The sequence below is a fragment of the Lactuca serriola genome, chromosome 2, assembly GCF_051521515.1.
Source record: "Lactuca serriola cultivar US96UC23 chromosome 2, Lser_US96UC23_V15, whole genome shotgun sequence".
Taxonomy (NCBI): Eukaryota; Viridiplantae; Streptophyta; class Magnoliopsida; order Asterales; family Asteraceae; genus Lactuca; species Lactuca serriola.
In genome coordinates this window covers 224,302,753-224,374,841 of record NC_136409.1, presented here as the reverse complement: position 1 = coordinate 224,374,841, position 72,089 = coordinate 224,302,753, and the positions used below count along the sequence as shown (strand labels likewise).

General features: G+C 34.8%; 5 protein-coding genes, 1 long non-coding RNA gene and 1 pseudogene across 9 annotated transcripts; 4 read left to right on the top strand and 3 right to left on the bottom strand.

The window, feature by feature from the left end:
* The first annotated feature begins 13,171 nt into the window (after positions 1-13,171).
* On the top strand, positions 13,172-16,880 carry LOC145088696 (uncharacterized). Its single transcript, XM_079027088.1, has 3 exons — positions 13,172-13,419; positions 14,372-14,523; positions 14,626-16,880. The coding sequence occupies exons 2-3, from the start codon at positions 14,415-14,417 to the stop codon at positions 16,728-16,730; spliced, it is 2,214 nt and encodes a 737-aa protein (XP_078883214.1). The 5' UTR covers positions 13,172-13,419; positions 14,372-14,414; the 3' UTR covers positions 16,731-16,880.
* A 6,691-nt stretch (positions 16,881-23,571) lies between these two features.
* Positions 23,572-24,977, top strand: LOC145090829 (uncharacterized). The gene is made up of 2 exons (XR_013701778.1): positions 23,572-24,065; positions 24,638-24,977. It is a non-coding gene; the product is annotated as an uncharacterized LOC145090829 (long non-coding RNA).
* Positions 24,978-27,330: 2,353 nt separating this feature from the next.
* On the bottom strand, positions 27,331-30,984 carry LOC145088695 (Protein kinase superfamily protein). The gene is made up of 11 exons (XM_079027087.1): positions 30,770-30,984; positions 29,860-29,989; positions 29,570-29,712; positions 29,343-29,456; positions 29,048-29,236; positions 28,801-28,956; positions 28,455-28,720; positions 28,275-28,372; positions 28,007-28,185; positions 27,806-27,922; positions 27,331-27,694 (listed from the first exon to the last, which is right to left on the bottom strand). Exons 1-11 carry the CDS (start codon positions 30,839-30,841, stop codon positions 27,518-27,520), a joined length of 1,641 nt encoding a protein of 546 aa, XP_078883213.1. The 5' UTR covers positions 30,842-30,984; the 3' UTR covers positions 27,331-27,517.
* A 765-nt stretch (positions 30,985-31,749) lies between these two features.
* LOC145088694 (Nucleic acid-binding, OB-fold-like protein) lies at positions 31,750-33,728 on the bottom strand. 3 transcript variants are annotated; one of them, XM_079027084.1, is made up of 5 exons: positions 33,573-33,728; positions 32,535-32,708; positions 32,399-32,474; positions 32,138-32,264; positions 31,750-32,056 (listed from the first exon to the last, which is right to left on the bottom strand). In XM_079027084.1, exons 2-5 carry the CDS (start codon positions 32,652-32,654, stop codon positions 31,870-31,872), a joined length of 510 nt encoding a protein of 169 aa, XP_078883210.1. In that variant the 5' UTR covers positions 32,655-32,708; positions 33,573-33,728; the 3' UTR covers positions 31,750-31,869. The 3 variants fall into 3 exon arrangements, with proteins under 3 accessions (XP_078883210.1, XP_078883211.1, XP_078883212.1); XM_079027085.1 differs by having other exon boundaries at positions 32,535-32,705; XM_079027086.1 differs by lacking the exon at positions 33,573-33,728 and having other exon boundaries at positions 32,535-32,726.
* An 11,216-nt stretch (positions 33,729-44,944) lies between these two features.
* LOC145088693 (RING-finger, DEAD-like helicase, PHD and SNF2 domain-containing protein) lies at positions 44,945-52,058 on the top strand. Its single transcript, XM_079027083.1, has 16 exons — positions 44,945-45,179; positions 45,745-46,621; positions 46,696-46,964; positions 47,043-47,526; positions 47,615-48,077; positions 48,150-48,548; positions 48,624-49,073; positions 49,176-49,342; positions 49,415-49,631; positions 49,715-49,915; positions 49,986-50,102; positions 50,205-50,619; positions 50,717-50,910; positions 50,994-51,145; positions 51,242-51,512; positions 51,600-52,058. Exons 2-16 carry the CDS (start codon positions 45,855-45,857, stop codon positions 51,885-51,887), a joined length of 4,854 nt encoding a protein of 1,617 aa, XP_078883209.1. The 5' UTR covers positions 44,945-45,179; positions 45,745-45,854; the 3' UTR covers positions 51,888-52,058.
* Positions 52,059-53,514: 1,456 nt separating this feature from the next.
* Positions 53,515-55,975, top strand: TFIIS (transcript elongation factor IIS). Of its 2 annotated transcripts, XM_079027082.1 has the most exons (3): positions 53,515-53,733; positions 54,467-55,398; positions 55,722-55,975. In XM_079027082.1, exons 1-2 carry the CDS (start codon positions 53,566-53,568, stop codon positions 55,376-55,378), a joined length of 1,080 nt encoding a protein of 359 aa, XP_078883208.1. In that variant the 5' UTR covers positions 53,515-53,565; the 3' UTR covers positions 55,379-55,398; positions 55,722-55,975. The 2 variants fall into 2 exon arrangements, with proteins under 2 accessions (XP_078883208.1, XP_078883207.1); XM_079027081.1 differs by lacking the exon at positions 55,722-55,975 and having other exon boundaries at positions 54,467-55,586.
* Positions 55,976-57,160: 1,185 nt separating this feature from the next.
* LOC145088691 (uncharacterized) lies at positions 57,161-59,359 on the bottom strand (annotated as a pseudogene).
* Positions 59,360-72,089: the final 12,730 nt, after the last annotated feature.

The window sequence follows — 72,089 nt, the reverse complement described above, 5'->3', positions numbered from 1 at the left end:
GCATGATATGCTGTTATTTTGTTCGGATCTATGGTCTGTTGCCGACCGGATCTGGAAACCTTATGTGTTTAGGATTCTAAACGTATGACTACGATATTAGAACTAGCATGTAAACGTTTCGGAGTGATAAGGACGATTTAAACGTCTATCCTAAATAAAGATCTAAATTCACCTTATTCGGTGTATAGATCAAGATGGCAAGGACCCGTAGGGGAAACGTAAATGCAAATGGAGATAGGAACCAACCCCCAGTGGTTCAACAAATACCTGTTGTTGAAGAAGTTGCACCTGAGCCAGTCACCATGGTTGGAGTTCAAGCCATGATTCAGGCTATGCTAGCTGAACAAAGGGAAGAAATGAGACGGATGCTCCACGAAAATAGGGACGAACCTACCATACATGTTGAATCGACGGAGCCAGTTCCCGAGCCATCTGAGGAAGGGAACTATAGCCACCAAGTGAGTCAAGTAGGGAATCAAGGTGAGCAAAGGGATTTCCCAGAAGGGAGAAACAACAAGGATGGGCAGATGTACAAAAATTTCTTGGGTGCGAAACCACCAAGTCTCTCAGGATGCCCAAAGCCTGTTGAGATTATGGATTGGATCTACGAGATGGAAATGGTGTTTGAGAGCTGCGACTGTAGCAAGAAGCAGAAGACTGTCTTCGCTGTGAGACATTTGAAAACTGGAGTATTGAGCTGGTGGAAGCTATTGGCAGATACAATGCCCCGAGGAGAAGCTCTGAAAATGTCATGGGATGAGTTCTTGGAACAACTGAAGGCGCAGTACTGTTCAAAGATAGACCTGATAGATCTGAACAATGAGTTCCAAAATTTGAAGAAGGGGAGAATGAGCATCGATGACTATGTTGTTGCATTTACGGAAAAGATGAAGTTGTTTCCATACCTAGTGCCAACCGAACTTTCCAAAATTGAGGAATTCGCAAACGGACTGCCGCCTGACGTTAGCCCAACAGTCAAGATGGAAACCACTCTGAAATCAGCTGTTCGAGCAGCTAAGAACGTGGAGACCCAACAAAAGGAAAGAGGTCTGGAAAGGGCTGAGGTTGGTGAGAAACGGAAGTTCGATGGATCCTCGAAGTCCAACAAGAAGAGTAGATTCTCGAAGTCTGGTTCGAGAGGAGGAGGATCAGAAGCGAAGTGGTGTGACAAGTGCAAGAAGAAGCACTCTGGGAAGTGTGACGGAGGGGTTACTTGTTTCAAATGTGGAAAGCCTGGGCACTATTCCAATGAATACACCCTCATCCAGAAGGCCTGTTATGGGTGTGATGAAGAAGGGCACATTTTGAAGGATTTCCCGAAGAAGAAGGAGGCAGGAAGACCCAACATACCACCGAAGCCGAAGGCGAGAGCCTTCCAGATGACGCTCGAGGCTGCAAAGGAGGCAGCAGATGTCGCTTCAGGTACCTTTCTTGTAAATGGTTTTCCTGCAAATATACTATTTGATTCCAGAGCCAACTACTCCTTTGTGTCGCATAAATTTGGTGGGAAATTAGCATTGCCTGTAGAAAAACTAGATAATGCGTTGATTGTAAAAGTTGTCAGTGGCAAATTCGTACCTGTTAGTAATCGTATTAGGAACATCGTCATCGACCTAAAGAAGATAGTAAGGGTGAACCCACCCGGAAAGGAATCATTTATGGTGTACGGGGACAAACGCAGAGTGAATTCTGGAATCATCTCCCTGATGAAAGCCAGGAAATGTTTGTCCAAAGGATGTGCATCGTACTTGGCATTCAACATCGAGGTCTCTCATCATTTTATCACACATCACCTATTACATCTACCCATGTTTTACCCCCAACATTTTCGTAGATATAAAATACATATACAGTTTAAATCATTGAAAACATGTATAACAACGTTCACCCAACATAGATAACAAGTATGCAGATAATATGCACACATAGCACGTAATTTAGTGTGCCGGTTAACCACACACGCTCCACTAACGTCTTAGCAAGGGTACAAAGTGTAATTTCATGGAATTACATCAAATTCACTTTTGCCTAAAGTAACTAAGATTGAGAATTTTGTAAAAACATTTAGTTACTTTAACATTCATTATACTTTTAATGAGGAGAGGGTTTGCCCTATCCTACCCATTCGGCTAACGACCCTCCACCAATCAAGGAAGCAGTGGGTGAGAGTGGACACCCATTAAACGGCCATTTTATAGGCCATAACCTTATACCCCCCCTTATAGACCGACTTTGTGAATGAGTCCTACTAACGGTAAGAATAACAGTTTAAGTTATACATATATAATATTAGACTTTTAATGTTATATATAGTATAAAGGTGTATTTTACACTTTTAAAATACTATGTGGTCTAATTTAACAAATTACATTTTTAATTTAATTAAATGTGAACCATATCATTATGGATTTATTAACTTTCTTTTAATGATACACTTAATTAATTTAATAAAACCATAAGGGTGCAATTTGAACTTTTTAAAATTAGGGTTTTAGAATTTAACATTTTAAAATTAAACATTTTAATTAAAATTTATCTTCTAAAACTTGAAGGCAAGTTTTGAACTTTTTCAAAACTATCTAGATCAAATTACAAATAATTAAATTAATCAAATAATTTGAATTATCTAAATTTGACCTAATTTAATTTTTTCACAAGATAATTCAAATCAAAATAACAAATAATAAATCTTTATCTAATAAAACAAATAATTATCTTAATTTTGACAATTATCCCTTAATTTGATTAGGATATCAATTACCATAACAAAAAAATATGATTTTTATTTGAATAAAGAAATTTATGGTAATTATCCAAAGCAAATTAAGGCAAAATTTTCAAAATCATGCTGTCAGACTGGGTTCACGAGGTGAACAGTATGTTCACGACGTGAATCTGGTATAATTCGAAAAAAACGAAAATTTTCTGCTATGAACGAAAAAACTTTGCATCAAATACATTAGAATAAACCATCCTAGGCTCTGATACCACTGTTGGGTTATGAGTACTACATCAATCCTATGGTGCACATGCAAAACCCTAAACTTTGGATCTAGGTTTATCTAATTGTACATGCAATAATCATCCAAAGCTCTCAAACCCTAGATCTAGCATACTATGAACGAAATTAGGGTTTATATATTACATTTGATTGTAATGTAGCAATAACAATCTATTCCTTCTTGTAATTGGCTTCAGAAAGCTTAGTGCCTCAAGTGTTGCACCTCTAATGGAGTCACAAACACCATAAGCAATAAGGATGAAGAGGGAGAAGAGGAGAGGCACCCAAAACGTCTAGAAACTCTAAGGAATCAGTTGACCACGTTTTTGGGGCTTAGGGGTCCTTATTTATAGTTAGGCTATTAGGGTTTGCAACTAGGAAACCCTAATATGATTGCTTAAGCCCTAAGCAGCCCACAGACTCCTTTTAGAACATCCCTTGGATGAATTCCTTATGGGCTTCTCATATAATTCGTCCAACCTATATTCCAAGGTGATCCATAGCCCAATTGCAACTATCTTATAATTACAATTACAGTCCCCTAAGTTTAATTAATGTCTTTTAGTCACAAAACTAATTCTTAATTAATTATTGACTAATATTAATTAAACAATATGATTTCTCCTTTAATATATTATTCATATAATATATTCATAAATCATAATTAATCCTTTTTCTCCATAAATCATCCTATCAAGTTGCTTTGGTGAATACAACCCAAAAGGACCATGCACAACTGGGTCAAGTACATACCAAATATAGTTACGGGCTTAGACATTAATCCAACAATTCTTCCCCCACACAAATACAAATCAATTTCTCCTCATTTCTCTCCATTTTTATCAAAAATTTCTTAGTACTTAGGACATTTTGGCGAAGCTCTGAGGTTTCTTGAGTGCCCGACAAGTAGTAGATATCTAGTAGAAGCTCTACTAGTGCAATTTACGGACTTTTGTGTAGGAAATCTTTGTAAGTTAAGCTACACTCTAGGCCTTTCGGTGTAACTTATATTTATAGTCATAAGTCGTTATTATGAACCTATAAATAAGAATTATCAGTAATTCTGCATCATTATACTGGTTGATCTACTTACGGGAGTGGTGTCTAGAATGGTCACGTTGGCTTGGTTGTTGGGTTTTAGAAAAGTTATATGCCGAAATAATCCTACCTCCTAACTGTCCTGCCTAACTGATCCTTATTTGATAGAACTCTTAGTATTCATTGGGATTAGTGAGGAATCTAGACTACTATTATCATTAAAGAATAATTAGACTAAGACTTAGTAATGATTATATCAGGTCACGTCAGAAGAAAAGATAAAATACCAAGGCGAAGCTCTGCCAAAATCGTCAGTTATTCACCTAAGTCAGGTGAGTGCATAGTTACTTTCATCTGACACATAGATATAAAATATCTAATTAATTAATTGCTATATGTTTTTATGTATAAAGATGTGATGTGTTAGATGAAATGTTATAAAGATAAGTTTATATGATTTATATTGTATATGTATTTTTATAAATATTATACATTGGTTAATGAAGGGTATTGAAAGATGTCATAGTACGATGAAAGATAGGATGGCATGACTTTAGGAATGGTACCAGTGTACCAACGATGTAGTCACTTAGCAAAGTATATGTGACAACTATGAGACTAATTAATGAAAATCCCATAGAAAACTGATAGCTATGAACTTAGTGTTTATTAGATAAACACTGGCAACTATGGACTTAGTGCCTATTAAACACTGGCAGCGATGGACTTCATGTCTATCAGATAAACACTGACAGCGATGGACTTTGTGTCTATTAGATAAACACTCGCAGCGATAGACTTCATGCCTATTCCTTAGGATAAACCATTAGGAATGAAAATAGAAAGGAACCTACTGACATGTATTGCGGAGAAATCCCTGTAACAGTACTGTCAGCAGCGATAACTAAGATGACCCTTAGGATAGATCCTTAAGGAAGAACAAATAATAAAATGAGGAGGGGTAATTGAGTTAATTGTTTGGTAATTAAACATATTAATTATATTATTGTAAGTTGAAAACCCTATGTACTCACCAGGTTTTTCAAACCTGGCCCACTCAGTTTCTTTATATCATAGGAAACAATACAAAGATATTGATGTTCGGACCTGATGAGGGATTCGAGAAAATATAAGTTATAGAATAAAAGATGGTGCAAGGCCTAGTTTTGTATCAGTTATGATATCTCATGATTTTTAATCAATGAAAAACATTTCTTCGAAAATACTTGTATGGACTCATTCCATAGTTACAAATGAACTCTGATTTAAATAAACATAAATAAAAATTTTAAAATGACCGTAAATTTGAGGATGTCACAATTGCTCTTATAAAATTTTTTAACACTAAAAGTCATCTTTAATCAGATTCTAATAATTTTTCTTAAAAAAAAAGTAAAACCATCAGGATTTGAAGCTTTTATCACAATCACATTTCCACACAATTTTGTTGAAATGAGTTGCACATAGGGACACAAACTCTTGCTTAACTCTATCGGGAGTAGCAACCCTCTCCCCATTAATTGTAATCATCCTAACAAAAAGTTGTTAACGATTTTCATTATAATAATAAGAGTATAAAACTTGAAACATAGGCCAGTAATGCTTACCTTGGATAGAAGGATTGTAGTGATTAGACTACATAAACCTGTGAATTGACTAAGCAACCGATAACAGAAGAAATCTTCAACAAAATGGAGAAACAAATGGTGGTGGTGACTGATACGAATCCATCCCATACTAGGCCCGTATCATGCCATAAGCCCAAGTGTAGAACTCACTCCCAAAAGCCAGCTTGTAGGAGGAGGGGACACTTAGGTCCCGTTTGATAGTTGCTGACCGAGAAAGTGCTGACTGGGAAAGGTCTGTCTGGGTAAGAAATCTTGACTGAGTAAGAAATCCTGTTGTTTGATTGTACATCTGAATGAATGTGTTGAGTGATGAAAAATGACCATTTTACCCTTCTGTTATATATAGTGATGTATTAAGTTGCCGAATAATTATAAAAACATACATATTGTCATACAAAATGTAAATTACACACAAATAAAAAATGTCATACAAAATGTAAATTAAACATAAATCATTTAATATCCAAATAAAAACATAATGAAATTTAAAATAACATAATAATTTAATGTAAAGTAGGTGAAAGTAGTCGATTTGCAATCTGATCACGCAAAGCACGCATATATTCAACGGCTTCTGGACCCCATTCTATGTCTTGTATGTTTTCTCTATCAATTCCCCCACCTTGGACGTCAGGAGTAACCATAGTGTCATCCTCAAAATTTCTAAACAATTCATCTTCTATATTGTATTTCCTTATAAAATTATGGACCGCAACACAAGCAATGACTATGTCTCTTTGCACTGTAAAAGGATAAGGAGCCATTTGTTTTAAGATTGGGAATCTCGCCTTCAATACACCATAAGCACGCTCAATAACATTTCTAAGTTGTGCATGAGCATGATTGAACCTTTCTTCTCTAGTTAAAGGTCTGCCTCTTCGAAAATCGGCTAACCAATACCTAGTATTGCGGTATGGAGCCATAAACCCACGAGTGTTTGTATATGCGGCATCACAAAGGTAATATTTATCTACAAACGAATGTGACATATTATATAATGACACATATTATATAAAGAAGATAGATAATAAAAATTATATAAAGATTACAAACCTGGTGGAGGAAATGGAAATCCAGAAGTCGAATTGAATGCAACTTCTTTCAAAACTCTTGAATCATGTGTTATACCCCCCATCCAGCCCAAACAAAGGTGAATATCATATTAAAATCACAAATTCCTATTACATTTTGAAAACATTATCCTTTTCCTCTTCCTCTATAACGAGTTTGTTGATCAACGGGTACAACCGCATGCACAAGAGTTCCATCTAATGCACCTATTGCTCCGGAAAAAATATTTTTTAACCGTCTATGCCGTTCCTAGTTATGTCTTGTTGGATTAGGAGTTGTTGGTACTATAATTTCTTTTGCAAAACACATCATTGCTGTTAGGACCTCATGAAAACATTGATGAATCGTTTGTGTGGAGTGATGAAATCTTCCCTTAACCGCGCGAAAACGTTCATTATGTCCTATAACATGTAAGAAGATAGCCATCTTCTCTTCAATGCTTATTGTCCTACTAGCTTGCAACCAATTTTTTTCGGTAAAATGGTTGCATAATAGTGCAAATGCCTCTTGTGTAAGACGCATCATATCGAAACATTGTGTAGGGTCTCCGTACATCAAATCTTGCATATACACATACCCGCTTGAATCGTTTTCTCTAATTCTATGAATTCTGATTAGTCTGCGCCGGTTTGACCTCAACCAATAAAACACAAGTAGAAGAAAAGCTACAACTTCACCATCAGAAACCATACTTGACCTGATATAAACAATTAGGTAACATGTTAAAGTAAAAAAAAAAGCATGCACCAAAGTCATATAACAAACATCATATAACATAAAACTAGTAAATAACAAAAGTCATATTCAATATCCAATAACATATCATCCAAACTAACAAAAGTCATATAACATAAGATGCGAAAGTCATCAAACATAGGATCCAAAGTAACCAAAAAAACTAGAAAACATCATCCAAAAAAGTCATCAAACATAGGATCCAAAGTAACCAAAAAACTAGTAACCAAACTTTTCTACTCGCACCGATCAAAGGTAACCATACTTCCTACCCACACTCATCACCCACGACTCACAACTAGTATGCGAAAGTCGTAACCAAACTTTTCGAACATCAGCACTTTCACCAAATAGCAAAAGAGCGGTCTTGTGTCTTTCATCTTCTTCTCCCCATTCCATTTTGTTTAATTTCTCCATACACGCATCAACATCCTTATCCATTTCACTTTTTTCAATTCTTTCATTTTTTTCCACTGACGACCTTGCAAGCTTGACAATCTCCTCTTCAACTTCTAATGCCCTTGCATCTCTTTTTTTCCCACCAACTCTTTTGTTTCCACCAACTTCTGTATTTTTTGAACGCCCCGAAGATTCTTCACTTGCACCTACATGTTGTGTTGAGGTTTCCATTGGAACATCTTCATCAAAATCATGGGCACTAAAATCTTCTACAAGACGAGGGAGTGTAGAAGATGGCCCCCAACTTTGAAAGCCGGTTGAGGTCGACCCTTCAAATAGTTGGGTGCAAAGATCTGGAAACAGTAGGGGTCTACTTTTCAATGACAACACGTACTTGTTCAACTGTTTACAATTTTTATAATTATTAGTTTTTTTTATAAAAATAATCATAATAGTATTTGTTATAAAAATATTACCTTCCCTTCTTCCTTCCATTGTTCATCGGTCAGATTAAATTTATTTTTTATAGGATCATATATATTGCCGGTTTTGTTTTTCAGTTTCACCCAAGCAACATACTTTGATTTGTAGTAGTCAAAGTGGTTTCTCATTTGCTTTTGATCAACCTCTTTACCGTGTTCGTTTATCAGTTTTTCGCGTACTGTCTTCCATGAACTAGCCTTAAGCCCAGAACCCTCACGACCATTAGTGTTTATTTCATGGATACATGCATCAAGAAAAGTTTTGTCCTCACTTTCGTTCCAAACCAACATCCTAAAACATTAAAATAATTTTCTACCAATGAATCAACATCATAGCTTATAAACAAAAAAAAAATTCACAACATTGTCAACAAAGCCTATACACAAAAAAAGATTCACATCATTGCCAATATACACATGATTTCACAGCTTATACATAAGAAAAGATTTCAGATTTTGTTCCAAACCAACATTGCCATCATAAACAAAAAAAAAAAAAAAAAAAAAAAAAAAAAAAAAAAAAAAATCACAGCTTATAAACAAAAAAAGATTTCACAACATGATTTCACAACTTATAAACAAAACAAAAAAAAAATCACCGCATTGCCATTTCACACATGATGTTTAAAAGATTTCACAGCCTATACACACAAGAAAAATCACAGCATGTTTACAAGACTTCATAGCTTATAAAAAAAATCACAGCATTGCCAATAGACACATGATTTCACAGCCTATACACAAGAAAAAATTTCAGATTTTGTTCCAAACCAACATTGTCATCATGTCTTTAAGATTTCACAGCCTAATAACAAAAAGAAACAATCACAATATTGCCAATACATGCATGATTTCACAGCTTACATAACCAATTTTCAGATTTCATAAATTAGAGCAAAGAATGATTCTAATTTCATAGCATTTAAACACATAATTTCAAATTTCATAACATTACAAGATGAATTTCTGATTTCATAACATTAGACCAAGAATAAATTTTGATTTGAAAACCAATTTGTGATTTCTTATTTCACAAATCATATACAAAGGAGAAGGAAAAATAACTTTCACAGGAAAACATAGAACCTGTTTTGACGTCGATCCCGTCGGAGCTCGATCGGAGGGAAGGTCGTTGGCCGGCCGGTAGTCGGACTAGGGAGGGACAGCGATGATGGAGAGACTCGATCCCGTCGGAGCTCGATCGGAGAGACTCGATGGCGGCCCAATTCCTTGCTGTCTCTGTATTAGGTCACGATAAGGAGAAAGAAACGAGAGGGCATGGAGGTAATTTTTCGAGTCAGCTATGTCTTATGGTCTGAGCGAGATCCTTATGAGTCAGATATGTCTGATTGAGAAAGCTATTTCCCCAAACGTATTTCGTTTGACCGACTCAGCCCAAATCGCTGACTCGGTCCCAGTAAGATGATAACAAACAGCCCCTTAGACTTATAAGACTTATAAGCCACCAACATATAGTACTTTTAGCCGATGTGGGATCATAACAATACCCCACACTTTGAAGAGCCAACGTCCTCGTTGGTCACGGTTGCCCCCCCCCCCCCCCTTTTGGTCCAAGCCACCACTCCGAGTCATTGTTGGTCACGGTTGACACCCCTCTTTTCAAGTCCAAGCCACCACTCCAAGTGTTGGCACCCCGAAAGATGGGGACGGCTCTGATACCAATTGATACGAACCCATCTCATACTAGGCCCGTATCATGCCATAAGCCCAAGTGTAGAACTCACTCCCAAAAGCCAGCTTGTAGGAGGAGGGGACACTTAGACTTATAAGCCACCAACATATAGTACTTTCAGCCGATGTGGAATCATAACAGTGACCATAACATATTTGGAAGCACGGGAGTACGATTACCTACCGCATTGATGGAGAGTCGTCAAAGATGAACACAATTGTTTGCCGTCGATGGTAGGTGATCATGACTAGAAAAAGATGCGACAAAGAAAAAAATTATAGACCGTGATGACGTGAACATCATAGACACTTGATATCATGTTGGATAGCGAAAAATCTTTGTTAGAATTTAAGCTCTATTATTCCACGGTATAACATATAAATTTACAAAAAGTGTTCCTACGCTATACAAAATAAATAAAACGTGTCAGGAATTTAGGATACACTAATACATGGTCGTGATTAAATATTGATATTTTTATTACTAGACACGGTGAAAAAACACTATCGTATTGACGCATATCGTCATTTACGCCTTTACGGTGTAATTGATCAAACTATCCCTTTCATGTGTTCAATTCACACATATCTCAAAATATCATTCAATGTGATTGATGAAACAAATATTACCAGACATGGATTTTATATGTTATAAGGATGTCTATGAATTGTGAAAAATGTGAAAACAAAAAACAATGGAACGATTTTTACGCCGCCCAGGGCAGTTTACGCGAGGTCCACAACAAAGGTTCGTGTTATATGTGGATATTAGCAAGTCACGTGGCATGTCTTTATTGGTTTTGTGTGACCACAGCCACATGGAATCAACGTCAACCCGTTGACTCTTTTTATATTCACGGTAGCCTAAATAATACAACATAAATATATGATATTTTTAAACATTTCAAAAGAAAAATCACAATCTTCAAGAAATGTTGATAAAATGTAAAATAGAATTAATCGAGAATATTATTTAGATAATTATTGAAATCGTCATTAGAATTTTTTTAGAATTACATGTTTAATTCATAATTATTTTTACACTTATACAATCCTTCTAAGAATGATTTTTACATATTTTCCGACCATTACATACATGAAAAGACCATACCATACATATTTAACGTTTGTAATTTGTTTATAATTTGTATTAGACAAATAATATAAACCTTCCACCACCCTACACTTGCTATCATTTCTAAAAACCTTAGATATGTATCTCTTTATATTTTCTCGTCACATTACAACTTTAATATGTAACACCACCGCAACCCCTGTCGAAACCACCAGACGTTGTCAGACCGCCATCGTGAGGTTCAAAACTTTTTTCAGTCTCCCCTCTTCATGCATCACTTCCCTCCACCTATTCCTTTTCCTAAATCGTCGCATTAAACCACATCACTCAACCAAGTCCCTCCATTGGAATCGTTGCCTTCTCTCACGAAAAGTTTCGACAAAAAGTCGTGTTTCCCGATCTTTGGTTTTAGCCATCGATATCGTTTTTGATCTCTGATTTTCAGCTATCAATCTTGTTTTCGATATGCAGTAATCGATCTTGGAAATCCAAAACTTTTGTTCCAGATACACTTCTTCAGAGCCTTTGATGTTGAGTTAGTGTTCCTCTCTCTCTCTCTCTCTCTCTCTCCATTTTTTATGTAGGTTTTTTTACATGACGGTGAAGTTTGGTTGTTAATTTTAGTCCCTCTCATTTTTATTTTATACATTTCTAGTTTATTTTATCTACTAATTATAATTTAAATGCAATATTAGTATTTATAATATCATGTTATATACTAATTTATATTAATTAATCATAAATATAGAGTTTAATTAGTAGAGTGGTGTATTTGACAATATATATATATAAGTTATAAAAATGGAATATTCTAGAAATATATTTTTTGGATAAAAATGGAGTAGAAAATGGAGTAGGGTTGGAGATGAAACACTATTTACTCCATTTATAAGAGAAAAAAATGAAGATGGATCGGAAATGGTCTAAGATGATGGTTGATAACAAATATGGTGACAATATTTGGAGTTAGTCAATAACAGTTGTTGTTGATGATAATGATTGTTCTTTGTTTTTTTGAAATACTTTAGAAAGTTTTTTTTCTTGGATTTGATGAGATTGGCTAGAAATCAAATACTTATTTGTTTGTAGCTGGAGTAATGGATGGATGAAATCTATAGGGTTTTTTTTTCCACTAATATATATTATTTCCGTCCCAAATTGATAGTTTATTTTTTATTTTTAAAGTTTTTTTTCTTAAACTTTAATCTTAAATATTTTTATGTTTGATAGATAATACTTGATGAAAAATATATGAACAGATTGTATTTTAAATGTTTTTTCATTGTTATAAGTTTTATTAAGTAATATATAACACAAATAAAAATATTTAAGGCCAAAATCGAAGAAAAAAAACTTCAAAAGTCAAAAATGGACTATTAATTTGGAATGGAAAGAGTATCATATTTTCAAGAGTTTTTTTATTGGATTTATTTTGTGTCAATTATCGATGATATATGTTACCGTTACCAATGTATGTTATTTTGCATCAATTACGAGTAATGCAAGTTAATATGTCTTAAATATCACTATGCTGTTTATTATTAAATATCTAATATTTACTACAAATTTTAAAAGAACAAAATAATTTTTTTAAAATATTCAGGATCAAAAGCAAAACAAAACCAAACAATTGAGAACGTGAGTATAATAAATAAAAATAAGGAGTAAATATGTAATTCTTTCTTAACCACCTAGAGATGTAACAACTTTTATATTGTTTTTAAAAAGATGTAACACCTTTTACATTGTTTTACAAAAATAAAACATTTTTTTAATAAATCTCTATTAGTTTAGTTGTATTCGTAACCTTAGTGTTAGTTTATATTATTAAAAAATCAACTACTATTTCACACATTTTAGTGTTAGTTTATCTTCTAATGCGGTTTTATAAATCTTTATATATGTTAATGTCTCTTATATTTTCATATATATCTCGTCTATTTAGGTCATTTTTATTAAAACTATTTAACTAATTAATATACAATCTAAAACAATAGTTGGTGATGGGATAAATGGCTTTAAATGATCTCACCGCCGACTTCATCTTCTATTTCTCATTTCTCTCTCTCTCTCTCTCTCTCTCTCTACCACTCTCATCATTCTGAGTCTAGAGAGAGAAAGACGGAGACACATAAAATTCATAAGTCCAACGCAAGACTTCTCAGGAGCTTTAATTACAAGAGTTTTTCCTTTTTCTTCTTTCTTCATTACCCACCAAATTATTTCACTTTCTAGGCAGATCTATACAGATTTCACATGGAATTCATGTAACAACAGCATTTATCAACAATCTCTCAGGTTCTTATCCTCTCCAATATCAAATTCAATCAGAATTTCGATTTCCTTGTGTGGGTTCTTGATTTGATCCTGTATTTCAAAGCTCAGATCTTTGACCAATCAAGAATCCCTCAATTTTTTATTTTTGTATCAGGAAACACCAATTTCTTGCAATGTTCTATGCGTAAAACAAGTACAAAAATCAACTCCTTTGTGTTTTCTGTACTAATTTAATGATAACCAGTTTTTGATTTGATTCCATGTTTCAATATTTTTGTTCTCTGCTCGGTTTTTTCTGCCAATTTTTCCCCCAAACCCACGCAAAAGATCATAAAGATCATGTTTTTTGCTTTTCAATATTACTAATAATAGGGAGTTCTTGATTTATAGGGCTTTGTATCTTTTGGCAAAAACGGTAAAGAATATCCGATCCTAATTTCCAGAAATGGGTTCTTATTCTTATGATTGAGTTCCATAATTTTTTTTTAAGAAATTTCACCTTTTTTGGGGGTCAATGAAAGTCTTCGATTCCACTTTCTTTCTTTCTTTTTTAAGCATACCCAGTTGTTTTAGTAATCTCAGGTTTTAAGTGTTAATTATATTTTCAATTTCTCATTTCTATATAAAAAAAAAAAAAAAAAAAAGTTTTCCAGTGTGTTTTATATAGCAAATTAAGTTCGATGTTTGACTTTTTGTACTTCTTGCAATTTCTACGCCATATTTGTCTTGTTCAAACCAGACTCTAGTTCATAATTATCGAAATAGCTATAATTTCGTATAAAAACATGATTATTAATTGGTAATTCTTTATTTATCTCCAATTCTCCATGGTCCTTTGATTTACAAGGATTCGCATTTATTTGATAGATTTTCTTAGTTTTTTCGCCTAAAATATATTTATGATATAAAGTCAAACCATTTAATATCAGTTTTTCGATTCATATTCATAAATTTTTTGTTCAAATAATTTCAGGGTTTCTAAGAATCACAGGCATTTAATAAATACGAGCAGCAAGATGAACACTCCACTCCGGTTGGTCCGTTGCCCAAAATGCCGGAAACTTCTGCCGGAGTCGCCGGATGTTCCTGTCTATCAATGTGGAGGCTGTGGTGCAGTTCTTCAAGGTTCGTAGGATATCTAAACTTGTATTTTTTTTAGTTTCTTTAATTTGCTTTCGAATGTTTTCTTTGTTTTTTTTTTGTTTAAAATATGATGTTATCATGCAGCAAAGAAGCGGAAAAATGATACTGTGGATACAGCACCACGAAAGCTGGAAGAGGAATCTTCCTCCGGTAAACTGAAAATGGAGCAGGTTTCCGATGATCAAAAACCCAGCAGCAGTACAAACCATTCTATCAATGAACCAAATCGAAAAACCAGTGATCATAATGATGTTCATATTTCGAGTGAGCTTCTGGGTCAAGATAATCAAGATGCAACAGCTAAAAAAGCAGAAAATTATACGGTTGATGCAGTAGCATCGAATGGTGTCAAAGATTATTCCTCTGGCAAACAGAAAATGAAGCAAGTTTCGAATGATGATGAAGCCTGCAGCAGCTCAAATCAACAATCTCTTGTTAGTTCAATCCACGAACCAGATCCAAACAGTGATCGTAATGATCCTCGTAGCTCTACCGAGCTCTCCGGTCATGGGGATCCCGAGTCATCACCCGAAGCCACAGCTCACAACAGAAAAAATCAAGATCAGGTACACGATCATGACTTTGATGAAATTAAGAGTCGGTCAAGATCAAGATCGCCGGAAGCTGTAGTTCATGACGGAATAGATAAAGATGGACAACTGATTAATAACAGGGTCTCGGAAAACTGTGAAAATGAGGTAGAATTCGAAGATAGCAGCAGGGAACTGACTAAGAGTCCCGAAAAATGTTCATTTTCGGAGGTTAACGAGATCCAAAAGCCATCACGAAAACCAATTGCTGATAGGAAGATCGATAGGGATTCTAATCGGGGGTCGAAGTCGAGTTTCAAGAGCTTGATTGCAGAAAAATTGCTCGATACAAGACAGAAGAAAGTGGTGTATATGGATGAAGACGATATACCATCGGAAGACGGAAGTGCAGATTTGTGTCATCGCCGGAGATTATTCAATCGCATAAGCTCAGAAGAAACTTTCGAAAATGAAAGATTTGGTGGGACAAGCTACGAGTACGAGGGAAGCGTATCTTCTTTTGATGGGACCGATAATCAAATTCCAACAAAGAAACATGTTGATTCAGTAAACGAGTATCATCAAAAGCACCATCGCCGTGAGTTCCACCCTTCAGTTAGATCCCGACGAGGTAAAGACGAGCACCGGTCGATGCAATCTCAACCATTTTACGGAAATGCCATCCCTTCAAGACATCGTCCACCTGTGAATGTGAATGCCATTACTGGAAACCCGAAAATGGAGAGACTAGAGCTGTTGAAAATGGTGCGAGAACTACAAGATCAACTCGAAAGAACAAACGTCTCGCAATCTGCACAGCTACCTTCTTCGTACTACTACGATCATGGTTTGAATCATCCCAGAAGATACGCGTTTTCCGGCGAAGTAAATAGAAGAAGAGATGGTGGGTCCGGATCCGGCACGTGCCACCATTGTTATCCACAACCACAAGAGCACCGTCATTTCTCAGCACAACAAATTCCTAGGCCACATCAACATCAACATCAACATGTTTGCTGTAATGGGCCTCATTACGTGCCCAGCACGTGCTACAGTTCAGAGTCTGATTTTACTACACCGGAACCCGATGACATCCACCGCCACAGAATTGACGTCCCAAAACCAAAACCGACGTACAAAAAGTCTCCAAAAAAACGATACGTCCGGCCGATTTCCGGTGGGTCACCATGGATTGCTTGTTACCGGTGCTCAGAGGTTCTACAGCTGCCTCAAAGCTTTCTTGTTTTCAAGAAAAGATGCCATAGTTTGAGGTGTGGTGCTTGTGAGAATGTGCTCAACTTCACGGTTTCTGATGGGACTCATGTCCATAGATATTATCCTGAAGAAATGATGGCTGCTCCTCCGAGCAGTGAGGTGGAAGACTATGGTGATGTGAGAGCGGGACTGGGCCCGGGCCCGGTTTCGTGTTCGGATATATCGTTTCAGAAGAGTTATTCTACGGAAACGGATAGAAATGGTTCTCGGGAGTTTTTTGAGGAGAGAAGAAAGGCGGGCCCATCCGGACCTTCTTCTTCTTCAAGGGCTTCAGGCCGGAGAAAGGTGATATCAGAAATCGAGGAGGTTGAGCCCGGGAACAATGGTTCCCCACTGCATTGGCTCATGGGTTATGCTTCTCCGAGCAAGGTGATACGAGGTTGATTCAAGAGGGAAGTTTTGAAAGGAGTCGGTTATAAATTTATAGTGTACAGCTTTTGCATATATATTTGTGTTATATGGTTTTGTTGGTATTTTTTTGTCAGAATTGTTTGATTATTATTTATTTTATAAGATTGGGTATATTTTTGTTTCCGAAGCTGAACAAGCAAAGCAAAACTAGACCTCACAAAGTTGTTGTGTCGAGTTAAAAACACTAAACGTGTCGAGCTCACACGATCTGAACCCTGCATGTTTATCTTCGTTAGCATGTTAGGGTTTGTACCTTATACATTATGTTGTATTATGTCATGTGTTGTATCATGTCAGGTTAAATCATTTGACAAATTGTAAAAGGAGGAGTTGAGAATATGAAAAGGGGAAAAAATGAAAAACTTAAAAGAGGTGGAAGAGAGAAGTTCATAGTAAACAAAGTGGAAAAGTAGGGAGTTTGGAAGAAGAGAAGTGAAGGCATGAGAAAGAGAATGATCGTGGGCGGGACTAGAGAGTATGAGAGAGAAGTCATGTATCTGGGAGGATGAGATTACAAAATAATTATATTATACTATATATATATATATATATAGTATTCTGCCTCCTGTTTCTGCATATATGGCCCTTCCAATTTTTATGTTATCTATTTCATTCTTTCTTTATGAAATTGTTGTTTACCCTCCTGTACTTCTGTTTGTTTGTCATTCGTGGATTTTATCTGTTAAGCCTTTTTGTTAATGTAGAATGCTGACTTGCATCTACGTGTCTTTTTTCCCTTCGTTTATTGTCCACGTGTTCTTCTTCTCTCTTTCTTTTGGGTTCGTTGTCCACTTCTTTTTGGTTTACTGCCTCAGCCATGGTCACCGCCCACCATCCCAAACGGCTTGCTTCGTTCTTTATTACACCACCAGTTCCTTCCACCGCTTTCATTTTTGTTCCTCATGCTTCCCCCACCGCCTCTCTTATCAGATGTCTTCTCCACCACCTACACATACGTCTTCGACCGTACCTCCGGCCTCTGTGGCCTTCTTTCTAATCGAATCGGAGGAGAGGTCCTGTAGATCACCGTCGTCTCCGATTGAATCAGGGATATTAAGACGTGTCGATGAGCCACGGAGGTTGAAAACGGCGGTGTCGTACGCACGACCGGCGTCGACGTTTGTGGAAAATATTCTATTCTCTGTCCACGTGTTGTTCATCGTGCCTGGTTTTGCTTCCATCTTTATCTGTTATCTGAACTTAGGGCTTTTATCCCATCCTCTCCTCTCCCTACCGGTCGCCGAATATAACTCTTTCTTCGTGGCTGATTCGGAACGACTTGAAGGTAATTTTTCTTTTACTTTGAGGGTATCGGCTATGGTAGTGGGGTTTCTTGGCCTTTGCGTACGTGAACAGGGCTGAATATTGGACATTTATGGAGGTGGTCACCGGTGCTTGATATCGAGTGCTAGGGGTGGTATTGGGTATGGTCGAAGACATTCACTTGTGAGAATCGGTAAACCTTAATTTCAACTCCTGTTGTTTTTTACTTAGATTGATGCAATTACCTATTGTTTACTTCAAATTCGTGGGATCTGATATGGTTATTTGTCTAAGTTGGGGATAATTCGTCTCGCATATTTTTATTTTGATATGCTACTTTTCATTAGATGAATTTTTCCAGAGTACATCGATTGCAGAATACCCATCAGTTGCTTGAAAATTTAGTTCATGTTTATGACTATTTGAATCAAACTTGCTAAATTTCCAGGCTCCCATGTTATCAAAGTCTTTACAATTTTAGCATAATTTCTTTCAAGTTGGTTCATTTCTTTCTTGATCCTTTTGTGTCACAGTAGATCTTTATCTTGAACACTTGAAATTCTAAATCCCACTTTTCTTTTGCTAAATAACATCAAGATTTGTTACAGAATCATGAAATTTAAGGTCCATGAAATAAAACCAAAGATTTTTTTGACGTTGCAGGAGAAAGCATTCGAATGGGTTTCATCTAAAGCTATTAGACAAATGTTATATATATATTAGGCATTAATTACATGTTTATGTTCTAGAGGGATCATAGTGTAAATATATCTATTATTAATACTTATGTAATCGTGACATTCTGAGAAGATATACAATTCACGTTTTACCAATTTAACTTGGTATCAGAGCCGCTATTCCCTAACCCTAAAATTGGCGCCACAGCAGCCCTCAAGATCATCAACCGCACTAGACAGCTACAATCATCCACATCAACCTGCACCTGTTTCTACACTTTCTTCCTCTTTTTTCTTGTCGATCAGTACACATTGACATTAGCCAATACAATGGCGCCTCTCACAGCATTCACTACTACAGAGAAAACAGCCCACAACTCTCATAAATTTGCCTTTACTTTGTCCCCAAACAACTATGGCTACTGGAAAACTATGTTACAGCCCTTTCTGGTTACAAACAACCTGTTCGGGTATGTTGATGGCACCATACAGTGCCCACCAGCCACCATCGTGTCCACCACCCCTACAGGAAAAGAAGGCGACACCATGACCACATCCACATCTACTACTAACCCTTGTTACAATACATGGGTCTCTAATGATGCGCATGTTCGAATGCTTATTCTGTCCACCATCTCTGAGACGTCTTTTCAGCATGTTCAAGGTAATACATCACGTGATCTTTGGCTGTCTTTAGAAAGTGCTTATGCTCCTCATACTTCTTCTCGTGAATATACTCTTAAAACCCAACTTCTGAAAATCACAATGAAGGAAGATGAGTCCTCATCTGCTTACTTAACCCGTGCACAAGAGTATTCTAATGCTCTTGCTAATATTGGCGAACCAGTTAAAGAAAAGGACCTTGTCATGCTAGTTATCTCTGGCTTAAGAGAAGAATACAATGGCTTGAAATCTACCCTTTTAGCAAGACAGTCTCCAACAGCCTTTGCTGAACTTCATGGTCTACTATCCGACCATGACTACATGATTACAAAGACCTCCACAGTGATGCCACCAGCCCAAGCGTTCACAACCACCACTAGACAGCCCGGTTCCATGGCTGCTGGTTCGTCTCTATCACAAGATGAAGCAATCCAAGCTGTTCAAAAGCTTGCACAACAGCTGGGGTTACAGCTCCAACCAACTAATTCAACATCAGCCCAAGCTTTTTACACAAATCGATCAGGAAACAATCGCAACAGCCGATCAACAAACAACCGTGGGCGTGGCAGCTACAACAATCCTCCACAAGGAGGAGGTAATAGAAACCAATTTAGTTGGGCATCTAATCAAAATACTGTGTATGGTACATGTAACAGGTGCGGTATTGGGCATGTTCCGTCTCAATGCCCTAATTGAGATCCCTCCACCATACGTGTGAGACAACAACAACCATCCGCTAATTTTGCAGATTATCGATCTCGGGCCTCCTCTACCTGGGTCTAGTCATCATGTTGCATCCGATCTCTCGAGCTTTGATCACTCCGAGGCATACCATGGCCATGACAACTTACATGTTGGCAACGGTAAAGGTTTACCCATTCTCCATATTGGCTCCTCTAAACTCTACTCTCCTAATAAAACTTTTCATCTCTCACAAATTCTTCATGTTCCAGAAATCAAACAAAACCTTCTTTCTGTTCAAAAATTCTGCGATGATAATAATGTTTATTTTGAATTTCACACTTCCTTTTTTGCTGTAAAGGACGAGAATACTCACACTACCCTCCTCATGGGTCCAAGTAGTGGCGGCCTTTACTCCTTCCACCTTCCGCAGTTGCAGTCTACCTCGTCTAAAGTTGCTTTCTCCGCTACTCGTGCTTCTTCCGTCACTTGGCATCAACGAATTGGACATCCCCATCCGCAGCTGTTGAAGTCAATGATTTCTAGATATAGTTTACCTTTATCAAACAATTTTGTCAATTCACCTTGTGATTCTTGTTCTATTGGAAAATCTTCAAAACTTCATCTATCATCTTCTAATTATAAAAGTTCTCATATTTTAGATTTACTCTTTTGTGATGTTTGGGGACCAGCCCCTGTTACTTCTTTTGAAGACCATCGATATTTCTTACTATGTGCTGATCATTTTTCTAGTTTTATGTGGATTTTTCCCTTAAAATCCAAATCTGATGTCTTTAGTACTTTCCAACAGTTTCTTCTTACAGTAGAACGACAATTTCAAACCAAACTAAAATCTGTTCAAACTGATTGGGGAGGTGAATTTCGAAACCTCTCTAAGTTTTTCTCATCTCTCGGCATTACTCATCGCTTGTCTTGTCCTCACACCAGTGAACAGAATGGCGTTGTTGAGCGTCGTCACCGTCATGTGGTCGAAACCGGCCTCACTCTTCTTGCTCAATCCGGTGTTCCACAACGGTTTTGGCATTATGCTTTTGACACAGCCGTCTATCTCATAAATCGTATGCCTTCTAGAATCAACTCCAATATCTCACCTTTCGAACATGTTTTCAAACACAAACCTAATTTTTCCTTTCTTCGTGTGTTTGGTTGTCGATGTTATCCACATCTCCGTCCGTATAACAAGCATAAAATGGATTTCAGATCTCTTCCGTGCATTTTTCTTGGATATAGCACCTCCCACCATGGTTATCGGTGCTTTGATCCTCTTTCCGAACGCCTTTATATCGCTCGTCATGTTCGTTTTCATGAACAATTATTCCCTTACCAAATCAGCCCATCATCTCCACCCACATCTTCCTTTGATCCTTATACATCCTCTTATCCTAATCATGTACCTGTACCTGACATATCAACTTCTTCCAATACATCCCCTACACCTCCTACGTCACCTACACCATCCCCTTCCAATACATCCCCTCCACCTCCTATATCACCTACACCATCTCCTTTCAATACATCCCCTACACCTCCTACATCACCTACACCATCTCCCGCATCTCCACATGAACCTCCTCTTCCGCCTCTCCTTTATACCTTTGCTCGACGCCCTAAAACTACCACCACCTCTCAACCAGAAAACACCACATCTCAACTAGCACATTCTACCTCCCAACCCGACAGTTCCTCCTCTCTACCTCGTCCTCGTCCCTCTAATTTGCGTCCTAATCCTAAACCCTCTCAACCATATAGTCCGGCCTCCTATCATACTACTACTGTTCCTACCGAACCAGCCACCTTTAATGTTGCTAACAAATCGCCTCAATGGCGTCAGGCCATGGCCGACGAGTATTCTGCTCTTCAGCGCAACAACACCTGGTCCTTAGTTCCTCCTCCATCGAATGCTAATGTTGTTGGTTGTAAATGGGTCTACAAGCTCAAACGTGATCCAATTGGGGCAATTACACGTTACAAAGCGCGTCTTGTTGCAAAAGGTTATCGTCAGCAACATGGTCTTGATTATCATGAGACTTTTAGTCCCGTTGTCAAAGCGACTACAATTCGGGTGGTTCTATCTTTGGCAGTCTCACACAGTTGGCCCTTACGACAACTTGATGTTCAAAATGCCTTCTTACATGGCGATCTCACAGAGACAGTCTACTTGCAACAACCACCGAGTTTTGTTGATCCGGACAAACCTGATCATGTTTGTCTTCTCCACAAGTCTCTCTATGGACTTAAGCAAGCTCCCCGAGCATGGTTTCATCGGTTGTCAACTGCACTTCATGCTCTTGGTTTTCGTGGATCTAAAACGGATCCTTCGCTGTTTATATACTCCTCTAACGGTGTTCTCTTGTATATGCTTGTTTATGTTGATGACATTATTCTCACAGGAAATAGTACCGCTGATATCGACCGGGTTGTTCAGCATCTTAGTCGCATTTTTGCTCTACAAGATTTGGGGTCGTTATCTTATTTTTTGGGGGTTGAAGTTATTAAGCAGGGGTCCGACATTGTTTTGTCTCAAAGAAAATACATACTCGAGCTACTTGAACGTACGAATTTGTCTAATGCCAAATCTGTGCCATCTCCGATTACTACCACCGCCAATCTTGCCCTTGGTGACAGTCCACCATTTGAAGACCCGGTTAAATATCGTCAAACAGTTGGTGCACTTCAATATGTGACTCTTTCAAGACCGGATATTTCGTTTGCGGTAAACAAAGTGTGTCAATTTATGCACTCTCCGACTCAGAATCATTGGTCTGCGATTAAACGCATTTTGCGTTACTTACTTGGCACAGTAACAAGTGGACTTTTATTTCAGCGCAATTCCGATAGCGTTCTTCATGCTTACACAGATTCCACTTTTAATGCCTTGAATGCTTTCTCTGATTCTGACCGGGCTGGTTGTCCGGATGATCGTCGATCCACTGGGGGATATGCTATATATCTCGGTTGTAATTTTGTCTCATGGTCTGCTAGGAAACAAAAGACTGTCTCGCGATCATCAACAGAATCCGAGTATAAAGCCTTAGCCGATACAGTTGCTGAACTCACATGGCTTCAAACTCTTCTACAGGAACTTCGATTTTCTACTCGTACTGTTCCAGTTCTATGGTGTGATAATCTTGGTGCTACATACCTATATGCTAATCCTGTCTTTCATGCTCGTACCAAACATGTTGAAGTTGACTTTCATTTTGTTAGAGAAAAGGTTGCTCAAAAACAACTCCTGGTTCAGTTCATCAAAACAGATGACCAGATTGCAGATGTGTTCACTAAACCACTGCCTTCTCAACGTTTTCAGTTCTTGCGGTCCAAGCTAAGAGTCGCTCCCCGACCTTAGCTTGCGGGGGAATATTAGACAAATGTTATATATATATATTAAGCATTAATTACATGTTTATGTTCTAAAGGGATCATAGTGTAAATATATCTATTATTAATACTTATGTAATCGTGACATTCTGAGAAGATATACAATTCACGTTTTACCAATTTAACTAAAGCACATGATGGAAAATCAGTTACTTCATCAGAATTTATAGCTTATTTGCAGGTTGCTGCTTAGTCTTGGATCATTTAATGTTTATAATTGTACCAGGATGTACATAACCTGTTACTGTATGGTATCCAAGGCAGGGGCAAATCACCAAATTACCCTTGAATACAATTTGTGGAGAAATCTTCATGCATAAATCCACAATGTGACTGGAATCCTACGCTTTGAACGCAAAAACAAAGCTGAAATAATGTCATAAGAAAATCTATGAACCTTTTATATGTTAACAGTTAAATTGTTGATATTAAGGTTATATATATATATATATATATATATATATATATATATATATATATATATATATATATATATATATATATATAGCTTCGTTAAATATTTTGATTACTTCACAATTCCCTTCATCCTTTCACTCACATATAATGAAGAGCAGCAGGAGCACAAGAAAAATCACAGCGAAGTTGGCTTACATTCTGCAATTAGGTATGCTTAAATTTTCTCACCTCTTTTGCATGTTTATAGTGCATTGCTATAAAACTATTTATGGTGTAATTGTGCTTCTCTTTCAATTCGGATTTATTCAAGCATTGTTAATCTGATTGAATGTTATGTATTTTTAGCGGAAATTCTAACCTGTAACTTCATTGATGCCAATGATTTTTATTCAACACATTAAAGGGGCATAACCGTCATTTTAATTTCTCAAATCTGCTGGTTTTTTTTTTTTTTTTTTTTCTGTTTATCAATTTGAAAGTTTGTTATCTTATTTATCCAACTATCAGTTTTAATTCAGAAAATTGCTTATTGATGCCAATGATTTTTATTCAACACATTAAAGGGGCATAACCGTCATTTTAATTTCTCAAATCTGCTGTTTTTTTTTCTGTTTATCAATTTGAAAGTTTGTTATCTTATTTATCCAACTTTCAACTTGAATTAACAAAACTGCTTGCCATTTTGCCTGATTTCAGTTTAGTTACCATTATATTTGTTATCAATATTTAATTCATAAAATTGCTTATTGATGCCAATGATTTTTATTCAAAACATTTCAGGGGCATAACCTTCATTTTTAATTTCTCGGATCGTTCTGAAGATGATCTTGTGGGAGAGGTTAAGTATATACAATTTAATCAAAACTTTGTTATCATTATGTATTATTTTTAGCAAAGGGCATTTTGGTCAGTCCTAAAAAATAATAAGTATTTGAAACCCATTTATAATTTTTCTATTTGTAAATTTTTACAAAATCATCACTTAAGGGATCTCAAAGCCGCAAGAGCTTATTCGAGCGGAAGCAGTTGGACTGGTGTTGCCTTTGACTAAATTTGGTTTAAGTAGTTTTGTACCCAACATATGTGTTTTAAAAAGAGAATATATCTCAGTTTGCTTCTACTTTACTACATTTTTTAAGCATCAATATACTTTCATAGTCAACCAATTATAGCATTCTACTTCCATGACAAACGTTTAACATAATGTCTTCCATCGGTTTTCTTTAATATTAGCGTCGAATCCAACCTCCGCGAAGCGGGGCTTCTTATCTAGTTTCTTATCTAGTTAAACTTAAAATTTTTATTGTATATTTTATTTTATGGTTGTGTAAGGTTTATATATTACAAAAGAATTAAACTTAAGTTTTTTATTGTATATTTTATTTTATTTTTGTGTCTAGCCAATTTATCTAACGAATAATATGTAATATTTTCCAGTTGAAATTATCAATCCTAACTTTGACCATTTTGATTTTCGTATTGTATCTTCTTAACTTATCGAATTAAACAGGTTTAGGTTTCTTACACAAACTTGTTTAATTTGTTTTGGGTTAGAGTATTATGAGCATGTTCGGCAAAACTAGTGGGTAACAGATATTTGTAGTTGATATCATTTTGTTAAATGTTATGTGAAGTAGCATTTGAATTTGTAGCATTTTGTTTAAATCAAACGATAGAAGCTTGTATTGTCAAACAATGTTTTTTGTTCAAAATGGAGCGTTTTGTCAAACGTTAGAAGCTAGAAGCTCTCAAACGCTTTCAAACGTTCTGTGCCGAATACGCTCAGTGTTAGTTTTGCCACAATGTCACATCTAAGGCCGAACGGAGTGGGTGCAAAAAGAGTGAATGGAAACGGAAACCGCACCCAGGAACACCACACTTTGGGTGCAGTTTAGGCTATGTGGTTTAAGGGTGAGGGGTATCCTCCTTGTGTTCTCTCTCCTCTCCTGATTGGACAACAACTTAAAAGCGCTTTTTTTTTTTTTTTTTCAGTTTTTTTTAATATTTATTAAATTATATAAATACTAAAAAATTATAAAAATATATATTAAAATTCATTGTTTTTAATTCCTTATAAAACAAGTATAATACTTGTATAATATATATTTTTTTTAGAATAAAAATAAAAGATAGTAAAAAGTGATAATTTCTTGATTTTTGGTAAGTGAAATATATATGAATGGAAAACTGACATGCCAAACAAAATATGAATGGTAAGTGGTGAGTATATCATCTGGTCTAATAAAACAAAGGATCTAATAGGCTAAACCAGGTGTACACAAAACTCAACAAACTCAACTTGAGCTCTTAAACCTAAAAATCTAAAAGCAAAAGTTGGCTATTCTGTTCATGATTTATATATTTTCTAAAAGATAGCTTTTGATTTTAGTTCTTGGGTTAATATTTTATTAAAAAGGAGTTTTCGGTAAAATTTAGTAATTCTTAAAACCAAAATCAAACTTGGTTGTTATTTTGCATACCCAAAACATTCTTTAAATATATATTTTTTAAACTAAAATGAGCCCATTTATTGGGCTGGTGGGTTAGGACGAATTTTTTTTTTCTATTATATAACACCGGAATGACAAAAAATTCATGTTTTAATGACACCAATTAATGGATTAAACTTTCCTCATGTAGTCTTAGAAATATGATTCCTACTCATGAATTGATGTGAGTTTTTTCATTTTATATGGATTTTTTTTTCACTTCAAGGAATGAAATTATATGTATTATAGTCATAAAAGACTTTTATTCATATAATCTTTAATAATATTAATCTTTTTAAAACTTTAGCTAAATAGTTTTTTATTTTTAATAAATAAATATTTTTTATTATAATTATATTTTAAGATTTTATGGTATTAGTTCTTTTTATTTTGTAATTTTCTTAGATCATAAATATTTTGTTTTTTTTGTATTTAAAAAAACTTAATGTAATTACTCGTTCCATGACCCTCCTCATTCTATTACTTGTCCATTCCATTCTTTGGTAATTTCATACCATCATACCAAAGAAACGATTAAGAACCTTAACCAAACCGGTACATAATGAACTTAAACCGTCTCAGTATCTTCCGACGCTTTTTATACACCTAAATGCAATGAACATTGGAGAACCGCTGGTTTGCCTTTTTCACTTTTTGTATTTATACACCAATTTGAGTTTGTTAAATGAGAAAGAATTTGATTGCCTTTAGGTTGTGTTTGTTACATGGAACCTCCCAACTTCTTCCACGTTTTTGGACATGACAACTTTTTTTTAAACTTTTGTACCATTAACATTAATCACAGTCTCAAGTCTCAATCCAGCGTGAATCACAGTACATGCTATGTAATTTCCTGTCAACATGACAAATGTGGCCTTAGGGTTTGAAGTCGGGCAATGATGGTTTTAGGCTAGCCATGCAAAGAGTCCCTTGGTCTTTGTGCATGGGATCTTCGGTCACAAGACCCAAAAAATGTATCGGGTATTTACTAAAAAATCACAAGAATTTATAAGTTGATACACACTGAGGTTTGCTATATTGGTTCGGGATCTAGATTTACCCAAGGTAAGGTTACATTTATATTTCATTACTTAATGCTGCTCAATGTATATGTATGTATGTAATTGAGTACTATTGCTATATATACAGAAATAGAAGGAACAAGTAACATTTAGTAGATGTTGCGATTGGTTGTTGTTTGATTTGAGGCAATTGAGATCCTTTGATCCTGAAGCATGTTCATGTTGGGAGCTAATAACCGAGTGTAGCGATCAAAATACAGAAGCTGTTTCATTAAAAGTGCAAACTCCCGAGGGAATCTTAACCCGTATGACTCACTAACCCGTACCTATATAGATATATTCACAATTCACATCAATATATATATATATATATATATATATATATATATATATATATATTATAACCCACAAACAAAAAGTTATTTATTTATGCTTACCACATCAAGAAACAGTGCATTCATCTGCCTCTCATCAACAACTAAGTTGGCCGATATAGCAGTTGCATTTGTGTTTGTTCGGGTTGCTGTTGCAACTACAATTTCTGTATCCAAATCCTGAATTTTAAAATAGTTGTCCCTTAATTTTATTAAATTGTCAAAAGCTAGTTTGATATGATTTAACCAGGGTTAAAAACGTACCTGTATCGAAGAAAAGATCTTCTTCAAATCTGTAGCAAATGCCCTAGAGTCCACATCCGTGTTTGTAGCACCCATTTCAATCAAGGCAGATGCCATTGATTCATATTCTTCAGTTGCAATTGAACCCAAAAACACTTCCATTGCACCCCATGTTTTTGGTGATATTCGTCCCACAATTCCTGCAACCCACCCACCCATACATTTTGCCTATCATTAGTACATGTATATGGCTTGGGGGTGTTTTGGTCTTTTAACAACGAGTACCTACCAAAATCAAGAAAACCAATACGACCATCACGTAATAACCATAAGTTACCCGCATGTACATCTGCATGGAAACTTTCACATCCCAACAAACTACCAAACCTGCACAGAACTTATCATTGTAAAAAATATGATCATCTGCATTTCAAACGACATCAAGTAGGGTAACTGAACTCAGACAGACCATACGTTAAGGGCAGTTATAAGACTGGTTTCAGGACTTGAAACAAGAGAACTTATGGAGTCCAAATCAGTGAGTGGGACCCCATAAAGTCTCTCCATTGTTAGAACTCGTTTTGTACTGCATTCTGGATACACTCTAGGAGCTGTGGCCTGCCTAGTAAGCCCCATTGATTCTAGGTAGCTTCTGAAGGACTCTATATTTGCTGCCTCTTTCTTGAAGTCAACTTCTTCAAGCATCGATGCTCTTATGTCATTCACGATAGCAACCTACTTTACAAAATGCAAACATTACAATAAATAAATAAATCCTATAAAAACAAAATTTGTAAATTTTACAGATCATATACCAGTGATGCACGGCTGAAATCAGGATTCAAGAACTCTACAATGCGAGCAGCAACATAAATGAAGTTGAGGTCTGCAACTAATACATCTTCAATTCCAGGTTTCAACACTTTTATTACTACATCCGCTTGTGACCCTTTAAGCCTTGCTGCATGTACCTAAAAGATTGTTGTTGTTGTTTTTTTTTTTCAAAATGTTACATAAACAATAGTGCAGCTTTTATTTTCAAAGAAAATGATATCATCAAACCTGTGCTATTGAGGCTGAGGCAAGTGGTGTAGGATCAATGTAGTCATAGATACTGTCTATAGGCACTGCTAGTTCTTCACGTAGAATGCTCTTAATCTCTTCAAAAGGAACAACTGGAGCTCTATCAAAACAATACTGGAATTCTTGCACGTATTCTTCCGGAAACAATGTGGGAGCTGATGCTATGAACTACAAATTACAAAAATATATACATGAGGATTCATTCACCAAAAAAGCTTATCAACAATGACTCATTTCTCTTTATATACATGAGAATTAACAAAAAGACACATACCTGACCTAATTTGATATAGGTAGCCCCTAAGCGTTCAAACAACTTGCGAAGGTAAAGAGGTGATAGCAATCCAAGTTGAAGTTGTGATGGTATTCCACTAGGTGAATTTCTTGACTGCAATTAAATCATTCCACCATGTCATTAGAGAACAGGGTTTACAAATATAGAACAGTTATATTATTATATATGATTTACAGTGAAAATGAGAAGTTGAAAAGTGTATATGCCTGTGATAATTCTGCTACCCACTCACTGCCAACACCTATGACTGCTTGAATACCTTGGGCTAGTCTTACAGCTCCACGAGGACCTGTATTGATAGATGTCTGGACAATATCCTCCACAAGTTTTGGCAACTTCTCCATACTTTCTGCAAGGGGAAAAAGGTGAATTTTTTACTTTTACTTTGCTGATTATTTCAGTATAGCATCATATAAAATGATGGAAGTTGCTAGCACTAATTAAGAAGCTAGAAGTGTATTTGTGTAAGATATAAGAAGAACCAAAACTGAAATACCTTGAAGTCGAGAAGTAAAAAGATCTTGTGTTCGTGCTGATTGTGACTCTGAATATCTTGCATAGAGTCTCAACCCATTAGATCGATACTCAAGCTTCTTTGAGCCAATCAATATGCTTGTAACAGGTAACTGGGAGTGAAAGGCAAATATATTATTAATCTACAAACTAGAGAAGTGTTGCATTCACACACACACACACACACTTAATTTCAATCTTCAAATGTCATTTTATTCTTTCTCATAAGATCAACCTAAACTTCCCACTGCATGCAAGTAAGTTTAAATATTCAAACTGATCCAAAAGACAAAAAAAAACATATTAATTTCTTCTCAGTAGTAAATACCTATGACATGGTTAAAACAAGCAAATATATAACTACGTAAATCACATCTGAACATCTTTAAAACTTGTTATATCTTTGCCTCACAAATGCATTAAAAAGGCATAGGCTGTCACAAACAAAACCTAACTGTTAAATCAGTAGGATCCTATTGGTGAAAAGAGCATGTTTTACTCTCAGTTAAGCGAATAGGTCTTTATTAAGTTTAGAGTAGGTATAGCTGAGCAATCAATTAGTAAGAGTGTGTAATATGATTGATGGAGATTCAATTCGTCAAAAGGTTATGGTTTCCAATATTTTTCGGAACACGATATGCTTGCAATGATTGTAATTAGGAATTGAGCACAAATCGATGTGAAAATTCGTGAAAATAATTTCTAATGAAGTGAGGAACTCGACCGAGTGAAAACTAAAGCTCAGTTGCCCCAAGTTGCGCATGTAATGGAATCGGTTTGAAAAGCGGTGGAAAGAAATTCTAATTAGAGTTAAGCTACCCCAAACACACCACTCAACTCAACTATTTAATCACACAATTGCGAATACAATCAACTTAATATACGCTTAAAACCTGGGACTGGTGCGGGAAAAGAGGAACGGTACGGCCATGGAGAAAGCCTCTGAACACAGAAACAGACGCCATGGATTCTGTAGCCCTCGATATGGTTTATCAATTTCCAGTAGGCGATTGTGTGAATTCCAATTGCCAATAACCTCTCCCTTGCAAAGTGATTGCTACGTCACCTCGCCTTAACTGAAATATGATCCATGTCTCGAAATGGAAATGGGGCAAATATTTTGGTAAGCAGCTTGCGAAAACCATTTGACCGCGTGGCATAATCTTACTGGCTTAGGTGTAAAACTGAAACTAACATTTTTTATTTATTTTTCTAAATAAACCGGTTCGAGTCCTCGCTACATAAATGGTTCAAAACTTCAAATGTCTCACCCATTCATTAACCAGATGTCTATGATCCAACCACATATTTAAATTTGATTTGGATGCTCAAATTTGATGAATCAAATAAAGCATTGAATTCATGCGTGTTTGTTGAGAACATAAATCAATTAACAACATAACATCGATCAAAGATGCTCGTGAAATGCCATGTTGCACGAGCAATTAATCTTGCAAAATTCTGAACAATGTGATATTATCTCCGTAACTGATGAATTCTAATAATCTTTGATCATTCAGGATTAAACCAACTTTTCTTTTTTGTAGCAACCCATAAACTGTTAACAACTTGTCAACTGAATCCAAATAGTAGGGTTTTTTTTGGCATATTCCTGGTGTTGAAGTGATGACACGTAGATTTTTTTATGTGTAGGATGCTTGTCATCTTTTTTCTTAATTAAATCAAAATTAACCATAAAAGGTCAAAGTGCTTCCACCTTTAATCTATTCCGTAAGTTGAACTATACTTTAGGTTATGCAAAATGTTCATTATAAATAGAAGACGTTGTAGTGTTAAAACTGTAAAATGCTATGTTTAACTTTGGTGACCCTCCCATAACCCAACACCATGCTGCAAAACGAAGAAAACAGCATGCAAAGAGAAGCGTTCCTCAAAATCATTCTATTTTGGTAGTTAAGAAAAGAGATCAAAACTGTAATAATCAATAAAGAAGAAAACAACAAACATGATAGTAGCATAATAATTACACAGCTTAAGAATCTTCTATCTCAGAATCAGACTCTGTATCTGAGCGCAATTCTGCAGGTCTTCTGTTTGTGTTGGCTTCCAATGGGGGCATCCCATCATCTTCACTAGACTCCAACTCCTCATTTTCCTGTGTGCTTTTCTCAGACTTTCCATTAGAGGTGTCCACTATCACTGTTTTAAATATTTCTGGCCTGCATAATTCAAATGAAGAATTTTTATTGATAATTAATTCTCATCATAAGTCATAAGTTAGGAGTAATAAACAAACTAACCATTCTGGAGACTTTTGTAACACTCTAACTTGTTCATGAAAAAGGACTTGAAGAACAACACAAGCCACTTTTCTTCCAGACTCAACAGCCTCTTCTCTTCCACTATCATCAACCACCACAAAACTACCTGCAACATTTATTCATCATCAAATTGACCATTTCTATGGGGGTTAAATGCAACAAATAGCACTATGCTTTCACTGCTATGATTGGGTAGATTTTTCAAAGTACAATGCTAAACTTAGAAAGATTAAGTCACACCTCGTTTTATCCACATGCTTTTCTGAAATTTAGCTGGAAAAATCGCCAAAGCTTTGTCTCCTTTGGCATCAATTATCTGTATACTTAAATCAATCAGTCATGCATTTAATTTAACCAAGAACAAGTGATGAATAACCTCAATTAGATTGGAGCCTCGAAGTGAAACAACTTGCATAATGCTTTGTCCTGGTTGAAGACTTAAGGTCTCATCATTAACAGCCCTCTTCAGATTCTTCCTTCCACCTTTTGCAGCCATTTTTCACTTTAATCACACTTGCAGATGATTATGGAGCTCTGTGTGTAAAATCTACTAGAAAAATCAACACATTAAAACGATTAAATGAACACATTACATTACACCTACAATCACACAAATTAACAGATTAGATCCATCCAATTACATATATATGTACACTTTAAAGATTCAAGGTTCAGCCAAAGCATATGAATAAGATACTAGTCCCAGTTTTCACTTTCAAATTTCTATTTTTTCGATATATTCAGTTTTCTTTGTATTTTATCTGTTAGTTATGTCAGATAAAATACAGCATCCATATCAAAGAGTTTGCTTCAAGATATTAGAGCAGATCACCAACATAAGCTTCATAGAAAGGATATTAAAGCCAATACAAACAAAATGGATGGGAATTCAAGCAACTTGAGTCTTAACTACCAGATACCAACAAGCAAACAAGCAAAAGAGTGAAGGTGATAACTACAAAAAGGTTTAATTAAAAACATACAAGTTTAGACTTTAGGAGATGCAGGAGAATTGAAAGAAAGTGCACAGCGAGCTAGAAGAGGAAGCAGTTTGAGTCAAACGAATTCAGGCCACTTCAAAGACATGTTCTGATGTTCTTATCTATTGCATGTGTCAAGGGTCTCAGCCCTCAGTAAGTAATTAAGTACCACGTCGAAACTTTGAGGTACGGAAAGCAGGCAAATGAACTCAATCAGCAAAATATGATAAGGATCAAACTATGCTGCAACTACACAATACCATGAGAAGCTACTAACTGATCCAATTTTGGGTTCCAAACTCGGTTGCCGAGATAAGCAAAGGGAACATACGTTGCTGGATTTTGTACAGCAAGAACAGGGGAAATCCAACAAAAAATCGATTTCATAACAGCAAGAATCAAACTTAAATGCATAGCAAGAAACAATTCCGTACCTTAATTTGGAATTTTGGTGACAAATTTGACCAACAAGCAGCAACAATAAGCCGTGAATCGAGGTATGTAGTGAAAACGCAGTGCAACAAGAAACAGTCGCAGTTGTTGGTAGGGTTCGAAGATGGGTTGGGTAATTTATCCGGGTTTCTTTTTCCTTTTTTTCTCGATGAGTCGCATTATTTTATTTTCTCCTTTTTGGACGTTTTTAGGGTTGATACAATATCATCTATTTGTTTTATTTTATTTTTAAAATTTTATTTAACTAAATTGTAATAATGTATTTTTTTTTATCTTGATTATAAAAGTTACTCATAAAACGACCTTATTTTGGTATTATATATAAGTGTTGACTTAATTGACTATTAAAATTTAATGAATATTATCATTTATTAATCTAAATTTAAATTTATAGAAACACTAATAATCTAACGTACTACCGAAACTTAATCATATCTTGATAATATAAACTAGGCGTGAAACCCGTGTATTACACGGATTAATTTAAAAAAAGATTAAACATTAAAGTGTAAATAAAAAATATTTTTTAATGTAACTTTAAAATAAAAAATGAAGAAATGTATTTACTGCAATTTAATATATATATATATATATATATATATATATATATATATATATATATATATATATGATATTTAATACTTTATATATATAAGTATATGATTTTAATTTTAAAAATTGAAACAAACCAAAAATTGACAAGTGGATAATATTTATTTAAAAAATACAACAACATGACAAGTGTCAAAACTCATGGAAGATTGACATATGACAAAAAGATCTTCATTTATTAAGAAGGATAAAGGTAACAATAAAATGAACAAGAGATTTTCACTGGGAATATAATCTTTGTCGTTTGATTATAAAAAACATAGTTAGAAAACGATTTACATGAACCCTAATATGGAATGAGGCGGAAGCTAAGAATACAGATGATGGGATGAATGGAGAAGAAACCGGTATATATACGCCTTCAAGTTTCCGATTACATCTTCAACTTTATCATTTTTATCATTTGCACTTTAATCCTTCATCTTTTAAGCAAGTCACATCTTTAACTTTCCTTTAACAATTTTACTCCAACTTTTCCATTTAGCTTTAAGCCACTTAATCAGCCTCTTCATGCAACCAAATCAAGTTAGAATAAAGCTTCTCTCATTAAGAGTATTTCAAATTAGGATCGACCAAAGTTGGTAAAAATTATTTACAACTTTTAATACCCTCCCACAATCCTAACATTGAAAATGATCAATCAAATACAAATGTTCACTCAACGATTTATGTTTGTTTTCCATTTAAAATCTTAGTAAAAATGTTAGCCTTTGTTCAACACTATCAAGTATCAATCTTAAGAACTCTAATCTTAAATATTACTAAAAGAGAAACCTTATGACGTCATCTTAAATAATTTGGACCATTGATTGTATTTCAATCTTATTTTTTTCACCCTTAGATCAAATTGCTGACATCATCTTCCCCATATGGAATGTATTTAATTCCAATAAATGCTTTCCAATCATCAATTAATAACTTACATTCATTGAAATTAAATGTATTTAATTCCAATGAAAGTTTTCCATATTTTACATCTTGAATTTTCAGTTAAGAAGATTTTAATATGGTTAATTTTAAAAACATATTACTAACAAATCATTTCAATCAAGGCCTTAATATCAACCATTAATATAAATCCGTTTATATTAGTAACCATTAATATAAAATCTTTTTTTATTAGGAAATCATTAATACCGAAAAATTATATTCAAATTATCACATACATATACGATTCATCATTGAATCCGAGACTCACATTTATTTTCAATCGTTTCTTTTCTTCAAACCTTCTCCTACAACATCGTTAATATTGCTTATAACTTCCATCATCATTCTCTACTATAAACATTCACTCTTGTGCGCTAGAAGGTCAGTACCTTCTTTCGCTTTTTATATTTTTTTTCGATTATTTTTTGTTCCTATATCAAATGTATGTATTCATATATTTCGATTTTCTTTATCACAAATTACATGAAATCAGTTAACTACTTTTCTGAAACTTTTCAAATAAACATGAAAAGATATTAGGTACCTTTAACAAAACAAAAATTAACTATCTTTGGAACTGACATTAATTACGAAAATATTACTTTTATATATTAGAGATGATTATGATTTTTTTTTTAATTTTTATGTCATAAGAATCCGGTTAATTTTGGCATGATTTTAAAATATCATTGAAATTATTATGTTTTTGTATATCATATCAACCTACTTTTTTATCTTTGTATAGTAACAATAAAATTTATTAATTTACACAACAAATATAGATATTTCAAATTTTGTAATATTATTATACCTTACAAAATACAACTCCCTCCAAAATAAATTTTCGACAGTTTAAATTTGTATTTTCTTTATATAATTTTTTTTTAATGATCCTGATTTTTTTTCCAAAAGTATATCAAACGTTTACGTCTTAGATAATGCTGCCTTATTATAATTATTATTTTCCAAAAGTATATCCGTTTAATGAGGAATTTGACATAATAAAGGAAGTGAATGTTAATTAAAATGAGATATATATTCCATAATTATTACATGAGTTTATTAAAAAAATTAATATCAAGGTGTAAACATTAAACATTTTTAAAGTGAAATTTCGGAATACATACAAACGATGATGTTGTACAATGAAATATAAAATTGAATATACCGAAAAAAACACTATTAAAGCAATCAATCTTGAAAATAACATAGTTATGAAAAATTATAAAGTAAGATAAAAATTATAAGATATTAGGAAATTTGTAATAAGTACATTTAGTAAAAGCGTTACGGTTATTAGAAAAAATAAGACCATTAAGATTAGTGAAAATACAATATATAAACTAAATTATCACAATAGTAATGAAATGTCATTATTTGATATTTCATATAATTGACAGATGTATCAAATTACATTGATGATATACTAAAATTATTCAAAGTTGCGCCAAAACTAATGCAAAGTTCTTGCGAACACTAAATAAATAAGAACAAACATAAAAGCTAGCATTTATAATCAATTTAAAATAAACCAATCATGATTTATAAAAGAATCTCCATTGATGATATACTAAAATTAAATCTATATAACATTTAACATTTTATAAATTATATTACATAACTTTATTTGAATAAATGAAGTAGTTGTCAATATTTAATGCAATAGAAAAACGGTATATTGGTTGTCAATATATGTTTACATTAGGTAACATTATTATGCAAGGAACGTCTAATTAAAATGCTTATAAATATATAAATATCATAACTATATGAAACGAGGAAAGTCGTTCAACTAATAAAATAAAAAATGATGTCTACAAAGAGATCTTTCAATGATTATATATATTTATCGTTTTTAATGTATTTTCTACACATTTCAATAATAACAATAATCATATATTTTTTTATACTCATTATACAATATCTATAAACGATTATATGTTTTTTTTATGCGCTTCTCGCGTTTAACGCGGGCTATAGTCTAGTTAAACTAATTTCAATTTTTTTCTACTATCAACCTTAAGAATTTTAATTAAAACCAAGTTAAGTTAGAACTTTTTTTTATATACTTTCATGCAACTTTTTTTACAGCTTCCACACAACTCTTTCTAAATATTTTTTACAAACATTTGTCTAGATTTTTTACAACCTTTTAGAAAGAATAAGAAAAATATAAAAAAGTTTCGAAAGTATTTTATAACATTTATAGAAAGTATAAACATGTTTTAAAAGTTCTTTAAAATGTTATAAAAAAATTATGAAACATTTCTAAAAAGCTGAAAAGAAGTTTAAAAATGGTTTAGAAAAAAGTTGCAAAAAAAGTTGTGTGAAGTGTAAAAAAGTATAGAAAAAAGTATAAAATATTTAGAAATACTTTTGTTTAAAAAATCTATATGAAATCTATATATGAAAATATAAAAGAGTTTTAAAAGGTTATAAATCAAGTTTAAAACGTATTCAAAAACTATAGAACAAGTTCATATAGCTTTTTGTTAATAATATAAACAACTTTCAAAAGTATTAAAAACAAAGGTTATAAAAATGTTTTAACAGAAATTTAAAAAGGCTTGTAATAAAGTACAAAAAACGTTTTTGTGAAAGTCTAAACAAATTAAAAACAATTGTAAATAAAGTTTAAAACATTTAGAAATATGTTTTAAAACAATTATGAAAATATATGAAAGTGTATAACTATTTTGTAAATAAGTAAAAAAAATTATAACTATTTTGTAAATAAGTAAAAGAAATTATTAATATTTTACGATAAGTGTTAAAAAAGTTGGTATATTTTTTTCTTTTTTAATGACTTAATTATCACGATTCGATTTAAATGACAAAATGATGATGATTAGGAACTTAGTCCAATCCTTTATATAAACAGGTAAATATGGAGTAGCATGTCGAAAGGGGAAATGGAAATAAAATTAAGACACATTAAAACTTAGATAGCTAAATGATGTCATTGATAAGACTTCAAAATGGTTAATTAAGCTAGTACTCGTATTATAAATCTAGCATAGTCATATTTTCATTTGTATCACAAAAAAGTTATATTAGTTGTTAAAAAGGTTTGTGAACTCATTTGGTTATTTTTTTCTAACAATATACTCATTAATTTTAACCATGAATTTTAGGAATATATTTAAACTTATATTTTTTTTCCTAAAGTTAATGAGTTTGATACTTTTTTGGCAAGAAAAAAAGTCAACGTTGAGTATGTTATGAAATGGTCTATTCAAATGTGAAAATCATTGAAGAATTATAATTTAATCCTAAAAAAATTTGAAATGAGAGAGGAGGATGAGATTTTGTTATAAGGAGAACTAACACCATAATTACAATGAAGAATAACGGGGGCTGGCAAGAGGTCAGGAGGCGGCGGAAGACGACTGTTTTTGCTCCTTCTGTCGATTCTTCTGTAACATCCTTTTACGTGAAAAATCTTCCAGGTGATGCAATCAAAAAAGATCTGTGGGGAACTTGTTCAAAGTTGGGTTTACTTGCCGACATCTTTATTGCCGGGAGAAGGGATGCTTCCGGCTCTTTCTTTGCGTTTATTCGTTATGCCAAGGTGCAAGATGCAGGCTCCATTGAATGTGGATTAAACAAGGTGGTTTGTAGGGGCAGGACGCTGGTGGCAAACCTTGCCAAGCACCCTCGTTCAACTCCTAAGGTTACCGATAAGAATCCAAATGTCTCCTCCTTTAAGCCCGCTCCTTGGAAATCTATGGATTCTAGGTCCTTCTCCGATGTTCTAATGGGGAAATCGGTACGCCAGCCTTCTCTCCATCCAATGGATATTACTCTTTCCAGCATTAAAGAAATAAGTGAGTGGACAGACAAAAGCACTTTGCTTGGGGAGGCCAAGGATTTTGATACTCTTTGCAACTTTCCGTCGCTGTTTGCTTTGGAAGGTTATGATGTGGTGGATTGTAAATATAATGGGGGTATGCAGGTTGTTATCAAATTTAAATCGGATAGAGCTGCGGAGATTTTCAAGGCTAATAAGAGCATTTGGATGAAATGGTTCACCAGGGTTGATTTATTTTGCTGGAAGCTCACACGTTTTGAAAGGATCGCTTGGATTAAGATTACCGGTGTTCCTATGTTAGCATGGGATGAGTCTAATTTCTCTAGCATTGCAGGCACGTATGGTAAGGTCCTTGTTAATAATTGTGATTTTTGGAACAGCAGCGACACGTCGGCGAGTAAATTGTGTATTCTCACTGCTTCCCGGAAAAGGATCAATGATGAAGTCGGTGTCATGTTTTGCGGTTCAAAACTTTCAGTTGGAGTGTTTGAAGTCGATGATGACTAGACTCCTTTCAAGCCGTTTCAACTAGAGTCTCCGCAAGTGTCAGAAGATGATGATGGAATTTCTGACACATATGTGAACGAGGAGTTTGAAGAAGGAGAAATCGGGGGAGATGTTCTCGCCGATCAGGGTGATATTCCGGCAATGGATGCGACGCCGGTAGTCGGCGGGGAGAGAAAAGAAATTCAGGAGCCGCAATTATTTTTTGGGGAAGGTGAAAGGTCCCCTAGAATCTTGGAAGCAGATAAAATAATTAATGTGGGAGATGATTCTATTGCAGCAGACGCTAACGGTAATCATGCTTTTGCTCGATTGGGCTGCCCAACTCTTATTGGGCCAACTCCTTGTGGGCCAGCAGGGGTGTCTGTCAGTAATAGGCTTAATAGTAGTCCTGAATTCGAGCCTGGTGATTCAGCAGTAAAAAGAAGGCGCACGAAGAAGAAGGGAAAAGGAAGTTCTTGCGTTGAATCTCTCTCTCTCGATCCGTACCTCAGGACATTCCGTTATTTGATTTGAATAAAAATGCTTCAAATTCTCAAGGTTCCTTTATGCAAGGCCGTTCGGAGAATTCTCCATCTCACAGTTCGTCTGCTTCGTCCGCTGAGTTAGGTCGTACCATTGAAATCGGTAGGCAAGTGGGTTTTCAAGCTGAGATCGGGAACGGGGCTGTTCTTGAAGCTCTCAATGGAGGTGGAGGAGTTAAAATTAGTAAACCATGAATATTTTGTCTTTAAATATCAGGGGGATGAGCGATTCTCATAAAATTGAATGACTCTCTAGACTAAGGAAAGAAAATAGGATTACTTTTTGTGGAATTCAAGAGACGAGATTGGAGTCTCTTCCTTCTGGCATGTGCAATTGGTGGAAAAAGGAAGATTTTGGCTTCGATTTTGCTAAATCTGTCGGCAAATCGGGTGGTCTACTTTGCTTATGGGATAAAGAATTTTTCCAAGAAATTGATATCATTAAATCCATGTTCTTTATGGCTGTTGTTGGATATTGGAGAGGAGTGGTCGGTGAAACAATTTTTGTTAATATTTATGCCCCTCAAGCCCCTGATGATAAGATTGTGTTGTGGGATAATATTCTTAATTTGATGGCTTCGAGACCCGGCAATTGGGTTAATTTCGGTGATTTTAATGCTGTCCGAAGACCTGATGAACGACTTAACTCGGTCTTTTGCCCCAACATTGCTAGAGCTTTTAACGGGTTCATATCTAAAGCAGGTCTTATTGATTTAAACATGGGAGGAAGGAGGTTTACTTATTTTTGTGAAGATGGGTTCAAGCTCAGCAAGCTAGACAGATTCCTCGTTTGCCCTAACTTCTTGGCTGCCTTTCCCTCTGCTGCTGTTACCGCCTTTCCTAGGGAATTTTCTGATCATTCCTCGATCATTCTTCACACCTCGCTTTTATGCTTCGGCCCTCCACCTTTTAGGTTCTTTAATTCATGGTGTTTTAGAGATGGTTTCGACAATGTTGTTGTTTAGGCGTGGAATAGTTTCTCGGGTGAAGGCGCGCCTGATAGATACTTAGCTAAAAAATTGAAATGGGTTAAAGAGGCCATTCGTGGTTGGAGGAGGGTGGAGTTCGAAAAAGAAAATAAGGTGTTACGTGAACTTAAATACAAGGTTAATGATCTTGAGCTTCAAGCGGAATCTAGATGCTTAAATGAATTTGAATTGAAGGAAAGAAGATCATGCAAGCAATGCATTTTGGAGTTGGAAAAGATGGCTAAGATTGATTTAATGAAGAAAGCTAAGATAAAGTGGGTGCGAGAGGGAGACGAGAATAGTTCCTTTTTCCACGCGTCTCTTAAAACCAAAAACAGGAGGAAAAACATTTATGGGCTAATGGTCAATGGAATTTGGATGACTGACATTGATTCTATTAAGCGAGATACGATGGACTTCTTTAGTAATAAGTTCAAAGAAACTTGTCGTGATCGCCCTGCACTAATCAACGGGAATTTCAATATGCTTTCTGAGGAAGATAGGTGTGCGCTTGATGCGCCTATCGATCTCACGAAAGTCAAGGATGCTATTTGGAATTGTGGGAGCGAGAAGGCGCCCGGACCTGATGGATTCACGTTAAAATTTTTTAAATGGTTTTGGTCTCTCATGCAAGACGACATCATGCGCTTCGTGAAACATTTCGAGTCTTTCGGTTGCTTTTCTCGTGGCTGTAACTCCTCTTTCATTTCCCTCCTTCCTAAAGTGAAGGATCCTCTCTCCCTCGTTGATTTCCGCCCCATCAGCCTCATCGGCAGCTTATATAAAATTGTGGCTAAAATTCTCGCTTCCAGAATAAAAAAAAGTGATTGGTAAGGTGGTTGACAAGGTTCAAACTGCTTTCATCGAGGGACGAAATATTTTAGATGGGCCGATGATCATAAACGAGATCTGTACATGGGCGAAAAAAGTCAAACACAAGACTTTTCTTCTTAAGGTTGACTTCGACAAGGCTTTTGATTCTATCAATTGGGGGTATTTGGAGTCCGTTATGGTGCAAATGGGGTTCGGATCGATATGGCTGAAGTGGGTCAAGGGATGTCTTTCCTCCGCAAGGGCTTCCGTTCTCCTTAACGGGTCTGCTACAAAGGAGTTTCCGTTATCCAAAGGCGTTAGGCAAGGTGATCCTCTGTCGCCTTTCTTGTTTATAATTGCAATGGAGGGTCTCAACGTGGCGGTGAAGTCGGCTTGCCAGAAATCGTTGTTTTGTGGCATTAAAATCCCCAAAGATGGTCCTTCTATTTCTCATTTATTTTATGCAGACGACGCGATTTTTGTGGGCGATTGGTCTAGTACGAATTTTTGCAATATTGCTAGAATCTTGAGATGTTTTCATGCGGCTTCGGGGCTAAAGGTCAACTTTCATAAGTCCAAAGTTTATGGTATAGGAGTTACGGATGGGGAAATTATCTCTTGTGCTCGGATTTTAAGTTGTGATGCGGCTTCCTTCCCTTTCAGTTTTTTGGGTGTCACAGTAGGAGCGAATATGAAATTAAAACGAAATTGGTATCCGGTTATTGATCGGGTGCAAAATCGGCTTAACTCATGGAAAGCTAAGATCCTTTCATTTGGCGGTCGGCTTTCTTTGGTTAAATCCGTTCTTGGTAGCCTTCCTTTATATTTTTTTCTCTATTTTCAAAGCCCCTATCTCTATTATTGGAAAGTTGGAAAAAATTAGGCGTCAATTTCTTTGGGGAGGCAGCGACAACAAACATAAGATTTGTTGGGTGTCTTGGAGTTGCGCTCTTGGGCCAAAAGAAAAAGGTGGACTTAGTATTGGGTCTCTTCGATCCTTGAATCTATCGTTTCTTACCAAATGGCTTTGGAGATTCAAGAATCAACCGAATGCACTATGGAGACAGGTGGTCTGTGGTATTCATAACTTGAGCAGGAAACCGATTCATCACCTTGCTAAGAAGTCCCTCACTGGCGTATGGTCGGAGATATCGCAGGTGGTGAACATCCTGGAGAGTGAAGGGATTAATTTTAATTCTGTTTTTGGAGTTAAGATTATGGCTGGATCTAATACGTTATTTTGGCTTGAAGATTGGGAGGGGATGGCTCATTTGACTCTCGATTTCCTAGCCTTTCGATCCTTGACAAGAAAAAGTCATGTTTCGTTTCGGAGCGTATTCTCCCAAATGAGTTCAAATGGGTCTGGAAGAGGAATCCTTCAAGTGATCAGGAACTGGCGGATATAAATTCCCTTAGCGGGCTTATATCTAATGTGGTCACGTCTCATGGTTTGGACTGGTGGATTTCTTTGCTTTCCGGAGATCGGGTGTTTCATGTGCGTGAGCTTCGATGTCTTATTGATTCCAAGATAACCTCGCCTATGGTGAATCCCACTGTCTGGTTTCACATTCCCCCCTTAAAAGTCATTTGCTTCGTTTGGAGGGCTTGCATTGATCGGATTCCGACGGTGATGGCGTTGTCTAAAAGAGGTGTTCGTGTCGGGACTAACTCCTGTCATCTATGTTCCTCAGGGGTTGATGACACTGATCATTTATTCACGGGTTGCTCTTTTGCCGAAGATATTTGGAAATGGTTGTGCCATTGGTGCGGTATTCCCTTTCGATCGTTCAATAACGTCTCGTCGTTAGTGGAGTTTGCGGCTAATTGGGGTCATTGCCCAAAGAAAAAGAGAATTTTTCTGGTGATTGTTTATGGATTCCTATGGTGTATTTGGAAAGCGAGGAACGAAAAGGTGTTTAGATCTACTTGTGCTAATGCTCCTAAGGTGGTGGATAATATTCTTGCTTTGGTGTTTGATTGGGTTAAACATATGGGGAAGTTTAATAATTGTAATTGATATGTTTGGGTTTGTAATCCTTTTGACATTTTGTAGCTGTGTTGTTTATGTTTTTGCCCTGCCTTTGCCTCGTTAGGCTGTGACTTTAATAAAATTCCCCGCCGGTTCAAAAAAAAAATGTGAAAATCATTGGGGTTGTTTCATAATCCGATTTATAAATTTTTGCAGCCTAATAATCATGACTATTTTGGTAAATCTGTTATTTTTTTATTAAATCTTAGAAAATATTAAATGATATTATCATTAGTTGTCTTTTTTCCTCTAATAATAATAATATTTTGAAAATAAATTCAAAATTTAATGATTTTATTACAAAAAAATTATGTATGTTTATATTTAACTAGCGAAAAACCTGGGCTTCGTCTCGGGCCGTTTTTTATGATAAAATGTAAAAATTTTGACTGTAAGGACTAAAAGTGTCAAAACGGTTAAATAATTAAAAGGGTTAGAATTAACAAGTTTTTAGAAAAATGATCAAATTTATCAATTTCTTAAAGTTTTGTGGCCAAACTTTGAATATTAAAAGATTCCTAAAAAACATAAAAAATTTGATTGAAATGACCAAAAATGTCAAAACGACTAAAAATGAAAGATAAAGTTAACAAAAATCATATAAGTTTACTATTAATTTAGGAACAAAGTTTTAAAAATCATTAGTTAAACAAGTGAGTTTTATATAACATTTTAGATACATAAAGATAAAATAATTAAATTAATAAAAAAATCCATAAAAAGTTTAACAATTAAAAAGACACTTTAATTAGAGATCATCAGTATTAATGAAATAATAAGATGATAATATTTACCATTGGAAATGAAATTTCCTTATTTCTAAAAAAAATCTTTCTTAATAAATAAAAATAATTTGCTACGTGTCAATCTCTAATGAGTTTTGACACTTGTCATTTTGTGATATTTTTAAAATAAATATTTAGTTTGTTTCATTTTTTAAAATTAAAATCATTTATATATGTAAAATATTAAATATTAAAAATATTATATGAAATTGTAATGAATATATTTCTTACTTTCTTATTTTAAAATTATTTTAAAGCTTTACATAAAAAAATATTTATTGTTTAAATTTTTTTTATTTATTTAAATCATCCCGTATAATAACATCTACTAATCTATTATAATGTTCTTTGATTTTGTTAAACGGAGACTAGATTGACCTTTCAAAAACACAGGATCCAATTGAATACATAATTTCCAAGAGAAAACGATCAGCACATAATCGGGTAACCCGGTATCAGTTCTCAGTTCACCCGTCTTCGTTCGTAGTGGCTCTCCGTCGCGGTTGCACCGCCCACGTAAACCTATAGAATTGACGGAGCAAATTCTTCCATCTTATCAGAAGTGTCCTTTGAGAGCTTTATTGATTCCTCAATTTTGTGCCAACTCTCCAGGTTTGGATTCAAAACATATTCTACGTATCTTTTTTCTTTCTCACTAATTTGAATAGATGTTGACAAGTCATGTAGGACAGTAGGAGTTAAGCTGTTAGAAGTTGATCACGAAGTTGCTTGAACTTTCCGTGACAAGTTTAATCAAAATGCTACAGGGATATTAAGTTCTATTTTACATTTGGATGTCAGACTTGTTAGTGTTCCACTTTAAAGTTCGTTAATTTGTATTATTCAGCGAAGCATACCAATTATATTGAATTTCATGGTTAGTACCAAATTTATTTAAGTTTTGTATTCCTATAGCAGTATAGTACCTTCTTTGAGTTTGACAAGAAAACTCAATGTAGCTATTTCTTTTTGAATTGAACCATCATACGGGCTAGGTTGTAAAAAATTGAATATGAAGTTATTATGAGCTTCATAATGTAGTACAAAGCTTCACCTGCTGGCTTTAATTAAGTTGTTGTGAGTTTTATCTATTTCTTTTGTGCTGAATGGGAACCTATTCAGAGTATTTGGATATCAAACTTGTTACTTACTTACGTTTGTAGTTTATTTAATTCAGATTCAAAGTTGGGAGATGAACCCTAGAGAAAGCGTCTACCTTTCTTCCATGAGAAATCCATAACTTTCTCCTCAATCAAATGCCAGTTTGCAAGTAATGTGTCTGGTGTGATGGGTAGAAGAAAGCAAACACAGCCTCGTAGGGCACAGGCTACTGTTGGCAACAATGGTGTTTCTAAAGAGGATTTTTGCAATCCAGACACATCCCCTGCTTTAAAAACCGAGCATTCTGGTAACAACAATCCGTTTTACATTGAAGTCGATAGAGATAACTGGGTGTCGAAAGAGCATTATGACATCTCAGAAGTGATTCTGACAAATTTGAATGTAAGTGAAGAGTGTTATGATAGAAAATACGAGGATCAAAATTTTATCAATGAAGAAAAGTATAACTTTAGGTTTCGGTTGAACGATGTAATAAAACCATTGCATATCCCTGTCTTATCTACTTCTGATATCTATCTGGAATTCATTGAGAAGCGAGTGGACATGGAAGCACATGTGATGGTAACAGGAAATTTTGATGGGCCTAGTGAAGGTGTTTCAGGGCTTGTTCACTTGGTTAGTATGAAGTTTTTGACTTTGAGGCCTACTACAGGGTTGACTTTTTCAGGGAATTTGTCATCTATTAGATTAAGAGTAGAGATACAAAAGTGTACATTTGAGGGTTCTGAGTCATTTTTTGGGACTACAAGGCAGATATGGAAGAAGAGTATGATGAATGTCATGGCTTGGCTACGCCCTGAAGTAACTACCTCAGAGGCTAGATATGGATATAAGGTACCTGAAGACATGGAGATTGGCCTACAACTAAATGAAAATACGAAAGGATCCAGGTTTGATGTATCTGGTTTTTATGAAGCAATAAAACCCTCAAAGTGAGTGTGCATAGTGTTGATACTGTAGATGATTATGGTTTATATGTTTATTTATTTTAATAATAAAATTGCAGGGATAACCCGATGCTAATGGATGACTTGCCTGACTTGCTCCCTGAGCTTAGACCATATCAAAGGCGTGCAGCTTTCTGGATGGTTGAACGAGAGAAAGGAACTTTCAGACATCTGAGAGAAAGTCAACAAAGTCAATCTGTTTCACCCCTATGTGTCCCTGTGGATTTAGTTGATTCCTGCTTTAAAATATATTACAATTCATTTAACGGAAGTGTTTCAATGAATCTTGAGAACTGTTCATCTTATGTTGTTGGTGGTATTCTTGCAGGTTAGTCTTTCTAATCTTTCATATATTTTTTTTTGTTGATGTTTTTACTGATATGTTTCTATGACAACACAACAACAGATGAAATGGGTCTAGGAAAAACCATTGAGCTGCTTGCTTGTATATTTGCACATAGAAAATCGGACATAGATGCTGATGATATAAGAAACAAGACAATACAAGTTGCTGGAGAGCAGAAATCTAACATCAAAAGAATGAAGAAAGAACGTGTTGAATGTGTATGTGGGGCTGTAAGTGAAAGCTCAAAGTATAAAGGTTTATGGGTACAATGTGATGTCTGTGATGCTTGGCAACATGCAGATTGTGTAGGCTATCAATATAAAGAAACAAATTCAGAACCAATAAAAGATTCAGAAAGTCTGAACGGTGATTCAAGAAAACGCAAAAGTTATAAAGGCTCCAAAGTCGTTATCTGTGATGGGGCCCACATTTGTCCATTTTGCTTAGAATTGAGTCAAGCAACCGGTTCCCCTGTTCCTACTGGTGCAACTCTTGTAGTATGTCCAGCACCAATATTGCCACAGTGGCATGCTGAAATAACTCGGTAAACTATAACTACTATTGCTATTTATTGATCATTCAGCTTTATTGTATATATGCATGCTAAATGGTTTGTTTATTTCTTTTTGCAGTCATACAAGTCCAGGTTCACTAAAAGTTGTTGTGTATGAAGGAGTAAAACCAAGTTCACTTTATAATAATACCACATCTGTTACGAAAATTGATGAACTGATTAATGCTGACATTGTGTTAACAACATATGATGTGCTGAAACAAGACTTATCTCATGATTCTGAAAGGAATATAGGGGATAGGCGACTTTTGAGATACCAGAAGAAGTACCCTGTGATTCCAACTTTTCTGACTCGAATATTCTGGTGGAGGATTTGTTTGGATGAGGCTCAAATGGTGGAGAGTAATGCTGCTGCTGCAACAGAAATGGCAATGCGCTTACCTTGTATGCATCGTTGGTGTGTTACAGGAACCCCAATACAAAGAAAGCTGGATGACTTATTTGGGCTCTTAAGGTTTCTTAAAGCAACTCCTTATGATGTTTTCAAGTGGTGGGTTGATGTTATTAGGAATCCTTATGAGGTAATAACTAACTTACAGTTATTTACCTAATATGGGGGATTTGCAATCATGTTCTTGTTTTTACATTCACAGATGGGAGATGCAGGGGCTGTAGAATATACTCACAATCTCTTTAAACAAATAATGTGGAGATCCTCAAAATCACATGTTGCTGAAGAGTTGCACCTTCCTCCACAAGAAGAATGTCTCACTTGGCTATCCCTCACACCAATTGAAGAACACTTTTATCAGAGGCAACACGAGACCTGTCTCACATATGCTAGGGAAGTCATCCAAAGTTTCAAAAGTAGTATTCCTGAAGAAGAAGCTTCAGGAAATGATTCATCGGATTCTTTCCTTACACATGTGGAGGCTGCAAAACTTTTGAACTCCCTCTTGAAGCTAAGGCAAGCATGTTGTCATCCTCAAGTGGGAAGTTCAGGCGTACGTTCACTGCAGCAGTCTCCCATGACAATGGAGGAGATACTAATGGTTGGTTTTTCTTTTTATAATTCTTTTAATTCTCATTGTGTTATTTATCTTCTAATCAGCTTTACATTCCCCTAGGTTCTTGTAGGTAAGACTAAAGTAGAAGGGGAGGAAGCCCTGAGGAAGTTGGTTGTTGCATTGAATGGACTTGCAGGGATTGCTATTATTAAACAAGATTTTCCTCAAGCTATATCATTATATAAAGAAGCACTTGAATTAGCAGAAGAGCATTCAGAAGATTTCAGAATCGACCCTCTGTTAAACATTCACATACATTATAATCTTGCTGAGATACTCCCTTTGACCACAAACACTATACAAAAGTTTAATTCAGGTAAACAGAATCCTGGAAGTTGTGAAGGTAACATGTGCAAGACATGTGATGAGGATAGACCATTTTCTCTATCCAGTTGTACCAGTTACCAATCTTTGCAGATCACATGCAACAATTTAAAGCAAAAGTTTTTGTCTGTTTTCAATTCAAGATTGTCCATGGCTCAGCTGGAATTCAGGAAATCATATGACTTGGTAATTTCTCCAACCTTACTTTTTATTTAAAAAAAAGGTTCATTTAGAATTTCTGAATCATTCATAAATCTGCCATGTGTTTCTTCTTAAACCTTTTTCAAGGTTAGTAATGGACTTAAAGATAGAAGACACCAACATACTGCTTGGTGGGCTGAAGCCTTGCAATATATCGAGCAAAATAAAGATTCTTCAACTGATTTCATCAGAAAGATAGGAGATGCTGTCTCTGAGACTCTTAACACTTCTAGAACATCAAGACTCGCATCCCGGTTTGTAATAGTTTATGTTCATTTTCTGCGTGTTTAATTTAATAGACCTTAATATTTTATTTTATAATTTAGGTTTCAGAGCATAACTGCTCTCAAGTATCATATCCAGAGTGGTCTGGAAAAATTGGAAGATTCTAGAAGGACTTTGCTGGATAGACTGTTGGAAGTTGACCAGAGCATGGAGAATCCAAGTATAGAGGATGTAGAACGTGTGAGATATTGTCCAAAATGCCAGGTCAATGGAGAGGGGCTCATATGTGTACACTGTGAACTAGACGAGTTATTTCAGGTTTTTAATCTTATTTTCAAAGTTGTACGTACATTTTGTTGATTGAAGTAGAAGGCAACTTGATCTCTTTTTGCTTATTTCAGGCATATGAGGCGAGGCTGTTTCGATTTAACAAAGGACATGGTGGAGGGGTGATTTCATCTGCTGACGAGGCGGTTGATTTAAGGAAAAAAGTGTCGGCTTTAAATCGGTTCTATTGGACTTTGTCACAGCCTGACAAAGCTCCACCACCATCAAGTAATGAAGATGAAGGGAAGAAAAGGGATGTTGGGGAGAAAGTTATGGTGAGTATACATATATCTACATGCATGCACATCATCAATCATATTACGTATTATTTTTTCATATGAACAGGTTTCTAAATCTCCTTCAGAGCTGGAAGTTGTTCTTGGTGTTATAAAGAGCTATTCGAAGGCTCAATTAGGTAAAGAAGCCATGTCAGCAGCCAGAAAGCATCTATCTCTTCTTGAGGTAATGGATAAGGGATTCCATTTTTTGTTTGTCTTTATAACAAAAGGCTGACTACCTTTATTTACCCAACATTTTGTACTTTTTTGTATTTACTATTTTAAGGGAATGCGTAAGGAGTATGGTCATGCAAGATCCTTGGCACTTGCTCAAGCTCAAGTGCTTAATGCTCATGATGAGATATCAATGGCGACATCACGATTACGCCTTAGAGAAAATGAGGATGATAAATCCATTGATGCTTTGAGTCTGGAAGAGCTAGAAACAGCAAACGTTGAAAATTCGAGTGAAAAGTTTGTTGCTTTATCCTCGTTATTGCGTGTGAAAGGGCAACTTCGGTATTTGAAGGGTTTGGTACAGTCAAAACAAACTGTTGATGATCCATCTCATGAAGTTATGATGAATTCTAATACTAATTTGGTGAAAGAGGGATTAGGCGATGACATGTGTCCTGTTTGTCAAGATAAGATCACCACTCAGAAGATGGTTTTTCAGTGTGGGCATCTTACATGTTGTAAATGTAAGTATAGTGTTTAATTTGTTGATTGATTCTTTTTCATGTTGGAAGGGTGTTGTGCATTAAAGTAATAGTATGTTGTTAAATGATAAATGTGCAGGTTTTATTGGAATGAGTGAGAGGGGGATGAGTCAGGCTGATAAGAAATGGATGATGTGTCCAACATGTAGACAACCCACAGAATATGGGAACGTTGCTTTTGTTGATGATGAGCAAAAACCACCTGATGTTTCTGTTACTGCTTTTAAAACCTCAGAAGCTTCTGTGACTGTCAACGGTTCATATAGCACCAAGGTATATAGTAGTATATTATACATTTTATTTAATGCTTTTAGGTTACTGTTGATGATTTATTTATTCTTATTTTTTTTTTGTAGATTCTAGCAGTCACAAGGAGAATACTGTGTATCGGTTCCACAAATCCAACAGACAAAATTCTTGTTTTCTCAAGTTGGAATGATGTTCTTGATGTACTGGAACATGCTTTTACAGCTAATGATATTAGTTTTATCAGAATGAAAGGAGGAAGGTACATTTATTTTATACGCAGTACAACCTCCATGCCATACCATACCATACCATACCTGTGAGTGCTGATTTTATCTGCGGGAAATGACTTTTTCAGGAAATCACAAGTTGCTATCAGTGAATTTAAAGGAGAGAAAGTTGATGTGAAAGATGGTGTGAATAAGAAAATGAAAATGAAGCAGAGAGAAAGAAATTCCATTCAAGTAATGCTGCTATTGATTCAGCATGGGGCGAATGGGCTTAATCTTTTGGAAGCACAACATGTTATTCTTGTAGAGCCGCTACTCAACCCCGCAGCAGAAGCACAAGCCATCAGCAGGGTCCACCGCATCGGACAGACCAAAAAGACACTCGTTCATCGTTTCATAGTACGCACGCATGCGCACCTTTTAACCAGTCCCAGTACAATCTGTTTTGTGTTCTGTCCTGATTAATAAAATGATATTGTATGACAGGTGAAGGACACAGTGGAAGAAAGCTTATATAAACTGAATAAAAGCAGAGATGGTGGTTCGTTTATAAGCGGAAACAAAAGGAACCAAGATCAGCCTGTTTTCACACTCAAAGATGTTGAGTCTCTTTTCAAAGTTTCTCCATCAACAATCCAACAACAGAAAAACCAAGACAACAAAGATTCAGATTTAATGCATCTGCCGCCAGGTGTCGCCGCTGCTATAGCCGCCGAGAGGAGGCTCATGGACCAGACCAAACAAGTTGATGAAGCGGGGCGGGGCCCATCATAGGTGGCCGGGTCTATACTCTAGTTCTCTCTCTCAGTAAATATCACTTATTAGCTTAGATAGTTACTATAGTTTGAAATGAACTCTCTACACTCCATATTGAGTTTTAGTTTAGTTTCATTTTCAGATTTTTTTCTCTAATTTATTTAATATAAAAACAACTTAACAGGAAAACTGACATGTTGGTTGCTTTATGTATTCATCATATTTTGTTTGTTTTTAGGAGCAAATGCAAGAAATAGTATTAGTGATATGGTTTCTAGTTTTTCCTTATTATAATATTGCATTTTCTTTTTCCTAATTACAACATTGTACTTCAAACTGTTTCTTATTACCAAATTTGTCCATCATATGTTGTAATACGTTGATTTCAACTATGATAACCTGACACAACTTAACATATTTTTATGCAATACATATGTAAGTTCATTTTCATTGTTGTTCTTGATTCAACCCCATGTCTAATGTTTCCTGTTTGGTGATTGGGCTATTTTACACCCATTCATGTTGTGGGGATTTCATAATTAGTTAATAGTCTTCAAAGCTCAAGCTCAAGTTCAAAGTTAGCTGCCTCTTTTGGTAAATGTGGTTCTGTTATTGCTACTATATGCTTATCCGCTCCTCTGTTTCACCACTATCACGGGTGTGTACTTAGATGTTTTATAATTTTATTAGGGGATAATGAAATAAATGGGTAACAAACTAATAGTTTAAAATACCATTAAACTGAATAAATGTTGTCAGAAGGTGACAAACTTTCATATTTGTTTTTAAAAAGACCATTGTAACTGGGAATAGTAGGTTTTTTCTGTTTCAATGGTATTTTTTTTTGGTAAAAAAAGTGTTACCTTTTAACATTTATTTAGTTTAATGCTATTTCTAAATTGTTTTGAATAGTTTGGTGCGAAAATGATCTTAGAAGATTCTTACTTTAAAAAAACTTCGAAAAAATGTTTTTAGCATAAAATTATTTTTGATAGAAAATATGAAAATTTTGCAGAACAATAATTTTGCAGGTCTAACTAATGTTTTTTTTTCCCTTCCCAATGCCTCATTGTTTTGGACATTTGCGCAGGTCAAACCTCACTTAGAACTTCGTTTTATCAACGTAAACTTCTATTTTGATGTGAAAATTTCTACAAGGATTCCTAACAAAAAACATAAATAGAAGTATTATTTTTTTTTAAAATATGAAAAGTGAACAATAATTTCACGAGTTAATTTTTTTTCAAAAATATTTTAGACATTTCTAACGGTCAAGCATACGAATTCATTGATAAAACATGCCAATTTACATATTCAATCCTATTCCAAAACATGTGGTTTTGGATTTCTTTCATGTCCGACAACTATTTCTTAAGTTGTACCTGTAAAATTAATTAGTTTTGAAGGAAAAAACTTAACTTTTTGTTTAAATTTTGGAAATTGATTAATATTTTAATTAATTTTTTTTTCTCTAAAAAAATAATTACTCTAAAATCTAATTACTGTTAAGCCGTCAAAACCCGGACAAAATCTTCAACGCTTACTCATGTACCGCACGATTAAATTTTCCCAGGAGCAGAAGAACGGTCAAGATTTCCTCCGTATCCTTTTCCGCTTCATCAAAACTCTTAAACGGACGGTTCTGTTGCTCTCTTTTTCTCTTCTGTTGTTTTGATTTTGAAGCGATCTCTTGACGATGGAGGCGGAGCTGAAAGAGCTATTCGAGGCGGCCAAGAAAGCGGCAGACGCTGCGGCTGTTGACGGCGCTGGTGCAGATTCTTCTCCGGAGGAAGATCGTTGTATAGACGCCTTGAAAGCCCTTAAAAAATTCCCTGTTAACTATCAAGTTCTCGTTTCCACGCAGGTAAATTATGTTTTCTCATCAAGTACAGTAAATTTGTTTTGGTTTTGTGCTGTTAATCGAGATTGTATATCATGAATGTGAATATGTGTGGTTGTTTTCTAATTTTTGGGGCGAATTAGGATTTCGCTTTTGAAAACCTAGGTTTTTGACATTTCGAATCCTTTTCCATACTTCCGACCATTGGCATTCTTAAAATTGTTGACACTTTCAAAACATAAAACACTTGAGAAGCTATGGATTTCTAGTTCAACGAAAAGATAAGGCAGATATTCAACTGCAACAAAGAGAAGAAGTACAATTTTCGAGACACCGAGTAAAAAAAATCAAGTCAGGAGAAAGTATATGGCGTGTTAATTAGGTTTCACTCTGAAGCCCAAACTTCAGAAGCTTAAGCACCGTAAGAAAACTGGTTTTGGAGGTTTTTAATTTATCTTTTATGGAAGAAGATAGAAGACTGTGTTATTGTTAATTCTAGTAACCTAATTTGAAAATTAGCTACCTTCCTTTGCTTATGTTGATTAGGGAAGCACACTGTTGTGAATTCTGAGTTCTTGCTGGTATACAGCTTTTTTCTGTATTCTTAAATTGCTATGCTGATATGGGAAGTTCACATTCAAAGTCTCAAGCTTTCAACATATGCAGTAGTAATGAAACAAATTGCATTTAAACAAATTCAATGTACAAAATCTGAAGACTTTTTTTTTTTGTAAATATATATATTTTTTAATTTCAGGTGGGGAAGCGGCTTCGCCAACTAACAAAACACCCCAGAAAGAAGATTCAGTCGTTAGCTGCTGAAATGGTTGAGATATGGAAAAACATAATCGTTGAAGAAACATTAAAGAACAAGAAGAACGGAAGCTCAGACATCATAAAATCTGAAAATGGAGCAGAGGCTTCCAACAAGAAAATCCAGAAATCAAACTCCATTAAGATCGAGAACGTCTCAAAGACTGAAAGTATCAAGATTGAGAAACATGTTCATAGCAGCACACAAGACAAAAAAGTTAACATTCTCAAGGTTGAAAAGCAAGAACACACTGTCAGTGTCACCAAAGAAGAAAACAAACGACCAAAACCAAATAATGTCATGGCCCCACCAAAACTAACTTCCCTTGTTTACTGCAAGGATCCTGTAAGAGACAAAATCCGTGAGCTTCTTTCAGAGGCATTATGCAAAGTTTCTGGTGAAGTTGAAGATGAATTAAGAGATGAAGTGGAAGCTTCAGATCCTCACAGAGTCGCTGTGTCAGTGGAGTCTGCAATGTTTGAAAAATGGGGGAGATCAAATGGGGCACAAAAGTTCAAATACAGATCGATCATGTTCAATATTAAAGATCCTAAAAACCCTGATTTCAGAAGGAAAGTGTTGCTTGGGCATGTGAAACCAGAAAGGATTCTTGAATTGACACCTGAAGAGATGGCGAGCACTGAAAGACAAATGGAGAATGTGAAAATAAAAGAGAAAGCTTTAATGGAGTGTGAACGTGGGGCCCCACCAAAAGCCACTACGGATCAGTTCAGATGTGGGAGATGTGGGAAACGGAAGTGCACTTATTACCAGTTGCAGACTCGGAGTGCTGATGAACCCATGACCACTTTTGTCACCTGTGTAAACTGCGATAATCACTGGAAGTTCTGTTAATGGAATCAGCCATTTGTCAGGTAAGATTTAATGTTTCAGTTTTTTCTTTTTAGAAAGAATTTTTTTTTTCTTGATTATTGTAAGATGTAGTAGGTGTTCGACCGTGCCTTTTATGTTATATGAGGCCGTTGTGTTAGGTTTTACCATACAGACATTTAGTTTGTACTTTGTATCCTTGTACCTCCCTCCATAAACAAACTTTATTTTCTTTCTTGGTTTCCCTTACTGTTTTCTGTTCTTGTAATATGTTGTTTTAAGTCGAACTCTTCTTCAGTTTGTTGTGTTTATACATGTTTTTTTTTTACTGTTTCATATGTGTAAGTTCTTTTTGTGACTTACAAAGAAGTGTAGGGCCTTAAGTGGAGTTGTCAATTACGCACGCAAGGTGTTCGATAAAAGTCCTTGAGGTTCGATAAAGAACATGGGGTTAATAATGATGCAGTGTACGTGGATGTGTATAGATGAAGTTACTCGGTGGAAGGGTTGCATGACTTGCATCTATCAAAAAAAAAAACATTACTAAATAAAAAATTCAATACTATTTCTTTATTAAGTAATCGGAGCCATGGTATGCGCTAGATTTTATTTCAAGTTTTAAAACACTGTTTCCAGATAGGAAGTGACATACAAATACAATTATGTAATGATATATATATATATATATATATATATATATATATATATATATATATATATATATATATATATATATAAAAGTTTGGTGATCCATGCATTACATTTTTAGGCACAATGATGATGTTGTTTATCCTTGATTGCTTGAAACATTTGTGAGCTCTTGTAGAAAATTCCTGCTCTTCTTTTATAATCCATTGGTTCTTTTCCATCATCTTCCCCCATGATCGCTTCCATCTCCATTAACTCAACCTCTTCATTTACATCGTCATCTTCTTTGCTTTCCTCCACAGCCCTATCCCATTTGTCGTCACTCATCTCCTCCTTTCGTTTGCTCGCTGGCCTCATCTTCCAATCTCCTCCACCACTCTCCAAACGCCCCTTCTGTCGCCGGAAACCTTGCCGGAGGTTCAACCTCCGGTGGTGTTTTCCTGGTTGAGAAAATAAGTTTGAGATTTGTAGCTGTGGGGGTTGAGGTGCATGCAGGCTGGAGATACAAACACAAGCCTCCATCTGAGTAGTTAAGTAATGCTTGAAGCTATTGAAGGGAGGGTTTATATAATAGGCCAGTAAGGCTTTCAGTTCAAGTGCCACGTGGATTGTATGGATACGTGGCAATGTGGGATTTTAGACACGTTTTTGAGGAGGAGTTAGGTGGTTAGGTGATAGATAAAGCCAGGTACAGATAAACCGGCCGCCATTACAAGGAAGAAACGGGGAAGTAAATTCCATGTAAACTTCCATAACGACGAATATAAACTCCGTCGATAATTACAAAAACCGTTCTCTCGTTTTGTCAACGTCCTACACAATGATCGTTTCCGTTTCCGTTTCCGTTTCCTCACCCTTCACCAAAATTTTCCATTGTCATAAATTCAAAAACAAGATTTTAAATTTAATTTCTTAAACGATAATTGAAACTTTGAATAATATATAATCGATATTTTTACTTTATCTTTATTTTATAAACTTAGGTGGTAACATGTAATCATCAATGATTATTTGTATTGACAATAAGCTCCAGCAACCTTTAAGACGTTTATTGATTAAATATAATAATATGCCACCTTAAAATCAATAACCTCTGAATTTAGAGTACATGACGTATTGAGTTAGATAGAAGGGTCAATTACCATCAACACACTCATGGATTCGGAATGCTTGAACCATATTATATGTCTCTATCGTTATTTACAAAACCAATACCACTAGCTATTCCTACTTCTAAGATTTAGAATAATATGTAAACTACTGAACGTCCCTAGATAGTTAACTCTATCAATATCCTAACATGTCTTTGACATAAATCTGTAATTAAAACAGGGTAACGACACATACCCAAATCATTCTAAAGCATATAACACAATCTTTGCACATGCTAACTATTAAACATTCCAACAAGAACCCTAAACTAAGTTGAAATTTAGTGATTTAGCAAATCAAGTTCAAGAGAATGCCATTCTATCATCTCTCCTTTTAATGCCTTTGAGCTTCAGAATAGAAGCAAGCCTTGGCCCACCTTCGGGATTAAGCTTAGTAACATGGAAAAAGTAGTAGCATCAGGGGAGAAACCTTTGTTAACCATTTCCTCCAAAAGAACCTCAGTTTCTCTACATTCATTTTGCTTCAAAAACTCTTGAACTATAACATTATACGTTACACTATTTGGCAAACAACCATTCTCTTCCATTTTCATAAGCATTTCTTTCGCTTCAACAAATAACCCTTTTTGGCAATGTACACGTATCATGATCGTATAACTCCAAACATTTGGCTTCAATCCTTTCAAAGAAATTTCATCAAACAAATCCATTGCAAAATCCAATTTCCCACATTTACTACAACCATCAATCAAAATATTATACAAAGCAACATCTTTCATCAATTCACACCTTGATCTTCCCATAGAACGAAAAAGATCCAACGCATCAGAACACTCAAAGTTTTTGCACATTCCATGGAACAAGATTCTGTAAGTGCATAAATCAGGAGTCTTGCCCTTCATTTGCATCTCATTAAAGAATTCCCTACCCATTTTACAATTACCCGTATGAAACAAACCTTGTAGAATACTATTGTAAGTAACAACATTAGGAATCAAACCCTTGTTTTGGATTTCTTGAAAAAGTTTCATGGCCTCATTGATTTGTTTCTTTTTGCAATACCCGTTTATCAAGCTTCCATAAGTGACAATATTAGGTACAAGATCTCTTTCCACCATTCGATCAAGAACTTTATGAGCTTCCTCTACTTCACCACGTAAACAATATCCATCAATTAGTGCACTATAAGTGACTACATTCGGATCCACGCCTCTTTGAACCATGGATTGCACGACATTTTCAGCATCTTTTATAGATCCGTTCTTGCAAAAGGTATTTACCAAGATTGTAAATATATGCACCCCAGGAAAGATTCCTTGTTCCTCCATATCTCTCAACATTCTTGCAGCCTCGTTCTCACGTCCAAAGTTGCATAGACTATGAATCAAGGAGGTGTAGGTGTAAATATTTGGGAGGATGCCTTTTTCAGTCATTTTGGCAAGCAGTTGGAGTGCATCATCAATCATGTTGTCTTTGCAGAGGCTATCGATGATTGTGTTGTATTGTGCCACGTAGGGTTTACATGAGCTTGCTTCCATGAACCTGAGCAAGTCAAGAGCCCTGCTACAGTGGCCTACTTTACAAAGCCCGTTGATAACAGTTCCATACATAACTTGATTAGGTTCACAAAGCTTCTCTCTGAGCAGTTTCTTGAATAATTCAACAGCTTCAAAAACATGATCAGTTAAAACTAACCCGTTTATGAGAGTGCTGTACGTGGTCACATTGGGTGGATGCCCTTGCTTTACGATGGTGGCTAGTAAAGCAAAACCATACTTCACTTGGTTAAGGTGGCAATGGCAGTTGATAGAGATGTTGATTGCAAATAGATCACTCGGAATACCCATTAAATTTATTTGCTTGAAAAGAGAAAGCGCAGTTGAGTAATGCTCCATCTTGGCAATAACAGTGATCAGCTTGGTAAATTCGAAGATTGATGGTCGAGGTTGCCTGTGAAGCATTTGATCAAACAGATGGAGGGCGTCGTTGAGCTTAGTGATTTGGGCAACTGTGGAATTATTTCTTAGAAACAAAATCTTTTGATGCGAAAGGTATCTTGATCCAGTATCGCCATCATGCGGAGAACGATGAGGAAGAATCGAGAGGTATGAGGAAGAAGAGGATAGAAAAAAGCCGTCACCTTTAGTAAGATAACGAAGAACCCATTTGTTTGTGTAGATCATTTTGACATCACCGAGTCCTTATGGTTTAGGAAACAAATACAAATAAATTGTTCAGCAGCAAAGTGTGTATCAAACTTCTTTAAATAAATTTTAAAATGCTTTTACTAGTTTACTACATGTGTTTTATCGGAAAATGATAAGAAAAGAGTTTGATACTTTTTGTGAAAAGAAATAATAATGCTCTTTTCCATTAAAATAAATCCACATTTTTATTCTATTTCTGTAATGAAGAGAATTGTTATCGAGAATATGAAAACAATTGTGATTGAATGATTAGAGTTCAAACCGATGATATTTTGTGTTCTTGTGATTCGTTTGAAGGAATGATTCCTTATCGGAAGCCGATGATCCAAGAAAATCACAAGTATCAAACTCCAAAAGATTTGATTCAAACTCACAAAGTTCAAGCTGTGGAAAGTGAGTTTGTTCATGAGATCAAGTCTTCAAGATGCAAAAAGATGAGAAAGAAAAAGAAGAAGAAGATGAATCGGAAGAATAAGCAAGTTTACTCACAAAAATCGTCATATGTTGTGAAGCCAAAATCCGTGAAGTAAATTTGGGTTCCAAAGCAACAATCTCCAAAGGTTGCATTGAATTTGAAGTCAAAACCCAAATGTGTTGGTGGTTCTTTTGAAGATGTTCTTGGATCATTGAAGAACACGGAGAACACGAAGAACGAGTTGTACATCTCGCATGGTGAGTGGTACAATGTTCGATTTGGAGATTTTCTCATTTCGACAAAAGAACCAAGATCTTCCAAATTTGATTCGTTCGTTGAAAATGGATCTCGATTCGTCAAAAAGGTATCTCAAATTCTCAAATGGATTCCAAAACATCCATGATTTCGATTTGTGATTTACGTTTTTCATTTTTGATCGATTTGCCTCATTGGATCTAATCCGTTTCAACCTCATTGTTGATCCAATTATTCTTGTTAAGATCAAATTCAAACAAAAAACAAAATAAAATTTACTGTTCATCTTCCGTGATCCAAAGTCTCAATATTAATGTTCATGATTTGTTGAAGCCCAATCAATGATCGATATATGATTCATAACTTTGAGCCAAAAAAAAATCTCGATTCATTACTGTTCATTCAAACATATTGAGCCCAAACACTTATTTATTTTACTGTTCATCCGATGGAATTTCAAGCCCAATTTTGATATTCTTTGTTATGTACAATACGCATAAAAGTGTTGTACAGTTCTTGGCTAGATCGAGTTCCTGAGGTTTCATTTTTCTTTCACTGAGAATTGAATATCACTTCGATTAAGTGGATCGACTGGTGATTTAGAGTTCATACTTGTCTGGAGAGTAGATTAAAATCGAAGGCTGATGAATTTCAAATTCTATTTGAGTTGACTTTGTAAAGTCAATATCAGTGTTCTTGAAGAAGTTTGGTATGAAGGCATTGAGTCAAGGATCGAATAGTTGAACACCAATCGGGATGAATCGACAAGGTCAATGGCTTGATGACGAATTTGGAGTCAATGTTTGAAGATTTTGGTGATGAATTGCTTGATGTTAGACATTTGGATTGAAGTCGATTCCTTGATGTGTTGATGTCACAAAGTCGAATTGAATACAGTTGAAGTAACGATTGTTTTGTTGTGAAATGTTCGAAGCATCAAGTTTGATTGGGGCTACTAGATTTTCGAAAGAACAAGATGATTTGGTTCACTATTGAGGATCGATTAGGAATCGATTATGCGAAGTAAAGGCTTGAAGGAGAAATCTGAATTGATGGTCTGGATAGTCGATGATTTGCAATGAATCGATGGTTTCGATTGTGTGAGATTTGTTTGATTTTGGGATTCGCTTTTGGATGACAAGTTGGAATGATCGAGATTGAAGAACTGATTTAGAAAACTCGATTTTGGAGTCAATATAAGAAGGGTCGATTTCAGCTTGTGTCGATTGGTATAGACTGCGAATTCGATTTTGAGTTTGATTTATTGGAAATCGATTTGGGAGTTTTTGAAAGCTTGAGTTGAAGAACCGATTGCGAAATCGATGTTTGGAGTTTTGATTTTGGTTGTCAACTAGCCAAGTGGTCGAACTCAGTTTACAGATGGTCATGGTTTGATAGTTGATTGAATATTGATTTGTGGTTAATGATCTCAAATGAATTCGCATATGGGTGAATCAACATTGAGTTCGCATATGGGTTCACATATGAATTTTTTTTGGGATCGCATTTGAAATCAGTGGAGTTCGCATCTAGATCTTCATTGAGTTCGCATATGGGTGAAATCAATTTGTGTTCGCATCTGAGTTTCTAACTTCACTTCGCATTTGAGTGTATAAAAATTGATTTCGCATTTGGGTCTCAATTCTTTCACATATTTGGTTCATTTTGGAGTGTTAGACTAGAGAGAGAAATTGTATACAAACCCATTTGTATAATCTTTCTAGATCTAATAAGAGCTTACAAAGATTTATTTACTCATTGTGTTCTTGATTTTACATGATGATTCACTAGATTTTTCATATTCCGCACATGCCGTCATAATCAACACCACTACATGTAAGACTACACGGAGTGGGTGCGCCAAGCCCACTCGCCAAGCTCTTAACATGAGCTAAACATCGCCCCATAGTGGGTGGTAAGGGTGTGCACCGATGATGGGTCACCGACAGCTTAGCAAGATAAGAGAAGAGAAAGAGTGTGTAGGTTGTTTGAGATTGACTATTTTATTTTTTATTTTTTTAATTTTTTTAAAAGCATCGTAACAAACTACCTTTCGCAAGTCTAGAGCACAAAATATATGCTTCCCTACTTAAAAATTGTCAGTTTGTCGGAGGCTAGAGTTGCCATTGGGGGTGGTGGAGGGGAGACTGCTGTAACGTCCCAAAAATCATAAGGTAAAAATTTCATTTTTAATTAAACCCATAAAAATCATTTTTTCTTATCAACCATTCAAAAGTATATCAAAGTGAAAATAGTTATCAGAGTACAATTCCAAAATCATAAAGTGCGGAAACATAGGTGGATGCGTTGCGATCAAGCCAGATCATTCCCTTTCGAACTGTAAGTACCTGAAACCATAACCATAAAACTATAAGCACATAACTTAGTGCGTTCCCCAAAATACCACATATCATACATATATGTCATATGAAAGCTGTACCGGGTCTATTTCACCCCTGAGTCTATTTCAACTTAATTGGTATTTTTCAACCGTACGGGTCTATTTCACCACCGAGTGTATTTCAACTCATCGATATTTTTCAACCGTATGGGTCTATTTCACCCTCGGGCCTATTTCACACCACATACATATAACAAACATGCATACATGCTTACAACGAGAGTCACGAAGACAACAAGCGCATATCATATCATAGTGGGCCGATATTGGTGCTTTTGACCCACGGATACAGTGAGGAGACTCACCTCAATCTAGAGATAACCAAATCGTATGCGTTGCTGCTACCGGGCTCCTCACACTGAACACATCCAAATTATCCCTAATCAAATCAATAATTAAGGTAATTTTCCATAATCCAAGGTCCAATTCATACTCTATCATTCCAATAGGTAAAAGACCATTTTACCCTTCCCATATCTGACCCAAAAGACCTAAGACCCAAAAGGCCCAATAAGGGTATCTCACAAGTACGCCCCACGTACTGCTTGATGAAGCCAAACGTACAACCCATCACAACGAGGAATCGGGGAAATCCATGCATTACATTGAGCGTATGCATACGTATGCCTAACATACTCCCTAGGTGACCAATTCCCACTTTTAGAACTTAATGCTTAAGACCAAAACGTCCAAAACACAAATCTAACCTCTAAGGGATGTCTTAAGTCATAAAGTTCCTAACTTTATGACTTTGCATGGCTTAATGGGGTCCAAACCAAAGCCCTAAGTCTCAAACTTCATCAAAATACCATCAACTCATGCATGTAAGGACTATACTCATCAAGATTCGATTTTTATGACTTAATGACCTAAAAAGGACCAAATATGAGGCTCAAAGGTTCTGGAGTAAATTCTACTCATATATATTCTTATCAAATACTTTTTTATCTTTAATTTTATATATTTTATGGTTCTTAGTTTTATTGACAGTTTTATTCATTTGTGAATAATACATATGTATTCACATTTGATTATTACATATATTCATTTGTGAATATTACATATGTTCACATGTGGAAATAATTCTTATATGTTATTCACATATGAATTACAAACTTGCTTAGGACCTCAAAACGACGCATTTTTATTTTCCGAAAAATACGTTATCATTTATGAATATTACATGTATTCGCATGTAAATATAATTTTTATATGTTATTCACGTATGAATTACATAGTTGCTCTGTGTTTTTAAAAGACATACATTGATTCTCGTGTAAAGACATATTCACTTGTGAATATTACGTGATATATTTAAGTTATGCATTTCATCGAAGAGTTGACGTGCAAATAAACTAACTTACATAATTATGGTAAAAAAAATTAACAATTGAAGCCAATAATTACAACACAAATCAAATCCTATCAAAATCGATCAATAAACAGTAGGTTTAGATCAAAAATTGGGAAAAAATGTATGAAAAACAAAGTTTTTCAAGCCTGAAAAGCGATTTTTAAAAAATTCTTCAAATATATGGTTATGTTGATGCACTTTCGATTGCTATCTGTTGTTTGATATTGGTGAAGTTTCGATTGATGAAGTTTCGATGACAGGTGATCGCTAAATGATGTGACATCAATAAATATCGATTATGTTTAACGATTTTGCTTTACATCAACGAAACTGGACAAGATTGAATCACGACTTATACTTAATAGTATTAATAAATGTTTTTGATGATGAATCACAACATTTTGATGAATAAACAAAGATTTTTGATGAAGAATTGATGTTTTTATGAAGTGTTGATGTTTTTTATGAAGAACATGTGACGTTGATGTTTTTTTGATGAAGAACAAATGATGTTGATGAAGAACATATGATGTTGATGAAGAACGGATGAACGATCCAGATGAATGAATAACAGATGGTGTTGATGAAGAACAACATATCCTTAATGACTTAATCTAAATGTGTTTTACATATATAAAAATAATTGGTTGAGAATGATTCCCCTATTCTCAACCTTTTATTTTTTTCTCAATTGAACTTACATCTCTCTCTCTCTCTCTCTCTCTCTCTCTCTATATATATATATATATATATATATATATATATATATATATATATATATATATATATATATATATATATAGGTAATACTTGTATCGTGATTTCAATCACTTTTCAAAATTCATGATTTTGCCCTTAGCCTGTGTATCATGAAATCAGATTTGAGATAATCCAAGATTGACAATTTAGAAGTCATATCACTTCTAAATCTGAAACACAAAAAGAACCTTGTTATTTTGTGTTCTTAAGATATAGAGAGAATCTGATGATCAAATTCGTGTATGAGAAAATCCAACCCCTTTTCTGGAACATTTTATCTGTTCTTATACAGGAAGGAAAAGAGGTTAAATGGTGGTTACATCTATTTTTGGCGCGAAAATTGTTCGTTAGATGGGTGGTTATAAGACATAATAGAAGCGAAACCACCGTTAGGGGCTCTGCCCATTGGACCCCCGCAAGGGACGCTGCCCCTTGGAACCTCGTACCCAAGGTGTTTATCACTCCAAGTGTGCATCCCGCACCTCCAGTCTCGGTGAGTAAATAGAACCCAGTCTATTTTAATATTAATAATAATTACACCAAAATATATTGATAACACTAAAATCATCAACAAAATATATTTATTTATTAAACATGGAACAAATAAATGTAAATAAAAAAAAACTATTTAATTAAGTTTGAAAAAATTAATTGCACCCAAGGAACAAAATATGATACACTTTAAAAAAATTATATACTTAATTTTATATATATATATATATATATATATATATATATATATATATATATATATATATATATATATATATATATATATATATATATATATATATATATATATATATATATATATATAAATCGAGGTTACCAAACTTAAAGAAGGATAGATGTTGATTGAAAGGAATATTGTTTAGTATATCATCAAACAAAAAGATAATAATAATAATAATAATAATAATAATAATAATACAAGCATGTATCATTTATCGAACTTGAAATTTTAATTATGTGACGTTAAGATAATTTGATATTTTTCTATTTAATAATTTGATCCATTCAAATGAAGTACACTAACTTTACAGCTATCATACAAGTTAGTAAAACATACCTTTTAAATGAATGCATCAATTTATGTGAAAATATCACTTAAAATATAACGATATAATCAAAATTTTATTGGTTCTAGAAATTTTGTGAGTTATAATAATTTCAAACAACAATGTAACGATTGTGAATTTGTGATGGTGATTAAATCATCAACTAGTCCAAATTCCAGGAACAAAAAAACCATCCAGTCAAAGATAAGTTTGTTTGTAGGACCAATTAATACCCAATGACCATTTTTAATGAAAAAAGAAAGCGACATTTGTTTTGACTTGGACGTGGTTTTAGGTTGTTCATAAAATTAAATTATACGGTTTTTTTTGTATGGAATAAATTAATAGTTTGGATAAATGTCAATAGACCAATAGGAACATCGAGAGGGTAGAACGCTGTGTGACCAAGTATTATGGTCTAGCATTTCTTAATAACTTATAAGTCCAACGAAGATTTTAAACTGTTCAAAAAATCTTAATTATGTTTTATCTGTTTAAGAAAACCCAACGAACTTAACATTTTGTCTAGCTTATATTTTTGTTCAATTATTATTATTACTAAGCAAGAGTCACAAATAACCGCTCCCTCATTTTGAGCCCTTGGATCTCTTCAACTTTTGATAAAGCCGCATAAAATCCATATTTACAGTTTTTTTACAGTTTCTTTGCTTCCTCCGCTTCTTCTTCCCCACGTTTGGCTAACCCCCTTCTTCTTCAACTGCTCACCTTCCGTTTTATTGGCGATCCATGGCAGTTCGTCGTCACCCCACGATCTCAACTATCGCTGGTTGTCTCCTTCAACAAGCATTCAATCGGTTAATCAGTCTCCTTCAAAGAGTGATTCGGTTATGACTTCAACCTCCTCCCATTACGTCTTTAATCCCCACTTCTCCATAATCCCTAAACATCATGTAGTTGTGGTAACTGCTCTGCCTATATAAGAGGTCGCTACTTTGAATTCGCTATTCCATGGTAATTTTGTTAATCGGTTCATTAATTTTTTCTATTGCTTCATCTTTCACAATAGCCTCTTTACGATCCATTTGAAATCGAGTGAAGATTCATAAAAGGAAATCATCAATTTTTTTTTTTCAGATTAGGGCTTAGGTCTTTTAGGCCGAATTCGTATCAAAGCATGAGAGGGTTTCCAAGCGGAATTGTGGCTATGGTTGATCAGCGGCAATTTCCCTCTGTAATTTGCCTATGTATATAAATGTTTCGAATGATGATCCAAGTATTTTCTTTGGTTTCAATTTTGTAATAATGTATTATATTGTCAAAGGAAACACACTTTCTTCTTTAGTTTCTTTGAATGACCCTCTATACGTCCAAAATATGTACTTTTTTGACTGGAGTTTTGCAACTATAACTTTAAAGGGCCCTCTATACGTCTGAGACCAGTCTTGAATGTTTTCAAGAATTTCGGGATAATAAACCTATTGTCACTTAATATCATATTTTCCTTTCTAAAAAGGGGTATTATATGAAATCAACAAGAATAAAAAGCATTTCACAGTGATACTTTTTAGATGATTAAGAGAATTATTTCTAAGTTGCCTACAAACACACACAAAAAGAAAATCTCAGAATTTGTGTCACACCTAAAATTGACTTTTGCATATTTTTACTAGTTTGTAGCAAAAATTGGAATCTTTTTCTGAAATCTGAAAAAAAATACATATAAGAATTCTAGGAATTATCTATGGACTTTGTGCTCTTGTAAATCGGCAATATTAAGAATTCACAAAAAAAAAATCACATGATGTGGTATATTAAACAAAGAGAGAAATCATTAATTAAATCAAACAATTACTTGAGCTTCTTTTATGTGTTTGTATTTGTATTCTGTTGGTTACATAGTTGTAGAATGTTAGCAGAAGCCAATATGGTATTGAAACCAAGGCCCACTTTTATAGGGAATAACATCACATAATTCTTAATAATATTACATTTAAGGAATATCATATTTGTTAATCTTTTGTAATATTTATATGTATCATTTTTAAAAACATAATAACTTTGATGAAGATGATAAGATATTATCAGATAATTGTTTTTTTTAAAGATAATAATGTCATTATACAATTACTAACTTGCTATTTTTTTCCTGATATAAGATTTATAGTTGAGAGATGAAGCTCATTGTTCGTCAAAATCAAGTAAGAGGCTAAAAAACAAGCACATATTTTCCAATGTCTTATTCATTCATTAATGACGATTATTCTTATTTGAATCTTAAACTTTCTATTTTGATGTTTTTAATTTTATTTTACATCATCACGATAACATTACATAAATGGTTCATGTGCAGGAAATATATTACAAAATTGGTCCTTATGCATAAAAAGGTTACATATTTGGTCTAATGGTAGAAAAAGATTACATATTTGGTCTAATGGTAGAAAAAGATTACATAATTGGTCCATGTGGCGGAAAAATAATTACATAATTGGTCCCTATGACAGAAAAACAAAAACAACAGTGGGATTTACTTATTTTTGAATTTTTTTTGTAAAAGTTAGCAAGTACCTTGCTATTATTGCAAAATTAATGTAAGTATATTGCTATTATGTTATTTTTTTTTTATTTTAGGGTGTCTAGAGGGTGGGTAGTTTGGTCTTCTCTTTGAAAAGTTTGTAACAAATTTTAGTCATATTTACTACATTTTATCAAATTTTTTGAGTAACCACAGAAATCAGGTGATATATTGGGTTTAAATATGTATGAATACATATGCATATTTGTTTTCCTTCTTGATCAGGTTTGCACATCCCTCCCGCATGTCAAAGTTTTACTTGAATCATAATAAGAAAAGCAAATTCATAATGAAATTTACATACAATGGCGTTTTCTATTTGAATCATAAAAAGAACAACAAATTCAAAAACAAACATATAAATCATGTGGTTGCTAACGCCTTTAAGATTACTCCCACGATTGATAATAGTACAGTTTTTCTAAAAAATGATGAAGGTGATTATATAGTCGAAGATGAATATGAATATTTGTTTAAAATCCATAATATAGAAATTGATTTTTCAACAGAATCGTGTATCACATCCTCAATAACACCAAAGAAGCGTCGACTTCTACGATTGTGTAATTAGTCTACCAATGATGATATTTCTACTTGACTTTAAAGTAATTAATCATTAGATTTCACTTTTCATTTTTAACTTAATTTCATTTCATTGTATGTTACTCGATTGTTATGGTTTTTATTTTATGGTCTTTTTATGCTTTATTTTCATTCATATGCTATTTATTTGGGTATATTTTTCATTCTACAATGCATGGGAACAAATGATATAACTATGATATAGAACAACTTTGTTTTTTTCTATGTAAAGGGAACACAATATACTATCGAGGGAACCATCGTCGATATAGATATGTTTAATGATTAGATATTTGTCCAATGTGGAACATGTCGTAAGAAGGTTACTATGCGTGATGGTCGCTATTTTTGTTTAAGTTGTCAGAAAAAATGTTGATAACCCTCATCAACCGTAAGTATGAATGCGAGCTCTCAGACCAAGCGTTATGGGGACCATGTATTGATTTGATACCATCAACAATCTCAACAATGGTAATTATTATTTCATATTGTGGTAAGTTTTGTAAAAGCTATAGTTTATATGTATTAAACTTGATTTGTCTTAATATACATAGGATGCTTGTGATACTAAAGAAAATGATGGTCTTCAAAAATGTATATATGATGTCAGTGATGCAGAAGCAAAAGAAGACGAAAGTGAGAATGGATGTGTTAATTTATATAACTTATATAAAGTTAGATTATGTTTTTTTGGTATGTTTCTTATTAATGTGATCGTTATTTACAATTAGCTTGGTAATGATAATATTGAAGATCATATTTGTAACACGCCTATCTATATCTCTACTTTACAAGATGGTGAAGAGATTTAAGTAAGTTACATCATATTTTTAAAATTTTCTATTTTTCTTACGATATGGAAATATTTTTTCTTCAATTGTTATTGTTAGCTATTCTGTTACAAAAAGTTTACTTCTCATGATTCTTATTGTTGTGTTGGTATTTTTACAATTAGGCGTCTTTTGATGATATTGAAGCTGATTCTTCTGATAAATTGTGTATCGGATCCTTAATAACACCAAAGGAGCGTCGTTGGCTTCCACGCTTGTGTGACGAGCCTACCAATGATGATATACATAATTGACTTTAAAGTAATTAAATAATAGATTTTACTTTTTCTATTTTTAACTTAATTTTATTTAATTATGTGTTAATCGATTGCTATTCTTTTTATTTAATTGTCTTTTAATGCATTTTTCATCCATATGTTATTTATTTGGTAGATTTATCATTGTATTGTCAGTGCATTATAACAAATTATATAATGATGATATTGAACAAAGTTAAATATTAGTAAAATAATAATTATTTTTTATTAAACCGGTCAACCGTCCACCGAACAGGTATTAAACTAGTTCTGATTAGAGTCAACTTTAGTTTGGCACTCTTCTGGACCTTTGTAAGTGTCCAAGATCTTATTTTTATTCCTCTATGTAGCTAGATCTTGAGTTTTGTCCCTTTTCTCCTTATTATTGGATGTTGCAATGGATGGATCTCATAAAGTTTGCAACTTTATGAATCTCCAGGTCAAGATGACCTTGTAGTGGGTTGGATCTGGTCATCAGCCAAGTTTTGATGCCATGCATGGAGTTTAGGTCATATTTCCCCCTTTTGACCCATTTTGGGTTCAAGTCATGCATTGGACATGCATGTCTATAAAGCACCAACCTTTGGGTTGATTTTGATGCTAGAATCTCTTCTGGAAAGGCTGGGTTTCAGATCTCAAGGATTTTGTGCTTATGGGTTAAGCCCTTGAATCTTCAAGCTTTGAGGATGGGTTTTTGAACTCTTGGAGTAGAACAAAGGATAAAGTTGGAAACTTTATCCTTTTTGATAACATTTGAGTTTAGATCTGAGTCTTGGAGTCCCTGGAATCGTAGGAACAACTGAATGTATTAAGCTCAGGCAAATAAGGCGTGTTTGCAAGCCAACACGACGTGTTGACTGGGGTTTTCTTGACCATCTAATTGTTATAGAAACACGACGTGTTTATTAGTGCACATGACGTATTGGGTCAACATGGACTGTTGACCTTGACCGTTGACTTTGACTTTGACCATGGTTGACAAAGTTTGACTTTTAAGGGTATTTTGGGTGATGGAACTGGTCACATGGTGGTTGTAGGTATTTGAGTCGAGAGTTAAGATTCAGAGTCAGACCTTATCAGTTCTGTACTACTTGAGAGGTGAGTGTTCCTCACTATACTTGTTGGGTTGAAGGCACCAATGCCGACCCTTTTGGATTGTTATCCTAATTATTGCTTGATTGAGTATTGTTGTGATCTATTAGATCTGTATCTTGGTAGATAGGATGATGTTATGCTTAGTGATCTGTAAGATTTGCATGTTTATCTATTGCCTGGTTATATGTTAATGTGTAATGTATATGTCAACATGTTATGTGTGGTTGGGTTGATGCAGTCCTGCTTTGTGCTGAAGGCCAACAGACCCAGGGCGTCCTGGATAGACTGAAGGCCACTGGGGCATACCAGCCAGGCCGAAGGCCTAGAAAACGTTCCAGATATGTTGAACCCCCCCCCCCCCCCCCGGTGGTGATTTTAGACCTCACCTCGTGAGGGTTAAACCTCACGTTGTGAGTTTTAAAATGGTTGAAAAATCATTAGGCAAAATTATTTTACCACATTGTGGGCCTAATCTCACGTCTTGGTGTCGAGGTTTTTGACCAAAAACTACATTTTTATTAAAGAAAAAATTCTACTACTCTTAAAATTGAACCCCACACTTTTATTACTAAAAATTAAGATGACTTCGATGATGAATTATCCTAAAACTTAATAAAAATGAAAAAACTAAAAAAAAACGAAAAGAAAAACGCAAACCGAGCCCGATTTGCCTCCGGAGAAGCGCATCTTTTGATGGAGTCATGAGCCGGACTCCGTGTTCTCCTATGGTGTATTGTTTGGAGATACGATCACCATTAGCACCTTCTATTCCCTCCATATTTTCTTGTATGCTTGCACCCTTCTTTGATATGCTTTCTAAGAATTCTCCTTTTTTGTTTTAGAATCGCCTTCCTTGTGTTTTTGCTTCACCCCTTTATTCTTCATAACAACTACAGTTTCCCCTTTTTCTTTTTGTAGCTCCTTAGTTTTGACATCCTCCTTATCTAAAGTTGGCTGCTCACTATTTGTGTAATTTCTTCATCTTCATCACTTAACACCAAACTTTCTTTAATTTCCTTGCTAACTAGAGACTTTGGAGTTTTATAAAGCAAATACCTCAAAAACCATTGGAATTGAAGCTCTAGGCTTAGTACACTTGACTTGTTCTATTATTTGAATTTCTTCTTCCATAAATTTCTCCAACTCCTCAAGCTCGTTTTCTTCATCCATACAGAATACTTCGTTTTGAGCACAATCTGTCTTCCTCTCTAAACGTCATTTCATAA

Bases quoted from the DNA above. Each gene is read 5' to 3' on its own strand.
- LOC145088696 (XM_079027088.1), top strand. From the start codon at position 14,415: ATGAACACTCCACTCCGGTTGGTCCGTTGCCCAAAATGCCGGAAACTT. The intron at 14,524-14,625 runs GTTCGTAGGATA...GTTATCATGCAG, and splicing joins CTGTGGTGCAGTTCTTCAAG to CAAAGAAGCGGAAAAATGAT.
- LOC145088695 (XM_079027087.1), bottom strand. From the start codon at position 30,841: ATGGCGTCTGTTTCTGTGTTCAGAGGCTTTCTCCATGGCCGTACCGTT. The intron at 28,373-28,454 runs GTCTGTCTGAGT...AGTTCTGTGCAG, and splicing joins ATAACTGCCCTTAACGTATG to GTTTGGTAGTTTGTTGGGAT. The intron at 27,923-28,006 runs GTACGTTTTTAA...TTTAAAATTCAG, and splicing joins AGATCTTTTCTTCGATACAG to GATTTGGATACAGAAATTGT.
- LOC145088694 (XM_079027084.1), bottom strand. From the start codon at position 32,654: ATGGCTGCAAAAGGTGGAAGGAAGAATCTGAAGAGGGCTGTTAATGAT. The intron at 32,475-32,534 runs GTTATTCATCAC...TTAAGTATACAG, and splicing joins GAGGCTCCAATCTAATTGAG to ATAATTGATGCCAAAGGAGA. The intron at 32,265-32,398 runs GTGTGACTTAAT...TAAATGTTGCAG, and splicing joins AAGCATGTGGATAAAACGAG to GTAGTTTTGTGGTGGTTGAT.
- LOC145088693 (XM_079027083.1), top strand. From the start codon at position 45,855: ATGGGTAGAAGAAAGCAAACACAGCCTCGTAGGGCACAGGCTACTGTT. The intron at 49,632-49,714 runs GTTTTTAATCTT...TGCTTATTTCAG, and splicing joins AACTAGACGAGTTATTTCAG to GCATATGAGGCGAGGCTGTT. The intron at 50,103-50,204 runs GTAATGGATAAG...TACTATTTTAAG, and splicing joins AGCATCTATCTCTTCTTGAG to GGAATGCGTAAGGAGTATGG.
- TFIIS (XM_079027082.1), top strand. From the start codon at position 53,566: ATGGAGGCGGAGCTGAAAGAGCTATTCGAGGCGGCCAAGAAAGCGGCA. The intron at 53,734-54,466 runs GTAAATTATGTT...TTTTAATTTCAG, and splicing joins AAGTTCTCGTTTCCACGCAG to GTGGGGAAGCGGCTTCGCCA.